The sequence below is a fragment of the Aristolochia californica genome, unplaced genomic scaffold, assembly GCF_029961685.1.
Source record: "Aristolochia californica isolate CCGP_79_NKW_82.1479 unplaced genomic scaffold, dmAriCali1.0.hap1 SCAF_6, whole genome shotgun sequence".
Taxonomy (NCBI): domain Eukaryota; kingdom Viridiplantae; phylum Streptophyta; class Magnoliopsida; order Piperales; family Aristolochiaceae; genus Aristolochia; species Aristolochia californica.
In genome coordinates, this window is record NW_027182257.1 from 34,784,137 (window position 1) to 34,856,225 (window position 72,089).

General features: G+C 38.5%; 3 protein-coding genes across 5 annotated transcripts; 1 reads left to right on the top strand and 2 right to left on the bottom strand.

Moving 5' to 3' along the window:
* Window positions 1–13,140: 13,140 nt before the first annotated feature.
* Window positions 13,141–36,717, bottom strand: LOC137933909 (cleavage and polyadenylation specificity factor subunit 1-like). 3 transcript variants are annotated; one of them, XR_011109141.1, is made up of 4 exons: window positions 36,258–36,717; window positions 28,999–29,144; window positions 15,123–15,306; window positions 13,141–14,010 (listed from the first exon to the last, which is right to left on the bottom strand). XR_011109141.1 is itself a non-coding variant. In XM_068778013.1 (2 exons), the coding sequence occupies exon 1, from the start codon at window positions 36,563–36,565 to the stop codon at window positions 36,293–36,295; it is 273 nt and encodes a 90-aa protein (XP_068634114.1). In that variant the 5' UTR covers window positions 36,566–36,717; the 3' UTR covers window positions 35,738–35,787; window positions 36,258–36,292. The 3 variants fall into 3 exon arrangements, 1 of the variants encoding a protein (XP_068634114.1); XR_011109142.1 differs by lacking the exon at window positions 36,258–36,717 and having other exon boundaries at window positions 13,141–13,844; window positions 28,999–29,122; XM_068778013.1 differs by lacking the exons at window positions 13,141–14,010; window positions 15,123–15,306; window positions 28,999–29,144 and adding an exon at window positions 35,738–35,787.
* A 265-nt stretch (window positions 36,718–36,982) lies between these two features.
* LOC137933906 (pentatricopeptide repeat-containing protein At1g01970-like) lies at window positions 36,983–39,268 on the top strand. Its single transcript, XM_068778011.1, has 2 exons — window positions 36,983–37,454; window positions 38,306–39,268. The coding sequence occupies exons 1-2, from the start codon at window positions 37,014–37,016 to the stop codon at window positions 39,080–39,082; spliced, it is 1,218 nt and encodes a 405-aa protein (XP_068634112.1). The 5' UTR covers window positions 36,983–37,013; the 3' UTR covers window positions 39,083–39,268.
* Window positions 39,269–39,729: 461 nt separating this feature from the next.
* LOC137933908 (LOB domain-containing protein 18-like) lies at window positions 39,730–41,626 on the bottom strand. The gene is made up of 2 exons (XM_068778012.1): window positions 41,306–41,626; window positions 39,730–40,104 (listed from the first exon to the last, which is right to left on the bottom strand). The coding sequence occupies exons 1-2, from the start codon at window positions 41,624–41,626 to the stop codon at window positions 39,730–39,732; spliced, it is 696 nt and encodes a 231-aa protein (XP_068634113.1).
* Window positions 41,627–72,089: the final 30,463 nt, after the last annotated feature.

A 72,089-nucleotide genomic window follows, 5' to 3' on the forward strand; every position in this document is an offset into this window, starting at 1 on the left:
GAACACTTACGCACACATCATCAATAGTTTAAGTAATTTCAACATTCTTTCCAAGAGCATTGCGGAACTAAGCCAAGTAGATTTTGGAATTTTGTGGGTGGAAAATTAAAGATTTTGAGGATTTTTTCCTCTTGTACATTTGGGCATTAGAGAGAGAAGAAGTTTTTACCCTATGTTGGTAAAAGTCTTCTACTCTAATTTGGAAGTAGAGGAACTTTCTTGTAGCAATTTGAGGATAACCTCCTATGTGAAGAAGACCATAGTATCAATTTAGTCCATATAGTTGAATGACCTATTAGGGACTACCTTCATAGGCATGACAAGATACGTGAAGAAGAACAAGTCAATTGACCTCCATAGTGACTTTTCTTAAAACATTCAGGACTCTATTCAGTTAGTGTTTGGGAAGATAGCGGGAAGCTCGTACGAAGTAAAAATAAAGGACCTCACTATAACATAGAGAGTCATCATAGTGATTGTCAAACATGTCTTCAACCCGAGGAAGGGGACATTTTTTTTACTACAACTGACATCTTTTGGATGTGGGCCATTACATAGGTCCACCTCAATTTTGGATGCTTCATGGCAAGCAAGATGATGGATATCGCCTCGAGTTCACGAGCGGATAGCCTGCCATTTGCTCAACTGATCACCACCATCCTATGACATTGCAGAATTGACCTCATCGACGAGGAGAGCATGCACATCACGAGGAAGATGCCGATCGATGGAACAAAGGATAGCAAGTTTGGCTTTGCCAAGTGGAGAGGCCAGTGGGTTCAGAAGAAGCTTATTGGGAAGGAGGCCCAACAATTTGAGTTCGCAAAAAGGAAGAGGATTGGAACAACATCCTCCTCTTCGTCCCGATTGAAGGAGTTAGAGGAACGTGCAAGCCAGTTAGGCAGCTATTCTTGCTACTTAAGAATAGCTAAAGATGGGCCAAGATGAGCTATGAGAGAGTCAAAGGAGGATTGAGAGCATGCTCGATATTCTCATCAATCGTTCATGGAATCCCAATCGATATTTTTGATATTTTTTACGGGGTATTAAGTTTCTCCATCATGGAATCCCAATCACAAATATTTTTGATTATTTTGACGGGGTATTAAGTTCCTCCGTCATGGAATCCCAACCGCAAATATTTTTTATATTTTTGACGGGGTATTAAGTTCCTCCGTTATGGAATCTCAACCACAAATATTTTTGACGGGGACAAATAAATAATGGTATGAGGTCACCTCTTCTTCAATAATAATGTCTCATCAAAAGAGACAATAGCAGCAACTGAAATGGGCTTCGGCCCATATAACACAAACCAAAATAATCTTTGTAAAATTAACCCATGAAATAATCTAATGCTCATATATATACCAAATAATATGCTGACCAAGGAATAATCTGTCAATTCTTCAAAATAATAATCCAGCCAAAGAAAAATTTATTGAGTCGCATCGAGTCAATATTTTTGAGTCGTTGTAGAAATATATATAAGTTTTGGCCCAAACTCGTATACTTAGGCAGAAATTATGTGGACCATGTCTGAGTTGACTCGGTCCGAGTTGGCCTAGGTTGACTCTATTAGGATCAGAATAGAGCTCAAGCGTTCAACCAGTGCTGGGAACTCGGCCGGTCCAAGTTGGCACAGAATAGGCTCGGCTCGGATTTAATAAATCATGTTTCCTAAGGGGGGGTTAGTCAACTTAAAGGACGAGATGATATTCAACCGCATAACGCCCTTCAACACGTGAAGTCGTTAGTGGAGTGCAGATGAAGCTTCATCTCAATGCAGGGGATGAAGGGGTCCTTCATCTCCACAGTTTAATTTCAATCATCTCGAAGAAGGCCTTGTTTGATCTTCTTTGAGTTGAAGGACGTGCGACGCTGGCTTTTTCCCCTCTCTATCCTCGCACCCCCCCCATCCCCTCCCCCCCCCCCCCCCCCCCCCCCTCGTGCGTCGTCATTTCTTTTTTTTTCTTCCTCTCTCCCGTACTCCCTCTCTCGTCTCCTTGCGCCCTTGACGTCGCTACTGCCATAAAATCGATCGGATTTTCATCTCCGGCCACCGTCTCAGCTCCCTCTCTCCTCCAGCCTTATCTCTCAGTTTTCTATCTGCTTCGCCCTCTCTCTCTTGCGCCCCCTCTCTCGTCTCCTTGACTCCCTCTCTTCTCTCGGACTCGCTCTCTCTCGCTTCTCTCTATCTTATCCCTCCCGACCTCCCTTTCTTCTCTATCTTCTCCCTCTTGTCCCCTTTCGGCCTCCCACTCCCTTCTCTCTCTGGCTATTCTCCTTTCCCCCGAAAATACCTTCCAATTTCATTCGATTTCCCCGTTTCCATTTCGATTTTCATCGATTTTGGACATTTGGGCATCAATTACTTAATTTCTACTTCGATTAGGCATCGATTTCACCCTTTGGCTTCGGTTTTCCCCAAATTTTAGAAGGTATGACTAAACCCTAATTTTTTTCATTAAAATTAGTGTTTTATTTGATTTAAATTTATTTTCAGTGCCTAATTGGGGGTTATTTGTTCATTATTGTGGGATTTAGGGTTACAGTTTATAGTCTAAATTATTGATTCTTTATGGATTATTTTTAGGGTTTGTTGCTCGGTATTTAAGGGTCCTGTAATTAGGGTTTAAGGGGGTTTAGGGTTTTTAAGGTTTTGGGTGTTTTGTGTTTTTAAGCTCTAGGGTTTTTTGGGTTTAGGGTTTGGAATTAGGGTTTAAGGTTTAGGGCTTTTAAGGTATTAAGTTCTGGAATTAGTTTTTAGGGTTTAGAGTTTAGTAGGTGATAGGGTTTAGGGTTTGATGGTTTAGGTTTTTTTTTATGGTTTGTGTTTCCGTGATGGGTAAAGGTTTTCCGATAAAGTTTTTTCCATGAGGACCGTCTCGGATTTAGATTATACATGGCTGCAAGAAGGCAACCAAGTGGTCAACCATATGACATTTGGACCTTCGAGGACGATAGAAAAATGCTCGATCTCTTGGTCGAGCAGGTTAATTTAGGGAACAAGTTGCCTAACGGGGTATGGAAGCATGAGGTATATATGGTTTCGGGTTTGGGGTTTCACTATAGGGTTTGATGGTTATGGTTTAGGGTTTCACTTTAGGGTTTGATGGTTATGGTTTAGGTTTTATTAAGGGTTTTTAGTCTAATTCAAACAAGGTTGAGTCGCCTATACGGGCATCCATTAGCCAACGAAACCTGACCCCCATCACTGATGAGGTACAATTCATAGTGACTGCAAAGTTATATGGGGCTCTACCAGGGGTCTTCGGTGAATTTGGACTTTATGTGTGTGTGTTCTCATTGTTTAGTGCATATGCAGTAGTGAAAATAATTTGATTAATTTTGAAATGTGTGAGAATGTTGTTGAGAATTTTTTAAGTGCTATGGAATATTTTTGCCATGTGGTGAAGAAATTCGGGTATTATACATATCCACCACATGGTATTTTTTTTATGGTTTGTATTTTCGTGACGTGTAAAGGTTGTCTGGTAAAGTTTTTTTCATGAGGACCGTCTCGGATTTAGATTATACATTGCTGCAAGAAGACGACCAAGTCGTCGAACATATGATATTTGGACATTCGATGATGATTGCAAAATGCTCGATCTCTTGGTCGAGCAGGTCAATCTAGGGAACAAGTTGCCTAACGGGGTGTGGAAGCATGATGTATACATGGACTGTGTAAATAAGTTCAATGAAGACACAGTCATGAAAAAAACTGTATAGTAGGTGAAGAATCAAACAAGAGCATGGAAGCAAACATACCAAACGGTAATGAGTTGTATCAACACTAGTGGGTTTGGTTGGAATGTAACCACACAATGAGTTACTGCATGTACTTCTGTATGGCTTGATTACATAAAGGTCAGTAAATCATGATGTACTATAAAATATTTTTTATGTTTTCCGTGTTAGTATAACTCTATTCCAAGACGTATAAATGATGTTTTATTCTTGTAGGAGCATAAAGATGTTGAGAAGTACAGACGTGAAGGCTGCCCCCTGTACGACAAATTAGTTATGGTGGTGGGAAACACAATAGCGGTAGGGTCAGGAGGTGCAACCTTTGTAGATCAGGGCGATGAGGTGATCTGTGAATCAGAACATGTCCCGATGGATGAGCCAGAGGATGTTGATATAGTTAGGGATACTCCATCACCATTATTAAGCATGGATGAGTCTCTAGGTAATCAATCTGAAAGAAGTAAGCGGTCATCTTCAAGTCGTCGTAGAAAGAGAACCGAAATGCCCGATGATGACACTAGAAGATTCTTTGATGCAATAGATTTAATTGCTAAGATATTTGAGAATTTCATGATAAAAGACGCTATTGAAAGAGATTGGGTCAAAGCCCTCAGGGAAATCGCGGACTTGCCTACAGAATTGAAGTTTCGCGCTCCTTCATGGTTGGATACGCCAAGTAAGAAGGTCATGTTTACGGAGATGACAGTGGAAGAGCAGGTCGAGTGGCTTAAATTTTGTTTTGAAAACTAATTGTAATGCGTTATAAATACACTATTCTTTTGGACTATTGTTATGTATTAGGTATGATATTTGAATTATGATGTTGCAAGACTTATTACTATGGTTTGTATTTAAATTTGATATGTTTTTGTGTTTATATATTGCATGGATGAATATGGTAGATAAGTATGGATGTGGACAATTAAATGAATATGGTTGCATAGGGATGTGATCGAATGTAGGATGTGGGAAGGTGGATGAATATGGTTGTTTATAGGTGTGATTGAAAATAGGTTATGATTGAAGATTGATGTTTACTTGTGTTTATGACTTTTAGGCGATTGACTTTGTGGATTTCCATGGATACTATGACAGACGATAAAAAGTTTGCAACTATGGTTGCATTCACAACTTTGTTGATCGCCATGGGAAGGTACTATTTGTACCATTGCAACAGACGTGTACCACGTTCTTGTGGGATGAATGGTCCATTGTATTTGCAAAAGGCACTAGACAAATCACCAGTTAAATTTCGAAAAGTTTACAGGATGAACCAACTGGTATATCACAAATTGGTAGATATACTTACTAGTAAAGGGTTTTTATCAGCCACAAAAACCATATCAGTTGAAGAACAACTTGCATATTTCCTCCTAACTGTTGGTCAAGGACAAGCGTATAGTGTCACAACAGAGATGTTTGATAGATCAAACTGGACCATAAGTAAGTATTTCAACAAGGTGTTGGATGCAATCCTCAAACTTCACTTTGATTACGTCAAACGGCCTTCGGAACGCATAGACTCGAAGATTTTAACCAATTCAATGTTTTATCCCTACTTCAAGGTAACATCACTTCCTATAACTAAATAATTTTAGATTATTATACAAAGTTAGCCAATATTAATTGAAAATGTATAATTAGGATTGTATTGGAGCTATTGATGGAACTCATATCAAAACCAACATTCCACTTGAAGATCAACCAAGATTTTGGAATAGAAAAAGCTATCTCTCACAAAATGTGATGGCATCATGTTCATTTGATATGCAATTCACTTATGTACTTGCTGGAAGGGAGGGGTCAGCAGTTGATTCCCGTGTACTGAAGTACGCATTGACTCGTCGAGATAAAATCTTTGTACCTGAAGGTAAGTAATATATTTTTATGCAGTCATTTTTTATCTATTTTATCTTCAATTATTTTATGTGGTATATAATTTCTATTATAGGAAAATATTATCTAGTCGATGCGGGTTATGCAAATCCTCCGGGATTTTTGGCTCCATATCGAGGAACCCGATATCATCTGCAAGAATTTGGAGATAATATTCCTAGAAATAGAAAAGAATTATTCAACCGAAGACATTCATCTTTACAAAATATTATTGAGCGAACTTTTGGTGCTTTAAAAGCTCGATTTCAAATGTTAAAAGGTACTCCTCCATTTTCTTTTAAGATCCAGGTGAAAATTATACATGCTTGTTGCATATTACATAATTATATACGTGCAAAAGATTATGATGATATATTTGAAGATGAAGATGATGATTCAGGTGGCGCTCGGTGGAGGAGGTGATGCGGTCCAATTAGGTGCAATGGATGATACAGATAGCGACGATTGCGATGATCTTGAGGATGTGGGTAGCCAAGTAACAAGCATTCGGAGGTAGAGTGCATTAGAATCCACAAGAGCCGCACAATTTCCAGATGCCATATCAACTTCTATGTGGAACGATAAATGATGGTTGTATCTTATTACTTTTGAACATGCGTCATTTATGTATTAAACTTGTCACTTGTTGATTTTAATATTAAAGGCAATAATTCGTTATTTGAATAATTTTTTTTAGGTTATTAATAAAGTTGTATATGTATTTATTTATTATTATTTTTAATTTTATTATTATATTAAACTTCATTATTTAAGTCTCTGGTAAATAAAATATAATTAAAGTATGCATTTTATTAATTAATTACTTTTAATTTTGTCAAAATATATTATTAATTAATACCATGCAAAAAATTATCTTATGTTATTAATATAATACTTTTTATTCATTAATCATATTTTTTTTTATTAACTCTATTGTATTAGTGATTTAATAGTGGTAATTAAAATATTGTTAACTTAAACACTTGGTTTAATTAACTTATTTTTATAATTAATAAAATCAATGGTTTTAAATTTCGAAGATGAAGATGAACTTGTCCACACTAACACCCATTTCAAAGATGAAGATCATGTAGATGCATAAGATGAAGATCAAGATCAAGATCAAGATCAAATTTCCAGTTTGTTGACTAACTCCCCCTAAGTTAGGAAACATGAAATCGACAAGTCGTCGTCTTTTGCCCCACTTTCGAAAAGAGCGGAAAACCATAGGGAAAAAAATCAATCCAGCATATTAATTGGCAACAACAATGGAGAGGAGTTTCTGAAAAATCTTTCTGAAGATAGCCAACAGCAGAAGGAAGCTTTTTGACAACAGCAGCAGTGGCAGCAGAACGTCTTCTTCCCCAACATCGAAGCTGTAATGGACTCGCCGGAAACAACCTTCATCTAGAAACGAAAACTCAATGGTGTGGTGATTTATGAGCACAACGGAGAACTGAGTTGTCTTCTAGAAACAACAACAAGATGGCAGAGAGATAATTTCGCCCAGCTCGGTATGAAAGGCCTAGTTGTCTTCTCTGACAATGGCAACGGGATAACAGAGTACCAAAGACTTCGGACGACAACATGTAATGAGCTTCAAGTTGACAAATCGGGACCTTCCGAAAATAAACAGAGAAATTCGCCAAGTCCTTTGGCACCAAGGTCTCTGCGGAGAATTTAGCCATGAGGTGGGAGATTTTCTCATCTACTATAAGCCGAGAGACGAGGTATTCACTCTTTCGCTGATGGGTAGATAATTCTTACAAAATCCGTAAGAGTGATTCAATAGGTTAGACGCATCCCATGCATGCGGTTGCAGCATTGAGAAAGATAACATCCCGTCAACGGAAGAAGATGATAAACAGAGACGGCCGAATAGCAAGGTCATCTTCTTCAACAAGAAGAGTAATGGTAATACTGCGCACGATAGAGCACATACCAGCAATGGAGAACAAACTCTAAAAACTGAATTCTAAGGTGGATGTCAGAGAGAACAGGATGGTGGATGATACGGTTTAATCAAAACACAAATGCCAAAAAAAAAAAAAAAAAGGTATGAAACTAAGAAATAAAAGAGAGAAAAAAATATTTTTTAAACCTAAACGGAGGAGAATGAAACTTGAAAAACCATAATCGAAATCCTGAAAATCAAAGATCTGATACTATGTTGATTTTCAGGACTCCATGGATTTAGTTCATGGAGAAAAAGAAAAAGGAACTCATTAGGAGAAAACTGGAGGAAGAATGGGTTATGGACTTGATGATCCTAACCCTCCCCCTGAAGCTCTATTTATAGATTAATGAAACTACTGCATTACAAGAATACTACCCCTAAACTTAAGGTTTAGGGTTTTAACCCTGAAACTTTAATCTAATTACATCAATGTCATCTCTATGAGATGACCCTCTATTTACCATCCTGCCATCATTGTATGTGGGCCTATGGGCCTTCTCCTTGATCTATGGGTCTTGAGTCTGTCTTCTATATCTCTTGGATGCATGGGTCTTCCTTGGTTTTATGGGCTTGGGCCCATCTTCTAATATACTTGGATATGTGGGCATTCCTTGGTTGTGTGGGCTTGGGCCCTATCTTCCAACACTCCACCTCAAACTGGGGGTGAGAGAATAACATGAACTCTCAGCTTACTACAAATGATGTATACATTTTTTTTATATAAAATGGCACATCTTCCAATATGCATTCATCTTCCAACAACCTTATTACCAAAATATTAAACGATAATTCTATAATTTTAATTTTATAACATGAAAGCCAACAAAACTCAACATCCGCTCCTACTACAACTTAACATATGTTATATATGAAATTATTTTGATTTATCTTTATTTTTTAAAGAAATTTGAAGATGGAGGCTGATGTCACCCTTATCATGCGCATCATCCAATAAAGAGGGACTGCCTTTCTCTCAAACCCCTAAAACAAAAATCAAGATGGAAAAAAAGGGAGGTGAGACCTTCCCTCCCGTCCCTCACATGGCTTAACTAAAGTGAATGCAAGGATATGGAATGAGAAAGGAATGCAGAGATTTTGCAAAGTGTGCTCTCTTTTTCTCAAAATATCCCTTAGGAAGGATTTTCAAATAATTGAGAATAAATGCTATTGAATTTATGGAAATGAGAAAAACTTCATTGACTTTTTGTTATTAGAGTACATGAACACCTATATAAAATAGAGGAAAGTAATAAAGTCCAATTACAATTAAACTACCATTGTCTCAACCTAAACTCTAACACTTAAAGATAAGTCATAGTTTAATTAAATAATTCAACATAAATAAAAGACTAACATAACTAAAACACATTTAAACTAAAATTCTTCTATAAGACCTCCTTCCTTAATAATTTTGCCTTTGTAAGACTTTTTATTATGAGAGTCATGTAAGATGCTTCCATATCTTCTCTTCAATACTTCTCTACAATGAGAAGTATTCTTAGTTTTCAATTTTCTTTTGCTACAAAAATTTCTTCATAGATGCAAAAAATTCACCTTCGTGCTCCCCATTTCTTGAATATTTTTGTCATATTAAAATTACCGTAACATATAAAATACTTATTTCTTGTACTTCTTGTATTTCTCCTCCTCAAGTTGGGAGGTAATGGCAATGATCCCAACTTGCACCAAATAGTATGTTGGAACCGAGTAATAATCCAAGATAATAATTCAGTCGGAGATAGAGAACCTAGTCAACCCGACTCAAATATCTGACCTATATTGCCGAGTGTCGGGAGGAATCGGCATAAAACTTGGAACCTGAACCCGTATATCGAGGCAAAAAAACAAGTGGATCGAGTCAAGTTGACTCGATCATGAACATAACCAGTAAGTAGCCTCGGGTTGACAATAGATCTTCTTCCCCTTGGTGCCAAACAGAGCGGCTGTCTTCTTCCCTGTGACGTTGGCTCCCGTATAGCACGGGGCAACAGAAAAAGAAAAAAAAAACTCGCCAAACTGGTGCGGCTCGGTTTCAAGTGGCACCAAAACAATCTAGCCGAGAGATCTTGAAGACAGAAATGGAAACTTTCCAAACAGGAAATTTCTGTAATTTGTTGTCAACCAGCAAAGAGGCAGAGAGACTTATGAAAACAACGACGAGAATCGAAAAAATCTCGAAGATGAGTAATAGGACTTTCGAATAACTTCTGGATCGGGCTGACAACAGAGAAGATACGATTCTATCTTTGGAAGGTAGCAGAGGAGATGAGCCAGAGATAACCAAGAAAAAACCATTCCATAATCTGAATAGCAGTTACGTACTAGAAATCATCAATAACTTGCTGGAAAAAAAAGTATCAAACAAAAATGTCCCAATATCAATAAGTAAGACTTTCCTTAATTCAACAACGTGACCTATTGGATACAAACACGCATCTTGCTGTAAACTTTCCAAAATGATAGTTGCGTGCAAGAACTCCTCAAAACCAGTAGTGTGCAAAAAAACTTCCTTTCTGAATCTCGAAAGAACCAATGATTAGTTTTTGAATCACTTGTTGCATCCAACAGGGGGGCATCATGATTCTCAAATCACTTTCTGGATTACGAAAGTTTCTCAGTAGTTACTATCGTATCTTGATTTCCAACAAGGTAACAACAAGTCTTGTTAGAATTCCGAACAACATATATATTATCGGAGGGGCAACAATGAGCAATCTCGGACAACAATCACAATAGGAGATTTATGAGAAGATTAGAGACATCAGGTAATATTTTCAAAGTCGATTCTCAGAATAAAACTCTGTCAATATATAATATACAATATTAAAAGCTCAGTAATGAAAGGAAAAAAAAAGTTAAATACAAACCTAAACTGCTAGAGATAATAGATCAGAAAAAGGTTTACATTATCTTTGTGGGTTGACCAAGTCAACTCATAGAACCTGCTCTGATACCATGTTGAATTTATAGAAAAGAGAAAAACTTCATTGACTTTTTGTAATCAGAGTACATGAACCCCTATTCATAATAGAGGAAAGTAGTAGAGTCCAATTACAATTAAACTACCCTTGTTCCAATTACACCCAAACTCTAACACTTAAAGATAAGTCCTAACTTAATTAAATAACCCAACATAAATAGAAAATCAACATAACTAAAATACCTTTAAATTGAAACTCTTCTATGAAACTTCCTTCCATAATAATTTTGGCTTTATAAGACTTTTTATTGTGAGAGTCATGTAAGAGGCTTCTATATCTTCTCTTCAACAAATATAAGTAGTTATGCCAATAAAATCTCATTAAGTTCTCAATGGGAGGTTTGGTGGGGGTATTTTTAAGTTCCCCAACCTAAACTAACCATATTTTACCCATTTACAAAAAAGTTGATTTTACATTGATCAATCAGTATAAAGTGTTTGATCAATCAATCATGTGTATTGGATACTTTTTTTTTGTCAGAATATGATTTATTAATTGATGGTATGATCGATCAATATCTTCCTGTTGGTTCTAACATTTTAAGTTGATCGATCAATGTAGTTGATATGATTGATCAATCAGAATTTCCATTGACAATGCATATCAAGTATGACCGATCAATCAAATTTCCCACCGAGAATGCATAACAAGTATCATGAGAATATTTTATCAAAATTCCCACTGAATGTCATGGGAATATTTTATCATAAGTGATTCTAACATGTATGAAATGTTTATATGCTATGATAAAAACATGTTTGAATGCAAAATATATCTTAAAGCTTCAAAATTTGCTTTGTGTCTCAAGTTTTGGAAGTATTGGATTGCTCTCTTACATAGATTGAGTTTTGATATTTCTCAATGATTCCTAAACTCTTCAATTTTTCTTCTTCCTCTAAGGGCAACGTCTTCAAAAGTGCTTTGACATTCCATGGAGCTTGAGGTCTTTGAGAAGCTTGTGTTTATTCCATGCTTAGACCTTTGAATTTTGTGTCTCTTGAAGGAAATGTATCTTAAATACTAGAATTGCAATTGTTAGCTCAATTAAGTTTTGTTATTATAAAAATGAAGAAGAGAGTCAATGCTTAGTCAACTATCTCCCCCCTTTTTATGATGACAAAACCTAATGTCGAAAAAATTAAAAATATAACATCCCTAAAAGTTGGAGCTATGTAGACTATAAAATTTTTGGGAAATAACTCGTTAATCTATGCATATTTGATTTCACATTTAAGCTTTGATTTTTCTATTTTTAGTGTGTCTTAACTATCTTTTCTTCTCTCCCCCTTTTTATCAATCTCAAAAAGATGTGCAATGTCAATTGTGAGTAAAAAGTTGGCTCAAAGGCCTATAATATATATAGAATACAAAATTTACAAAAAAAAAATTGTAATTACAAGTGCTTAAGGGAAAGATACAAGCAAACCAAACAACTATAAGTACAAAGAGAGTTGGGCCGGTAAAAAGTAGGTTGGAAGACTACTTTTGAGGTGGAGGTGGCAGTATACCCCGTAAAAAATATCAAAAATATTTACGGTTTAGATTCCATGATGGAGAAACTTAATACCCCATGTCAACAGTTAGAATTCCATGACGGAAAAACTTATTATTACATTATTACATTTATGTTACCACCATCCCCCCCCCCCCCCCCCCCCCCCCCCCCCCCTCCCATTAATGTCATATATTACTCTACCACTTGAGAGTCGTTGTCCTGTAGAGGGATACGGTGGTGGAGGTGGACACTTTAAAGCAATGCCGATAGACACAATACCTACGAAAGACAGAGTGTGCTCTAAATTGAGCATGAGTTAAGACTAGAGTATAGAGCAATATCTTAGCAGTTAGGAGTGATTTACTCTCACTGATATTATGCCAACTGGGCCTCATGAATGAGAGCACCAGCGTGAGAGGGAGTGTTGGAAAATGAAATCATATTGGAATATGTGCTATTTTATAAAAAAAAAAATTTTATATATTATTTGCTGCAAGCTGAGAGTTCATGTTGTTCTCTCACCCCCAGTTTGAGGGGGAGTTGTGAAAGATAGGGCCTAAGCCCACATGACCAAGGAAGACCCACATATCCAAGTGCATTAGAAGATGAGCCCAAACCCATAAGACTACGAAAGACTCATGCATCCAAAATATATAAAAACGGACTCAAAACCCACAAATCAAGGAGAAATCCCATAGGCCCACGTACAATGATGGCAAGATAGTAAATAGAAGGTCATCTCATAAAGATAATATTGATGTAATTAAATTAAAGCATCAAGGTTAAAACCTTAAACCATAAGTTGATGGATATTATTATAATACAATAATTTTATTAATATATAAATAGAGCTTCAAGGGGAAGGTTAGGTTCATCAACTCCATAACCCATTCATTCTCGTATTCTCCCCAACCATTTTTTCTCTAACTCCATCTCGGACCCGAGGGGTGAAACCTAAAACCCAAACCCGGAGTTTTTGGGTCGGATCAGATCCGATTCCCTATAAAACCCAACCCAAAACCCACCACTACTTACCAGGCACTGCAATAAAAGTATCTGGCTATTCATTAGCTATCCTGCTACGTAGAGCAAGGAATAAGTCGAACAACACAATAAGTCAAACCTCCAAAAGTAGTGTGGTTCAATAAATTTACATCAGAAAAACTAAAAAGAAACAAATGATACAACCAGTGGTCACAATCTTGCTTCTGCGCTTCCGACATGACTACAAAAAATATCTGGATTTCCAAGTCGATCATTAGCCATTTAAAGTTTGCAAATGTGGCAATGATGTGAACTTGAATGGCTGAAGCCAGAACAAACCATGGATGATGGACGCAGTATGAAAATAATGCAGAAGAAAATTCTTCAAGGTTGAAGCAATCACAATGCAGGACTTGAGCAGTGAGACCCATCCCATGTCCTTCAGTGAAGACTTTACCGAGGTTCCAAGTAGAAAGGTCCTGAATTCCTAATATGTTGCATAAACAGAGGAACTCTACACCACCAGCAAGCTTGCATGGTGGAAATAATTAATGACATTGAAACCAAGGGGGGCACAATCAAATCATATAGTTGTCCTGCTCAGATTAAATAATCGGCGTAAGCCATTCATGCAGCATATCAGATGCAGACTAGGGCATCAAAAGCTCTGAAAGGATGACCAAAATTTTCACAAGAAGGGCATGCCCAGGAAGGAGTAATTCAAATTGGTCATGAACTTAGCACGCGTTGCCCCAATTTAATGAAGAATTTCCAACTGTTCCAAAGCAGAAGTTCATAACTGTATAAAGCATGAACAAACAGCAATAGTTAACAGCAACTTATACTCATAACAAAGATAAATGGTACATCAAAATCAAAATTTGAACTTTCATCCGCCTCTCACTCTGAGAATGGCATGAACACAGCAATCTCCAACTGTTCCTCCCAAGGCTTTCTGTTTATAACTGTATAAAGCATGAACATACAGCAATAACTAACAGCGACTTCAACTCATAACAAAGATAAATGGTCCATCAAAATCAAATTGTGAACTTTCATCCACCTCACACTCCTTGAGAATGCCATGGTTTACATAACACGTAACGTTGAAGAGACAACGTGTCATTCTCTAGAAATATTAATAGATGAGTGATAACAGTTAACTATATTGCCAGGGCCTGGGCGGTGGGCTTTCCTATTTGAACGGAAATGTTGAAACGCTCTGGGATTAAGGCCACACACATGTGAAACAGCAGCTATCAATTTCTTTTTCAGGGCCTGAAGCCTGCGAAATGTGATCTCATCAAGGGGTGCAATGCATCCAAGGCTTCCATCCAGAGTCCCAAACAAAAGGGCAAAGCGATTGGTTTTGTCCTAGCTAGGGGTAGCTGTACCAGCTCTATCAAGGATGTAGGGAGCATCTGCAACCTCAAGAACCTTGTAATGTCTGCCCCTACATGAAACTCTGCTCTAGATAAAGCTTCTGACCTTTCCAACTCTCCAAATTTTGTCGTGCATAATAGAAAATCTGTTTGATGAAAAGGGTATTGAGTTTAATATTGTTCAACATCTCATTTGTGGATTTGAAACCCGACAACATGTAAACAACTGATGGTACGACCTCACTTTGATGTCATCTACAGCCATATCCCAAGCTAAAAGAATTCATTCTGACAAACTCAATAGGGCACCAAGTGATTCATTTTCAATGAATCACGTTACTTGGTGGGTTAAGTCTCACTTGAGTCCACATGTCATGGGCAATCTCAGCTCTTTGGCAAATTATAGATAATCCATGCAAGATTTTAAAGGTCATTAACTTTTTTTCAGGAAGATGTGACAGGACATATTGTTACCAAGAGGTAAAATTTGTTGAAGAAATTACTCTCATTCAATTAAAGACATCACAAGGTACAAGAGAAAAAGTAAATTATAATCAAGAGACAGAGAAGTGCAACCTGAATATGCTTTTTCTCTCGGTGTAATTTTTCCTTATAACAGATTTCATCTCCTTGGGGAGTTTCTCTTAGTGAATTTTTTTTCTCATTGTTACCTAAAACAGGTACAAGAGAACAACCTGAATATTCTTTTGGTCGTCAGAGACAACAAGAGTCAAAGTGATTCCATCAATTAAGAATTCCGTAGCATAACAATCAAGTGACAAATTCTTTGGCCAGCAAGCTCAGCTGCAAGCCTCTCTCTTTCAAATTAAGACAATAAATCCTTCTGTGAATATCACCGAGAACAATAAAATTCTTGACCTGCAACATATTAAAATAGATGGTGGATTTAAAAGATCAATTTTGTAAAATAAACTTACAGTCATCTAGTAGTGAGGAGTTTAGGATCTGATAATAAACACCCCTAAAATAAAAATGACAAAATTAGCAAGAGTTTTTTCTCCCCAAGAAAAAAAAATAAAAAAAATAGACACATACAATGTTTAAACTCACAACATGAAAAGGAGGGGCTTCATAAAATGCTACACTATTTGTGAAGTTGGGTTCACGGCCCATCCCAAAATGACAAGCCAACTTAGGAAGCCTCTTTCCCAACTAATAAATTCAAGATCTTTCTACTCACTAATCCATGTGGGATTATTCCTTAACACTACCCCTCACGTATGGGCCTTCTTTTGTGGCTCTACATAATTTGGGTGGAGGCCCGCCTATATATGAGTACCTGCTTTGATACCATGTGAAGTTGGGTCTAAGGCCCATCCCAAAATGACTAGCCAACTTACGAAGCCTTAGTATCAGAGCTGAAAAACAAGTCTTGGCCAAGTTTCTTTTGATTTTGTAGATCTTCTCTCCATTTTCAGCAATCTCCTTGAAGGTTTTTCCCAGATCTCTGAATTGGTAGGGTAAAAATTCCATTTTTTTTCCCTTTTTCTGCCTTTCTTAGCCTATAGCCTGCATCATCCTAGTTTCTTGCAATTAGGTCATTCTTTCATCGATTCATGGTCTCAATTGCTGGAATTGATCACTATTGGTTCTAAATTGAGTGAATTAGGCACACTTGATTGTGCAATCATAAAAATTTGGGAAAGTGTTTCCCTTGGTTAATTGACGCTCTAGTGTACTGAATTGTGGTATTTGGTGATATTTAATGGCTGATTCCAACACACAGGTTATTGTCTAGAGGACTACTGAGAGCTCAGATGTAAAATTCTCTCATTCTATTCAGATAACTACGATCTGGTTGAATGGATCGAATTATGTAAACTGGTTTAGATCAGTTTTGATGTATTTGAGGGCTAACAGAATAGGAAAATATATAACCAATGATCCCCCGGTGCCTGTTACTAAAGATTGGGTGAAACCTCTTTCCTCTATTATTACCACCATGAAACTGACCATCAGGCCTACCAGTAGAAGACTGAAGGTTAAGAGCAACTGCTTCTGAGAGAACTCTACTTGACTCATTCTTATTTATAATTGCACCTTCAACTCAAAGAACTTTGTTAAAGGCTTGTAAGTTGGCTAGTCATTTTTGGGACGGACTTGAGACCCAACTTCACACCATTCAACTCAGTACCAGTCCATTTGTGTAATATAATCTGTGGGCTAGAAACTATCAGCAAATGACCTTGAAGAGAAGCCAAAGCAAAGATATCATTGCTGGACAAAGCAAAAAAAAAAAAAAAGGACTAGTGACACCATGGGGGATCCTTCTTCCCATAACACAAGCTAATAACACAGCTGGAATATCACCTCCTACATGAAGATTCCAATAAAATCTATCATGAAAATTGTTAAAGAGAAGATATGGAAAGCTCTTACAGGACTCACAGTAAAAAATCTCACATAGCCATAATTAATATGGTGGAGTTTTACAAGAGTCTCACACAAGGAGGTACAGAAGAGTCTCAGTTTAAAGGTATTTTAGTTATGTTAGTCTTCTATTTATGTTGAATTATTTAATTATGCTAGGACTTATCTTTAAGTGTTAGAGTTAGGGTGTAATTGGGACAAGGGTAGTTTAATTGTAATTAGACTCTACTACTTTCCTCTATTATAAATAGGGGTTCATGTACTCAGATTAAATCAAGTCAATGAAGTTTTTCTCTTTTCCATAAATTCAATATGGTATCAGAGCAGGTTTTGTGAGTTGACTCGATCAACCCACAGAGATAATGTGCTCCTTTTGTGATCTATTATCTCTAGCAGTTTAGGTTCATATGCATCTTTTTTTTCTTTTCAATCCCTATACCTGTTCTTTTCTTTGCATTTTCACCTCTATACTGAGCTTTTAATATTGCATATTATATATTGACAGAAAGAAATTTGAGTCTACTTTCCAACTCAAAACAAATTTTTTAAATTGAAGTTTTCTACAAAGAGAAGCCGATATTTGAAGCAGCAAAGGTCAGATTGCAAGAGAGGTTCGAATAGCAGAAGAAAGCTTCAACTTACAAGCCGGCTTATGCCATCAAGAACGAGACTTTACAGGGACAAAACACAACATGGGAGAAGAAAATCACTCCTAGTTGTACGACAAAGCTCCATACACCAGACAAAACGGTCATAATCTGAAACACACTCCGTTCAATTTGAAAGGCAGAAAATTAGCCTAACTTTAGGGCTTAAACAAGAGACTACTCACTTTTTTTTTTTTTAAATGATGTTGAATTTTATTATGAGAGCTCAAACGAGCAGATTACAAGAGGGGAAGCTTTCCCAAACAATGAGAGATTGCTAGGAGGTTCCAAATTTAGCCAATTTATCAGCCAAAGAATTGGTTGATCTAGGAATGAGGTTCCAATTACAATGAATGGATGACACAATGTCAGCAATAAGTGGCGCCAAGGAGGGAAGCTATCTTTTGAACACCAACTGATGACAGTCTTTGAGTCGCCTTCACTAATCAGCTTGCTATGAAACCGCTCTTTAAAGATTTGGAGGCTGAATAGAAGAGCACTCACTTCAGTAATATTTGAATCAGCAATACCCACCGGCCCTGCATAGGATAGAATAGGGTCTCCACGGCTGTCTCTGAAAACACCACCAACTCCAGCCGGCTCAGGACAGCCTAAAGCACTGCCGTCAAAATTGAGTTTGGTGCAATCATAAGGGGAAGGATCCCAGGTGACCATAACCGGATTCCTACAGGGGCCCGCCATGTGCACAATCAAGCCCCAATTTTCTTGAAGGGAGACACCCGATAGAGAAGCAAACTCCTTCCTAGAATATAGCCAACTTGAGATAAGGCCCAATGCCTGAGAAGCTATATTATCTGGGATGTTAGCCTTGGAGCTGAATCTCCGGTTGTTTCGCTCGAGCCATATACACCATGGGACATGCGCAAGGCATGCCAAGAAAATTATTTTGCCCAACTTAGGAAGGCATATCCCCATAACCATCTCAATGGTTCCGAAAAGGTCCTAATATAGCCCCATTTGGAGACCAATCTTCTAAAATATCTTTATCCAGACTTGCCAAGAAAAGTCACAATGTAAGAGAACATGATGGACTGTCTCATCGCACACACCACAAAAGGGACAAGTGCGAATGGGGGCTGTGTAACCTCTTTTGTGGAGGTTGTCAAAGGTGAAGATATGTTCCCTGATGGCCATCCACACGAAGAATTTGATTTTACTGCGCTGAGAGCTTCTATGCCAGGTTTGCCTTGTGCTCATGCATGCTATAATCTTGTTTTCTAATGTGAGAGTAGGCGGAAGCAACTGTGAATCGGCCATTAATGTTGGGCTTCCATATCAGTTTATCAACTGCATGCTCACGAATAGTAGTGCTGCTGAGTCTGGAGAGGAGACACTACTCACTTTTTAAGAGTAGCTCAAATACAAATCACCTCTTGGGTGAAGAATAAAAGACTTCACCCAAGCTGAATGTTAGGCACACTCCTATATTTTTTAGGTAGTAGATCTAGACATTGCTCTGAAGTGATAAAAACACAAGATAATAAATTGAAGAAATACTTAAGAAAAACAACTTTAACCGGAAGGAGGCGACTATGCAACACTCATACTTCCAAAGTGACCTTTTCTTTTTTTGGAAAATTAGGGGAGACTATAATGGTAGAACTTAATGAACTTGACTAAGTATACTTTATTTTGCATAATCAAAATTTTTCAGAGTTAACAATGCGGAAGATATACAGCCAAGTAACAAAAACACAAAACTTTAAAACAATTTTGAAGCAAGATATTGCATATCTTGAATGAGCACATCATGGAGTGATTAAGTTGGATCAAAACTTTCTGATTAGAAGACAAATTTGGCTAAAAACTCGGATGTTAGGAGAAAAGGAAAGTCAAATCGCATCAATGTTTGGAGAGGTAATAGGAGAGAAATAAGGAAAAAAGAGAGATTTTAGACAGAACTGACCTTTAATAATTATGATATCAATATCTCTCAAAATATATATTAGAATCACAAACGATCTGTTGATCAAGAAACTAAACTCAAATATCTTTCATTTGATATGTAATTTGACATAAAAATATTTGTTCTTGACTCTTTTATGACCTCTTGATTCTCTTCATTCTATATTTTGACCCTTGCCGACTACAATGCGAATCTCCTTAAATATAGATCAAATTGACATGAAATTTTCTCCTTATGAAACTAGACTTCAATAAATTTCATCCAAGTATTACTTTTCTTCATAAAATATACTTATTTTGAGACAAATAAGTTGATATATATCGGGAATTTGTAATCTAGCTAAACTGAGTACTCTTTCTTCTTTGGCCAGCATGACCATTGACTCTTCCAAGATCAATATCTCCCTCTAAAAAACTCAGATTGAGAATTGATTGAATAGGTAAGAAAATAGACTTACAGATATTTTTTTGGATATATAATTCTCCCTATAAAGTCTCGTTCTTGATGGCATAAGACGGCTCGAGAGTAAAAGTTTTTTGCTGCTGCTCGAACTTCTCTTGCATTCTAACCTTTGCTGCTTTAAATATCGATTTCTATTTTTAGAAAACTCCGATTCCCAAAATTCATTTTGCATCGAAAAATAGACTCGAATATCTTTCCATCAATATATAATTTTTTATATGAAAATCTCCAAGATAACAATGGGTATTGGAAATGAAAAGGGTGAAAAAAGATAAATACGAACCTAAACTACTAGAGATGATAGATCAGAAAATGATCACATTATCTTTGTGGGTTGACCAAGTTAACTCACAGAACTTGCTCTGATACCATGTTGAATTTCTAAAATTTAGAGAAAAACTTCATTGACTTATTGTAATCTGAGTACATGAACCCCTGTTTATAATAGAGGAAAGTAATAGTCCAATTACAATTGAAGTACCCTTGTCCCAATTACACCCAAAGTCTAACACTTTAAGATAAATCCTAGTATAATTAAACAACTCAACATAAATAGAAGACTACTATAACTAAAACACTTTTAAACTAAGACTCTTCTGTGAGACTTCCTTCTGTAAGACTCTTGTAAGACTCCATATTAATTTTGGCTCTGTGAGACTTCTTACTATGAGAGTCATGTAAGGGTCTTCCATATCTTCTTTTCAACAATTTCTCTCTATTATAAATAAGGGCTCATGTACTCAGATTACAACAAGTTAATGAAATTTTCCTCTTTTCCAGAAATTCAACAACTCTATTAGAATCCTTCTCAAGAGTAGACACATCATCGTCTGCTAACATTAGTACTTGTAGATCCTCATATTTTGGCCCCAATCCATCCAAAAATCTGCCAACTTGTATTAGTCAATCCTTTTCTCGCAATTTCACAAGATCAATAGTAAAGGGATGAAGTACCGGTATTTCTTGCACCACAATATTATTTCCCCCTCCTCATGCTAAAAAACTTTAACATATAGCTCATTCACATGAGACAAGTTGCTTTCTTGATAAAAGATAGACTCTAGTGTCATCCACATGTCCTTAGCAGTTCCACAACCGATAACTTAATTACTAACATAAGGCTGCATTGAATTCAGCATCCATGTCTGTACTTAATGATCCTCAGCCTTCCAATCTTCTGTAATTTGAGACCATACACAAGGACACCACCACAACAACCCTGAGGACCCACCTTCACTAAAGGTCCTCTTGCAAAAGATTTCTGCCTTCTTTTTAAGTAATGCTAGTCTGGCCTCTCAATAGCTAATCGAGTCATACAACAGAGGCACACAAAGTTACAAAGTTAATAGCTTTCTTTCCATATTGTTTTAAGCTCCTTTTTTATGTATTATTTAAGTTAAATTGCCATAGGGGCAGAATTGTAATATTTAATCCTAAAACTAGGGGGGACGTCAAGCCTACTTAGAGGACAAGGGAATGGAAGAAAAGGCAAGCCTTGAATTAGGTTAAACAGGTTTTGGAGTTCTCCTTGACGAGCTCTAGGGTTTGGAGGTCTCCTTGATGAGCTCTAGATCCAGGTTCCCTCTTGAATCTGAATTTTCTTCTTCTCTATTTTAATTTCTGTTTACATTGATCCATGCCGAAGAGGGGAGGGAAATTGCTGCCCTTTTTCGAGTTCAATCAGGGGCTCCATCATCCCCTCCATTCACAGCAGCTATAGAGGGCTTCTCCCTCTCTTTCCGAGCCAGAAATGAGGCCTCTCCATCATCACACCACGAGCAGCCATAAATCAGAGTTCTTTCCCAGCATCAAGATCGGCAAGAAGCCAGGTTAGGACCCCTAACCTCAGGTACAAGGACTGTCCAAGTTAGGGGTTTGCAGCCCTAACACGAGCAGCAGCAAAGAGGGGTTCAAACCCTCTTTTCCGTGACCAAGAAGGGGACCCCTTCCCCTCCTGTCCGAGTAGCAGCTGCAAGGGCCTCTGCCCTTACCGAGCAGCAGCCTAGCCCCACAAAGGAGGCTGCTTTCCTCCTTTCCAAGACCAGACCAAGAAAGGAGCCTCTTTACCTGTCCTTACCAAGAGCAGCTGCTCTATTACAGTGTTGGATTAACAAATCCCACGCCGAGTTACTCGATCCATGACTAGGGACCATAACAACTTGGTATCAGAGCAGGGTATCATGGGGGATACATCCAGCAATGAAGAACTTAGAAGCATGATCAAAAAGATTGAAGATGACCAGGCTGAAACACGAGCAAGTCTCCATGACTGACTAGCATGATGTCTGATCTCATGGCAGAGAGAGACTCTATTCCAGACCCAAGGGAGGAGCAGTTGGCTAGGCGCACTACTGTCGAGGGACCGCAGTGGGGAGGTACAATACCCAGGTACACAAAATTAGATTTTCCTACCTTTACTGGGTCAGTCGACCCTTTAATTTGGTTGCATAGATGCGAGAATTTTTTTTCAAATCAAGGGACTGCTGAGTTTGACAAGGTGGAACTTGCCACTGTCCATATGTTAGACAAGGCACAGCTATGGTTTCACCAGGTGGAACTAGAAAGATTAGTGCTGGATTGGGATGAATTTAAAGAATTATTTGGCCCTCTAGCCCACAGCAACCCCCTTGGGAGATTTGGTACTATTGAGACAAATCGGGTCTATTGAACTGTATCAAAAACAGTTCCAAAAAAAATTGGCTCGCGCTGGCCGGTTCATACGAGTCGACCTGCAGGTCGACTTATTTACAGCAGGCCTCACTGAATCTCTAAGGTTAGAGGTGGAACTTCATTCACCTTCAGATTTGGCTCAGGCAATGAATTTAGCTAGAGCAATAGAACAACGGCAAAGACTTCAACATCGTAGGCCAATTTGGCAAGGGGAACAGAACACTTCGTCCAATTGGCAAGGTCTACGAAATTCTTCTCCTTAGGTGCCACATCCAGCATTACCACCTCCCATAAACAATCTGATTACTACTCTAGCAGCTGACATGCGCTCTAGTAATCCCCACCTCAATATATAAAAAAATTAACAAGTTCCGAGATGGCAGAATGGAGGCCCTAGAATCTATGCTACAACTGTGATGAACCGTACAAGGCTGGTCACCAATGTAAAAGGTTGTTCTGGCTCGAAGTCGATGAAATAGAGAATACAGAATATAGTGATGATCTTATTGAGGAGGAATCACCAACAATCTCTTCGCATGCCATTATTGGGCAGAAATCTGCCAAAACTATGCAAATCAGAGCTCAAGTCCTCGACCAGGAACTGGTGGGACTAGTGGATTTGGGAAGTACACACAATTTTCTTAGCTTGATAGCTGCTCAGCATCTTCAGTTACTGATCCTTCCACACCCAACAACCACGGTTTCAGTGGCCAATGGGGAGAAAGCCCCTAGCTACGAGATCAGCAAAGCGGTAAAATTTTCCATTGGTACTACTTTATTTCATTCAGAATTTTTTGGCATACCTTTGGCAGGATTTGATATGGTGTTAGGCATCAAATGGTTACAAACGTTGGGACCCATACTGTGGGACTTCTCTGCTTTAACTATGAGCTTTTTATTGAGCGGTCACCAAGTGCTATTACAGGGCAGTCAGATAGACAAACCCCACCACCTTCATACTATACACACACAGGACCAACCGGACAACACTATTGAAAATCTTCTCGAAGAGTTCTCCGACCTCTTCCATGAGCCTTCTGGATTGTCTCCCTTGAGACATTGTGACCATAGGATCTGTTTAAAACCAGGATCTGATGTGGTGGTAGTTCGACCGTACCGGTATCCCCACCTACAGAAGGATGAAATCGAGAGACAATGCCAAACTATGTTACAACAAGGCCTTATTCGTAGCAGCCGCTCCCCCTTCTCTTCACCTGTCTTGCTTGTGAAGAAACATGATGGCACATGGAGATTTTGTAATCGATTATAGGGAGTTAAATGCTCAGACTGTGAAGGATAAGTTTCCTATTCTGGCAGTGGAGGAGCTCCTGGATGAATTACATGGGTCATGGGTCTTCACTAAACTGGATTTACGCTCTGGATATCATCAGCTTCGTATGCACCCCTCCGACATCGAGAAGACAGCCTTCCGCACACATCATGGCCATTTTGAGTTTGTGGTCATGCCGTTCGGATTATCAAATGCACCATCCACTTTTCAAGCACTGATTAATGAGGTATTTAGCAACTATCTTGGGAAATTCGTACTTTTTTTTTTTTTATGATATACTCATATACAGCAAGTCCGGGGAAGAGCATTTAGTGCATTTACAGATAGTTTTTGAATTATTACGGGCCCATCAACTCTATTTGAAGAAATCCAAATACTCTTTTGCGGCATCACATGTCGCCTATCTCGGCCATATTATATCACATGCAGGGATCACTGTTGATCCTGAGAAGATTTAGGTAATTCATGATTGGCCACAGCCTCAGTCTTGCTCAGCTTTGAGAGGATTTTTGGGCCTAGCCAAATACTACCGCAAATTCATTCAGAATTACGGTCCCTTGGCAGCCCCTTTGAGCAGTCTCCTCAAGAAGAATTCCTTTAATTGCAATGAGGAGGCCACACAGTCCTTTTGAGGCCCTCAAACGAGCTCTCGCCTCCACCCCTGTCTTACAACTTCCCAATTTTGAGGACATATTTGTGGTTGAGTGCAACGGTGGGGGCATTGGGGCCGTCTTACAGTAACAGTCACACCCCATTGCATATTTCAGCAGGCAATTTTTTTTTTTTTAAATGATGCTGAATTTTATTATGAGAGCTCAAACGAGCAGATTACAAGAGGGAAATGTTAAGCACCTAGCCAATACTATCCAAAAGACCGGCCTGTTAGGAGCAGAAGACATAGGTACTTAACCCCAGGACCATAACAGGAAAGCCTTCCCAAACAATGAGAGATTGCTGGGAGGTTCCAAATTTAGCCAATTTCAGCAGGCAATTGGCAGCACGTCATCACAAATTGGCAGCGTATGAAAGAGAATTAATCGGGTTGGCCAAGGCGGTCCAACACTGGCGTCCTTACTTATAGGGTCGTGCATTTATCATCAGTACTGATCAGTAAGTTGATGGGATTTGATTTTTCAGTTGAGTATTGTTCGAAGAGATTAAACAAGGCAGTGGATGCCTTGTCACGGTGTTTTGAACACCAGCAGCTCATATATGCGATCAGCCAGCCTCGTTTCCTCATCCTAGACTTGGTGAGAGAAGCCCATGCCACTCTTCCGGCCCTACAGGGGTTATACAGAAAAATTATAGAGGGGACAATGGATTCTAAGTGGTCCATCCAGGATTCCCTTATTTGCTACAAACAGTGGACTTATCTTCCCCACACTTCCGAGTTGATTCCAGCCATCCTCTCTGCCTACCATGACAGCACACATGAAGGCATCCAGAAAACTTTGCAGTGCATTCGAGCAGATTTTTACTGGCAAGCCATGAAAGACCACCATAACGACATATGTCTGAGCATGTCAGGTATTTCAACGCAACAAAGCCGACCACTTAAGTCCAGCAGGTCTTCTACAACCTCTTGCCCTCCCTACACAGGTATGGGCCGATATTTCAATGGACTTTGTTGAGGGTCATCCACAGTCAGCCGAAAAATCAATATTATTTGTGGTGGTCGATCAGTTTTCCAAGTATGCACATTTTATTCTTATGGCTCATCCATATACAACATCACGAGTGGCACAGACCTTCCTTGAGCATATTGTACGCTTCCATGGCATTCCTGAATCTATTGTTAGAATCGGGACGCAGTATTTACCAGCACTTTCTGGAGGGAACTTTTTTGTCTGAGCGGCACGAAGTTGAAATTTTCCTCCTCATATCATCACCAGACAAATGGCCAAACCGAGGTGGTTAACCGTACTGTCGAAATGTACCTAAGGTGCCTTGTGGGCGAAACACTGGGTTCAATGGCTACCGTGGGTTGAATACTGTTACAAGACTTCAATCCACTCCGTCTTGCAATCCACTCCTTTCAGGGTTCTTTATGGCAGGGATCCCTCTCGGCTACTATCTTATACTCCTGAGTCCACCCACGTGGACGCCATTGATCAAGCACTCATGGATCGCGACCAAGTATTACAAAAAATTGCATAACGCCTACAGCGAGCTCAGGTTCGCATGAAAGATGTCTACGACAAGGGACACCGAAACGTCTCGTACGAGGTCGGGGACTACGTTTGGTTACGCTAACAACCGTACCGTCAACAGTCCATTGTCGGACCATCATGCCATAAGCTCTAACCCAAGTACTTTGGGCCTTTATCCATTATTCAACGTGTGGGACCAGTGGCCTATCAACTACAACTTCCAGCCACGCCAAGCTGCATGATGTGTTTCATGTATCCCTCCTCAAACCATATACAGGATCACCGCCCACATCCACTCCGTTCCTTCCTCAAGTGGACAACGGACACGTCATTCTTAACCAGCCGCAGTGTTACGGGCCTGTTTGGTCAATGACCAGTGGGAGATTCTAGTTCAATGGACAGCTACAGACCCTATCGTAGCAACATGGGAACAATTGGACACCTTCAAACAGGTCTACCCAGCTTACGAGCTTGAGGACAAGCTCTTTCTCCAAGGGGAGGCAAATGTTGAGGACTCAATAGCTAACTGAGTCATACAATAAAGGCGCACCGAGTTACAGAGTTAATAGCTTTCTTTCCATATTGTTTTAAATTCGTTTTTTATGCATTATTTAAGTTAAATTGCCATAGGGCAGAATTGTAATATTTAACCCTAAAACTAGGGGGGACGTCAAGCCTACTTAGAGGGCAAGGGAACGGAAGAAAAGGCAAGTCTTGAATTAGGTTAAACAGGGTTTGGAGTTCTCCTTGACGAGCTCTAGGGTTTGGAGGTCTCCTTGATGAGTTCTAGGTCCAGGTTCCCTCTTGAATCTGAAATTTCTTCTTCTCTATTTTGATATTTGTTTACATTGATCCATACCGAAGAGGGGAGGGAAATTGCTGCCCTTTTCCGAGTACAATCAGGGGCTCCATCATCCCCTCCATTCACAGCAGCTATAGAGAGCTTCTCCCTCTCTTTCCAAGCCTGAATTGAGGCCTCTCCATCATCACACCACGAGCAGCCATAAATCGGAGTTCTTTCCCAGCATCAAGATCAGCAAGAAGTCAGGTTAGGAACCTCTTAACCTCAGGTCCAAGGACTGTCCAAGTTAGCAGTTTGCAGCCCTAACACGAGTAGCAGCAAGGAGGGGTTCAAACCCTCTTTTCCTTGACCAAGAAGGGGACCCCTTCCCCTCCTGTCCAAGTAGCAGCAGCAAGAGCCCTCTGCCCTTACCGAGCAGCAGCCTAGCCCCACAAAGGAGGCTGCTTTCCTCCTTCCCAAGACCAGACCAAGAAAGGAGCCTCTTTACCTGTCCTTACCGAGAGCGGCTTTCCTCCTTCCCAAGACCAGACCAAGAAAGGAGCCTCTTTACCTGTCCTTACCGAGAGCGGCTGCTCTATTACAGTGCTGGATTTACAAATCCCACGCCGAGTTACTCGATCCATGACTAGGGACCATAACAATGAAGTACCGGTATTTCTTGCACCACAATATAATTTCCCCTCCTCATGCTAAAAAACTTTAACATATAGCTCATTCACATGAGACAAGTTGCTTTCTTGATAAAAGATAGACTCTAGCGTCAACCAAATGTCCTTAGCAGTTCCACAACTGATAACTTAATTACTAACATAAGGCTGCATTGAATTCAGCATCCATGTCTGCACTTAATGATCCTCAGCCTTCCAATCTTCTGTAATTTGAGACCATACACAAGGACACCACCACAACAACCCTGAGGACCCAACTTCACTAAAGGTCCTCTTGCAAAAGATTTCTGCCTTCTTTTTTTAAGTAATGCTAGTCTGGCCCCTCAAAGCAGTGCATAGCACTGCAATATCAACAGCAAAGCACAAATCATAGGTAAGAGTACAATTAGACATCCACCAGCATACCCACCAAACCTGTCCAGAATCACAAATAAAATTACCACTAAATGTTCCTTCTACCAATTAAACGAGTATGATGCAGCCCAGACAAAGGGTATTTGAAGCTGTACAACTTTTAAATTGGTTAAATGAAACAGAATTAAAAGTATAAAGGGCATGCCTGGTTTTCTGGATTGTCTTTTGAAATTCACATTGTGTTAGCCTTTACCAATGAGCTCAGGAAGTAAGAGAAAGCACAAAATTGTCAAAAAACAAGTCATAGAGTAAGTCATCAATAGGGGCATGTCACTTGTAATACCAAATATTTTGTAAGGTATTAGAACCCAGGAGGCCACCCTCCTTTCACATAACCTTTCAAGATTTTAATATGAATGTAACACTTTTTCCCTCCCAAACCCTCTTTCCTTTTGAATTCTATTGATTCATTCAAGCCAACACCACAATTGTTACAATTATTCCTAGGTCAAGTAGAAGAGAAAATTTGCTATTTTTCTGCTTTTACCTAGGGCTGGAAGTGTTTTAAAAAAAATAAAGGCAATGAGAAAGGGGAATTGATTAAGAGGACCAAAATGGGTAAAGGACTACAAGAGGAAGATAATACAAGTAAGAGCTAAAAGAGAAACGGAAGAACAATAACGACCAACATCAGCATACACAAAATTAAAAGAAAAAAAACAGATCATAAGAAGGTGGGGGGTAGTCAAGCTGTCCGCCAGACCATTGGCTCTCCAAAGGACATGCTGCCAACAGATAGTCAACGGCCAATGTCCTTGATCACATCAAAGTACTCCAAGAAGCTTATGTCACTAGATACTCATGAGTTCTAACTGATTAGCATATTGGGACTTCAAAAATAACCAAATGCATATACAAAACATAAAAGCTAATAGCAAAGAAAACAAATGGGAGCCACCATGGTTGGTAGAAGTAGGGAGAGGTCCGAAACAGTCTGACCCACTGGATCATAACTTTCAAGCCAAAGAAAAGACGTATTCAGCCCACATAGGCAACTTTGGGCCAGGCTTACGTTGTATCTGTGTGCTTGTCTGACTCCACAAGATTCTTTAAGAAGCATATTGAAGTGATCACTTCAATGAATCATGCTGATTAAAAAATAAACTTAATCCTTTTAGTTGATTCCATAAGAAGTAAGAATAAACTCACCTCATATGAAGTCCATGGAATGAATTGTCATACTCAAGCACTACAAGCTTTGCATCTTGAAAGGCTAAGACTATGAAATCTTTTCTTCTGCTGACATCATCACCCCCTAGAGATAATACTGCCAGTGATTTACATTACCATGCAATCTTGAAGCCATTAAGAAAATAGATCATTAGTAAAAAGATCTCTATGCATATATGATACTACATAAACAAGCATTATAAGATAAAAGAAAAAAACTATTGTTCAATATTGCAATGCATGGAGAATTGATACAGGAGGTACAGCTTGAGAAGGATAAGGCTTCAATGAGTAAGCAGAGATGAGCTTCTTGGTGTTTTTCAGAAAGCAACAAAGAATAGATCAATGCCTAGTTAAAAGAAAATAATTATATATGAAAAAAAAGCATGCACAAAGAATTTTGGGAGAGCAGAAAGCTGTGTGTAAAGGCCCAATATTACTGGTCCACAGGTGCACATGCTCAAGCAGGTTGTTTGAGTGTGAAGCGATCAAATAAACCCACATGCTTGGAAAGATCATGTGCTTATCAGTTGAGGCCTCCTACTTTGGGTAGTCATTTTCAGATGGACCCAAACTCAAATTCAAGAAGAATCTAAATAGAGAAGCTTTAATGATACTCCCAGCAAAGTTCATGCGACACAAATGTAGAACAATTTCCAGTAGGAAGACAGTGGTGGAAAAATGAGATATGCCGAACCAAAACTGGGAATGGATGGTGTCAACAGGTTCCCATCTGGCCTCAAATTGGGGGAGGTTGTGCCATTATATAAGTACTTCGGGTGGGCGACCGGGAAGGTGGTGAGTGTCGAGTAGTTTGGCTGGGTGGACAGAGAGCAAGAGGTCCTCAGCGAGGCAGGTAGGAAATGGCTGTGAGAAATGTTGGGTACGGGTGGATTTCTTTAGTTGGCTGACATGGAAAACCGGATGGATTTTTGGCATGAGAGGTCTAATTTGTAGCCGATGATACCTATCTTTTCCAGCACTTGGGCCATAATAACATGGGCTGAGTTTTTCATCGGGTTTGGCGACTAGAGATTTAAGGCAGCATGGCTGGAGTTTCAGATAAACAAAATCACCTTCCCAAAAGTGAACCTCACAGCGGTGACAATCCGCAAGAGACTTCATCCTATTTGGGCCATGGTGGGGTTGTGTTGGAGTTCTTTGAGGATATGATCCCATTCTTGCAGCTACTGGTTGACTTCCTGGACCGGGGAGACGGCAAGGGAGATGGATGAAACCTTGAGGAGCGAAGGAGGGTCTCTCCCATAGAGGGCCTTGAATGGGCTCATCCCTGCTGCTCTGTGGTACGTGGTGTTATACCAGAATTCTGCCCACGGAATCCACTTGGGCCACGATTTTGGATAGTCACCCATGAAGCACCGAAGTTATGTTGCTAGGCACCGGTTCACCACCTCGGTCTGTTTGTCTGTTTGTGGATGGTAGATGGAGGTCATACAGAGTTTTGTGCCTGAGAGAGAAAAAAGTTCCTTCCAGAAATGACTGGTGAAGACCTTGTCTCTATCGGATACGATAGATAGGGGAAAACCATGTAAGCAAATAATCTCCTTGGCAAAGATAGCAGCAACCTGTTTTGCCATATAAGGGGTGGCTGAGTGGGATGAAGTGGCCGTATTTTGTCAATCTGTCTACCACCACCAGGATAGTGTCATAGCCTCTAGCCTTTGGGAGTCAACCTAAGAAATTGGGGGATATATCCTCCCACACTTGAAGAGGAACTGGAAGCAGCTGTAGTAGCCCAGCTGGGGTGAGATTGCTGGATTTGTTCTGTTGGCAGATATCACACGACTCCGCAAATTGCTGCACATCTTGTTTTAAGCCCTTCCAATGCAGTATGCTAGATAGCTTCTTGTAGGTGCAAAGGTATCCTAAGTGGCCACCGGAAGAAGTAGAATGAAACTCGAGTAGACACATGGGTTTCAATTTTGAAATCCAATATAAACCTGACTGAGACAACAAGGTGGCAGATGCCCTGTAGCGAAAAATAGCAAATCTCACTCTCTCAGCTGTATCCTTCGCCTGCTTCATGGGACTTGAGGAACTAGAGCATGACATCCAGAAAGATGACAGCCTCCGCCGCATACATCAAGACCTACTGGTCAATCCCAAGAGTCACCCTAACTACTCCCTTGTCAACGGCTGTCTCATGTTCAAGAATCGCTTCGTTCTCCCCCCATGAGGTAGTGACGCCATTTTTGCACCGCTAAGACCATGGCCATGAGTTCCCTTTCGTATACTGATTTTTTGCCTTGCTTTATCTGATAGGCCTCGCTGAAATAAGCTATGGGTCATCCTTCCTACATGAGGACTGTCCCCACCCCTCATCCCGAGACATCAGTCTCGAGAACAAATGTCTTGGAGAAGTCTAGCAAGGCTAGCACAGGTAACATGGTCATGGCTGTCTTCAACTGATCAAATGTTATTTGCGCTTCATCATTCCACAAGAAGGAATCCTTTTTAAGAAGTTGGGTAAGGGGTGCCACTATTTTTCTGTAATCCTTCACGAACCAGAGATAACAGCCTGTGAGACCGAGGTCATCCTTAAGCCTTTGACATCCAAGGGCACTTCCCATCGTAGCATACCTTCTACCTTAGAAGGATCAACTGATACCCCTTTGCCTGAAATCAAGAGACCTAGATAATCCAATTGTTGTTTCCCAAAGGCACACTTTTTAAGGTTGAATACCAAGTGATTGGTTCCCAATAATTGAAGTGTCACTCTTAGATGGGACAGGTGTTCGGTAAAGTCAGCATTGTATACGAGAATGTCATCGAAGAAGACCAAGATAAACTTACGAAGATATGGTTGGAATATTCGATTCATCAGTGTTTGGAAGGTGGAGGGGGCATTTGTCAGACCAAAAGGCATGACTAGAAATTCATAGTATCCTTCGTGGGTCTGAAAGGTCGTTTTGTGGACATCCTTTGCCAGCACTCTAATCTAAAGGTACCCTAATTTCAAATCCAGTTTGGTAAATATTTTGGCATTCCCTAATTCATCCAATAGTTCTTCAATTGTTGGAATGGAAAATTTGTCTCGAAAGGTGATTTTGTTGAGAGCTCGATAATCAACACAAAACAGTCAACCTCCGTATTTCTTTAGCTCCAATGGGACGGAGCTGGAGAAGGGACTCGTGTTGGGTCTAATGGTGCCAGCCAAGAGCATCTCCTTAACGATCTGCTCTATCTTTGTTTTCTGGTAGAATGGGTTCTGGTAAAGTTAGATATGTGGGGGTGGTGGAGTGCATGTAGAGGGATGGAGTCGTCTGTCGGGCAATCTGGTTGTAACCCAGATAATGGTCGGAAGACCTCGGGGAACTCTGTGAGGAGTTTTGTCACCAGTGCAAGTGTATCTATAGGAGTTTGCACTTCTCACTGAGAAATGCCATTGAATTCCAGTAAGCACCCTTGCCCCTCTTGAGTAAAGATTTTAGTCATGACTTTCAAAGACACCTCGATAGTGGGGGTTCTCCTTGAAATTGCACCTTTTGCCCATTTATCTCAAATTTCATGGAGAGGTTCCTCCAATTCAGACAAATGTCTCCCAGTAAATGGAGCCATGCGACATCCAAAACGACCTCTACACCTTCCAATGTGAAGAGGTAGAGGTGTTGCCTAATCCGCAGACCTTGGATGTCCAACTTGAGGTTTGGACAAAGGTCGTCACCACGAATGTAGTATCCATCGGCTACCATCATGGCGAATGTCCGACTTCATATCACAGGGAAACCCGTATCTTGAAATAGGGATGTACTCACAAAATTATGGGAGGCTCCACTATAGATTAGCACGACTGCTAATCGTAACTCCCCCACGGAGGGCGTGCATTGACAAGGTGACGAGATGCTCGTCTAGGGGGGTGTCCTCAGTAGAGAGAGGATTCTCAGATTCCTGCGCGATTTTGCCGCCACCATCGTCTTCCTCATCGGCGAGGAGCATTATGCTCACCTGCCACAGTCAACAGCGATGCCCAAGTTGAAACTTTTCACTGCACTTGAAACAGAGACCTCGTGCTCGTCTGTCTTGCGCTTTTCCTTCTGAAAACTGGCGTACAAGGAGATTTCACTGTGATGGAAAGGTCAGAGAGGTTGTCGACGGCTGGATTGGTCGCGGTGCCACCACTACAATCGTCGCATGTCATAGAGTCTGGTTTGGCTCATTATAAGGGGTGATCTGAGACAACACAGTGTCAACCGTTCCGGTCCCATGTCCCGAGCCAGGGCCAAGTTACACTCATCAATCCGCTATGGTAGCTCCATGAGGTCAACGAGTGAACTCCGCAGGTTGACTTGTAGCTTGGCTCGAACCTCCGTTTTTAACCCCGTGACAAATGCTCCCATCAAAACCTTGTCGGAGACTTCGACCAACAGCATCGAGAGTAGCTCCAAGTGTTCCAAGAATTTTGCCACTGATCCATCTTGTTGAAGCTCCAGGAGGTTTTCGTACAATGTCCCCATCTGCTACTATTTGAAGCGGTGGAGGAAGGCTGCCTTAAACTGCGCCTAGCTCAACAATGGGGTTTGGCGTTCCATCATTTGGAACCATGAAGGGCTCAGCCTTCTAGACAGACGACCACCCCCTGAATCCAGTCGTCTTCCTCGATGCCGTTGACGGAAAAATACCTCTTCGCTCGGTGCAACCAACCGTAAGGATCCTCTCCTGTAAATACCGGTAAGTCAAGCTTCTTTCCTCATCGTTTTGTATTTTCCAATCCCAAAATCCCTTGTCCAGTGTCGCCAAAAGCTTGATTCGTTGACGTCTCTTCCACCGGCGACTTCTCCTTCGCCGCACTCTGTCAGAGTGGTTCCGTCCACTCTTGTAGGCAGTAGCTTTCCGCACCTAAAAGATCGGTCTTTTGGTGTATTGGCTAGCCGTTGTCATGGTATCAGAGCTGGGCACGCCATGTCCCATGTTCGAATCCCGTGAGAAGAGTTCAAGAATGGGCGGGGTGGGTGTCAAAGTGGTTCCGTCCACTCTTGTAGGCAGTAGCTTTCCGCACCTAACAGATCGGTCTTTTGGGTGTATTGGCTAGCCGTTGTCATGGTATCAGAGTTGGGCACGCCATGTCCCACGTTCGAATCACGTGAGAGGCGGTCAAGAATGGGCCAAGTGGGTGTCAGAGTGGTTCCGTCCACTCTTGTAGGCGGTAGCTTTCCACACCTAACAGATCGGTCTTTTGGGTGTATTGGCTAGCCGCTGTCATGGTATCAGAGCTGGGCACGCCACGTCCCGTGTTGGAATCCCGTGAGAAGCGGTCAAGAATGGGTGGGGTGGGTGTCAGAGTGGTTTCGTCCACTCTTGTAGGCGGTAGCTTTCCGTACCTAAAAAATCGGTCTTTTGGGTGTATTGGCTAGCCGCTCCAACATTCCCGCTTGGAGCTCCATGAGTAGCTCACAGAGTGCTCCCGTGTCGGTTTTTAACTCTTCCATTCCCTCTTTCAATCCCGATACTTCACTCTCGACAAACTCCATCCTTCCATCCATCTTTAATTACACCATGCCCAATTTCACCCCGCTCTTATACCTGTTGATGAGAAACCAAAGAAGAGAGCAAGAGTTACCTGAGAATAATTCCAATTTCCTTCTTCTCCTCTCTTTTTTTTTTTTTTTTTGATAAAGATGTAATCCATTAAAAAGGCAAAAATTACAAAGAAATAGGGAGCAGATCCCTAACAACAAGATGTTGAAGAGATGCTCCCTGTTTGGCAAGCACATCTGCTGCCGAATTTGCAGATCTCAGAGTGTGAGACCAAATATAAGAAAATAATGAGGTAATCTCTAAAATGTCCTGGAAAATTTTCCAATGCCTCCATGGCAGAAAGGAAGTGCCACGGCCCCATCCAATGACTACTTTGGAATCCCCTTCAATGTGAATTGGGCCACTACATTTATCTTTGAAAATCCGAAGCTCGTTGAGAAGACCATGAAGCTCTACAGACGTTGAGTCGGAGATGCCTAATGGACCCGCATAAGAAAACTACTGATTGCCAAATGAGTCTGAAATCACACCTCCGAAACCTGCGATCCCCGGATTACCGAGAGAAGAGCCATCAAAATTCAATTTTAAGTATACAACCTCTGGGGGCGCCCACTCTTTCATAACTTGAAACTTGGTCCCTAAATGCATCCTTGCTAGATTGCTCCAGTTTTCACGAATAGAAGTGCCCTTGAACAAGCAAAAAGGTTTTTTGTCAGGAGCCAGGTGGATATTTGGCCCATCACTTTGTCTGCTACATTTTTCTCATATTCAAATTTAGCCTCGAACCGCCTCCTATTCCGTTCATTCCAAATCCCCCATGGCACAAAACTGACACATGCCGATAGCATCATTTTACCGAGCCCAGGAAGGGGATAACCATAGATTGACTTGCTAAAACTGAACAGATCTGCAGAGATACATATTTGCAAATCGAAATTGCAAAAGATAGAGGACCAAACCTTCCAAGAATACGGGCATAATAACAGGGTATGGCTGGCGGATTCTTCTTCAGTGTTACAAAGAGGACATAGCAAGTCTATTGAGGGGTGACCTCTTCTTCGAAGCACATCCGCTGTAAGGATCTTATTTTGGCAAGCACTCCACATAAAGAATTTTATCTTTGGAGGGCAACAAAGATGCCACACAAAGTATATATCATGCTCGCTCTGTGTTGAGTCCCAACCATTAATGTATCTGTATGCAGATGCAACTGAGAATTTGCCGCTTTTGTCAGGCCACCATACGAGCTTGTCTGTATTAGAGGGCCTCGTCCTGACATGGTTCAAAGAATCCAGTAAACGGCTATCCTCTCCTCTAATTCCTTTTATTCTCCTATGGTTATCCGGCCTCAACTAACTGTCCTAGGAAGGACAGTCGTGCTGTGCTGATGCCTCCCCTCTTTTTTCCCTCGAATCCCCTTTCTGCCCCTTCTCTTATATACGCAGCGTATTAAGGGTCTATCATCTTATTTGGTAATCAAACAAAAACAAACAAGTTGGAAGTCTTGCTCCATAAAAACTTTGGGGCATTTATTCAACTCAATAAGCCTCATTCTGGAGCACATTTTAGGTCTTTATTGTGTCTGGAGCATTATTGACATAGAGAAGGTGGAGAGAGGAGGGATGGATCAATTTGGAGCACTAAATTTTCCAGATTGTGTCCTTTCCAACTTGTCCAGAACAACGAGGAGGGGGTGGCACTATGTGATGAAGGGAACAGAAAAAAAGGTCTTGTGGAGTTACCTGTAGCGGCAACCAGCTCAAGAGCACCCGCAATTTCAGTACACCGCCACTCTAAACTTCCTGCCGCGAAGCCTTTGCATCTTCTTCATGGACTCTGACCACATAAACTTCGAGGATGTTTCCGGAGGGAGAACAAGCTTGGGAATGGGCCCCACAGCCCGCTTGGTTGGCCACTCCGAATCGAGATCATCAGTTTGGATTGGAGGGATTTCAGGAACAAAAATTGACGCAGAATAGGTAATTCGTATCCAGAACCGCAATTCTGTCCCAGTCGGCCAGTGCAACATCTTAAAAGTCGCATAACTCATCTTCGCATGGTTTTTTAGGGTTCTTCGCTACTGAGAAGTTTGAGAATGTAGAATTCACGACGGAAAGAGAATGAGAAGTAGATAAACTGTGCATGCAAGCTCTGTAAAGAACTGAAGTCTAAAAGGCAGAAGATCATCTCCCGGGAGGTCCATTACACTAACAGTCACCCTACTCAAAGTGCAGACAGTTTGGGTTGGCGTTGTGGAGATTGGAGGGATAGATCAATTTGGACAAACTTTAGAAAGGACACGTATGCATCTCAAATTACCATACTGCCACTCACTGCTCTTTGTTTTGGCTGATTTCGTTTCGTCATTTCACTCTTATCCAGTATATATGATCGAAGTACCAATCTGTAAAAGCTTTCGATATGGAAAATAGCAAGCAGCTCTTTCCAGCTTTTTCGGCCTCTCTCTCCGACGGCTCGCACCCCCCATAGTTCAAATTATGCTCTTTTCCGCCCCTCCTTCGGTCAGCAATCTAACAACCACCGTTTCGAAAATACATTATAGACCTTCACCTCGGTCGCTTAATATCCATCCTCGTTTCTTTCATTTCCCAAACTCCTCGTTTCAGCGGTCAGTTTTACCTCTCAACGAAGAACTGGAGCAAGGTGAAGAAAAGGAAGGAGAAGAACGCCCCAAACTTAGATGGCCGAAGTTGGAACCCACATTGACTGAGGAACAGAAGCTTGCAATTTCTCGGCTCCCTCCAAAAATGTCAAAGCGATGCAGGGCTCTCATGGAACGCCTCATCTGCTCGTCACTACAAGGGGAACAACTCTTTCATTTGCTCTCATTGTGGGTGAAGATCATGAAGCCCAGGAGAGCTGATTGGCTTTCAGTTCTCAAAGAGATGGATAGAATGGATAGCCCTGTGTTCCTTGAGGTGATACTTGTTGCTATTCATTTGATTTCTTGTGTACTCGCTCTGGCATTTTCCTCCGTCCAATTGTTTTCAATTGCCTAAGATCTATATGATGAAAATTGTGTAAGAGTGATGCAACTTTACTAATTCTTATTTCTATTGTCCATGATTGAATTAAACGGTTCATTTTTGTTAAAAGCTGTTGAAGTCAACCTGTCGATCTTTTTTCACCGACATCTCATCCATAAACTCGAACTTGTGAGTTCAAGGCTGGTAACAGGATTTCTTGCCATTGAGCTACAAAACAGTATGAGCGTCTGTTTTACTGGTTGAAAGGATCTTTACAGGATTAATTTTGAGTGTAAATTTCAAATCAAGATGTAAACCTATGTGACAAGCAGAGTGGAAAGGGCTTTCTCTTGTATCTATTCTTGGTACTGGTGAAACGAGTTTTGTTCCCAACACCATAAATCCACTATGATGCACTGGAATACAGAACATTTGAGTGTTTTTCACTAATATTCTGCCCTTTCATTTTTTCCTTTTTCCTAATTTCCATGCTCTGCTTTTTGTATTTCACATATTTCTCATTTGAAAACACAGAGAAATACACATTTGCGTGGTCCACATGGGAAAGATTATATTTTGTAAACTTAAGCTACTAAAGTGATCCTCTTGTTAAATTAATGGCACAATAAGCTACTCCTTGTTTATATGGTTTAATTTCCTGTTAACTTTTTCTTCTAAAATAAGTCTGTGTATGCAAATCAACTCCTTTTAAGGTAGTCTATTGTCTATCTTCTTCAAGAAATGTGCTCATCTTATGTTACATGATCAACATTTGCCTGATGTGGAATTGATTGCCTTGGTAGGTGATGGATCTTGCCCTCCTAGAAGAATCCTTTGAAGCAAATATCCGTGACTACACCAAATTGATTCATAAGTATTCAAAGTCTGGTTGCATGACAGATGCTGAAAATGCCGTTGCAGCCATGAAAAGACGTGGTTTTTCTTGTGACCAGGTCACCTTAACTGTTCTTCTTGACATGTACAGCAAAGCAGGCAATTTAAATCGAGCTGAAGAGATATTTGAAGAGATAAAGTTACTTGGCCTTCCTGTGGACAAAAGATCCTATGGCTCTATGATAATGGCATATGTCAGGGCTGGAATGCCCAAACGGGGAGAAAAATTGAAGATGGAAATGGAAGCACAAGATGTGTGTGCAGGCAAGGAAATACATAAAGCTATGCTGAGAGCTTACTCAATTGCTGGGGACACAGATGGAGCTCAAAGAATATTTGATTCCATCCAGTTAGCTGGGATAATTCCTGATGCTAAGCTCTGTGCTCTTCTGATCAATGCTTATTGTGTAGCCGGTCAGAGCGAGAAGGCCCGGAGTGTGTTGGAGAATCTTAGAAGTGCAAGGATGGAGCCTAGTGACAAATGTGTAGCTTTGTTGTTAGCAGCATATGAGAAAGATAACAATCTTGACAAGGCACTGGGTCTTCTTTTGGATTTGGAGAAGGATGGTTTTCTGATAGGTGAAGAAGCTTCACAGATTTTGGCCAAGTGGCTGCGGAGGCTAGGTGTACTGCAGGAGATTGAAACTGTTCTCAGAGGGGGGAAAGTCCCTAAACTTTCTCACTAACCTGTGCTTGTGAAGTTATTATATACCAAAAAGCTGGCGCGTCTATGTTAGTTCATGTTGTAGGATGGATGTGAGGCAGGGATTCGGTTCTTAATAGGACCAGATCACTGCTGTTATCACGACATGGTCTGTTGCAATTTCTGTATCCTTCTTTGTTGGCAAAACTATAAATGGAGCAGCTAAAATTTAGTGTTCACAAATCGTTTTTACCGTCTTATGGTCGTGTTTGTCCAACTGATAGATGGCGGCGTCCTGATGATTCCATAAATCCCATTAAACCTCTCCTGTTGCTGTAATGTTATGGCACATAAAGAAGACCGGCTTCAGTGAGATGCATCTACTCGCATCTGGGAAATGCCTTACGAAGAAGATAAATTGATCATCTCACTAAATAAGTAAGAAAACAAATAAAACAATAAATAATAAGAATCAACACTAAGCAGCATCTCTCCGTTGACATAAATATTGATTAACATTACTAAAGGAGGACAAAGGAAAGACGAAAGGAGATCATTTCCTCAACAAGTCGACAATAAACCGGCTGGGACGCAGAAGAAAATCCAGATGGTATCTCACGCGTCTTGGAAGACCCTCACCGGATTATGTTGGTTTCATCTATCAAAACACTTTATGTGACTAGGAACTAGTTATTTAGAGAGTGGAGGCTCAGAGGAATCGCCGGGCATGGACCTGTGTCTGTCAAGTAGCTCTCTTGCCAATGTCTGGAGATCGCCTCCACCGATGGTGGAACCTTCTGACACACTTCGCCCTGCTCCGAGGCTCCGGAGCTCCATCTGTCGTTGGTGGAGCGGCCACGGAGGTTGCACTAGAGGATCAAAGAGAGTAGAAAGATCGAAAGTGGTAGGCAGACAAGAAGCTGATGGAAGGTCGGATATGGAAAGAGGAGGAGGCTGCATTAACCGAGGCGGAGGTGGAGGAGGAGGAGGAGCAGGCGGAGATGGGAGCTCCAATGTTGCAAGGTGAGCTTGCATGTAGGCCAGCTCGGCTTGTAAATTCACCACCTGCGATACCAATTTGCAATATCTTGAAGTTAAAACTGATTACAGTTAATCAATATCAATAAATTAAATGGCGGGCATGTCTTCCTCTTCTGAGCTATTTGCCGAGACATCCCACTGAAAGACAAAAAGATAAATCAAATCAAGTGACTTGGGCTATGTTTAACTTCGTAAGACGCTAATTAAGAAATAAATTTATCTCCTGCCTTCCACCGACGCACAAAGGTGTATTAGAAAAATAGGAGAGTTGATCATGGATACCCGGATCATATAATTATAGACCAGTCCAAGTATTACTAATCCAAGTAAGCACTTGTTTTCTGGAGGCTCATCTCCCCTTCAGCCAACAGCAGACAAGCTCTTCATTTCTTCATGTTTGATAGCAAATTAAAGCAAATCAACTCACCTAGACTGGAAGAAAGGAAGACAACTAGAAAGCGCTTTAATTAATAAGAAAAGATCTAATGAAGTTTCTCCAACATTAATACTACGACTCTGAAATATGTTGGAGCTCTTACTTCTCTTCAGAGAAGATGGAAAGGGAAAAAAACAAAAAAAACAAAAAAATCGCAAGAACTCGAAACAAATTTCATTCTTGCTTCATATACTAGACTCGACTAGTTAGACCGAGGAAGTTACACGATTTCAAGCAAAACACCCTTAGGGCACAATTAAACTTGTCCTATGATTTCACGAGTATATAAACTGCACTGTCAATAATCTTAACTGTTCTTTTTCAGCACTGCCTGATTTTGTAATGATTTTCATTTTGCTTGTTCGAACCCGCTACAAGTTTCTTAAAGATGAAGGATTTATTAAGAACAGTCCATAAACCAACAAAATGAAAATTGTTTCCTCTACGATCAGCTGAACAACAACCTAGTTTGGATGCTACCGTGGATCACACAACACATGTGGGAGAACTAGCAAAGGAGATCCATGGTGAAGGGGCACGTTAGACAGAAACAGTCACACTGGTTGTTCCGTTATCTTTATAAAAAGGAGGTAAGAAAAGGTTAACAGAACAGTCGCAAGCAATTCGTGACCTGCTACCCCGCGGCCCATCGCCGACACCGTCGCGTTTCCCAGCTGGCCGTCCGGCGGAGATTGCTCAGACCCATTTTCCAGTTATATTACAATGTTTGTTTCCAGTAGTTTGTCATATTTTCGTAATTGCAGTAGAAAGTGGAGAAGTAGAAGGTACCTGTTGCTGTAGCCCAAAGATGTGAGCAACGCAGCCGTAGACGGGATCTCGGAGCCTGGCCTGAGCTTCGTAGCAGATGGTGACAACGGCGTCGAGGCGCTTGTGCGCGGGTATATGCAAGAGCAGCTTGGACACGTTACTTGCTCCGAAAACCTTGTGGACCGCCGCGAAGTGAGCAGCTCCCTGCTCAGAATCAAAATAGGGCGCGAAGATGCACCCATTCACGCACTTCCTCCGCAGAAACTTACACGCACCACAGGGACCACCTCCGCCAACCCCGCCCCCGCCGCCACTAGCACCACTGCTGTTACTCCCACTCATCTTCTCCTCTTCTCTTCTCTTGTCTCTCCAATTTTCTGCTTCTTTTTTCCTCCTGTATTATGACATGGCGGAACGGAAAGGGGTGAGACGGTGAGGGGGAGCTTCTGAAGAGGGCCGGAACGAGGAAGGAAAAACAACCTAAATTGGCTGTTTTTTCTTTTCTATCTTTGGTGGTGAGTCGTCTTGTTAATTTCCATTCTTTTCAAAAACCCAAGAAAAAAAAAATCTTTTGTTCTTGTATTGATTCTTTAAAGCCACGGCAAGGGAGGCAGCTAACCCTTTTAGCAGCTTGCGTGAAGCAAAGACGAGATAGCGCTAGCAACGCCCAACCGCCACTCTCCTTCCCCGTAGCTATCTGTATGAAAAATGAAATCTACTGAGAGTGAAACGTGTAAAACGTCCATTCATATATATGTATGCGCGTGTTTTCAGGTGCGTAGAGGGCAAAAGACGCCATCCTCTTCTTCTTCCCTCGGCTTTTTATTTCATCTTTATCGCTTTCTTAACAGCAACTGCCCTTCATTTTCATGAGAATATCATCACAGTCATATACTTACACAGATGAGGTAGCTTAAACTGGAGATTTACGTAGGCTCATTCTCACTCTTGCCACGTTCAATTAGGTCAAATGGCGAATTCATCGGATGGTTAGGGTTCTTTCTTCTCACTGCAGATAATCCATCAATCTCATCGTCGTATACGCTACTTACCCTGGGCAAATAGCTTTCACCTGGGACAATCTCGTAATTGCTTGATCTCAGTCATATAAAGCAAATTCATTTGTTACCTGCGTATTGCAGTATTTAAAGAAGGGCAGATTTATCGTCTTCGTTCTGTTACCAAAGTGTTTCGTAATTGAAAGCAGGCCTTGTGATAGTAATATAAAGTTTACGAGCTAGTGCCATTTTTGGAATCTCGTTAAATTTATATGAACCCTCCGGAAGCAAATTTCGGTTTCCTTTATGATCTACTTTGAGACGTGTACGTCAGATATGGAAATTTAAATGCTTGGATGTAAGCTCTGTCAGAAGTCTGAACTCTGATTTAAGTTCCGGCCTCCACGTAACGCTGGAGAGATCAGAGACAGAAAGAGAAAAAGTGACCGTAATCACAACATTGGAGAAACAAAAGGGCTATTCGTGTTTAATTCCCTATTTCTTTTAGTTTTCTTGAGAGTGGGGACTTCAGATCTGCGCCAGCGTTTCCATCGCGGTGGCTATTTTTAGCAGTCGTCGTGGAGAAACGCGAGAGAAGAAGAAGAAACAACGGTAGAGTCGAAGTCAAAAGGGAATCGGCGTTCAAAGGGCGGGAGTGACCCCCCTCCCCCTGTCCGTACAACGAAGAAGAAAGCGCCACGTGTAATGTAAGTAAGGAAACGTAACGGCCGAGAAGGGGATGACCTCACTAGGGATGGGACCCACGCGCCGTTCATTTGGACAAAGAAATGGCGTTTCGCTGCTCGGATTCCGATACACGATTTCTCTGGCCTCTTCTCTCTCCATAAGCGCAGCGTCCTTGTTCTTCTTAAAAGAGATTCTCTGCACTCCGTAGATAGCGAGCACTTCGTAACAACGCATCGCCGCGCCGTCCGGTTCTTGTCCAGCCCATGTGTTTCAGAGGGGAAGCAACAAGGCTTATCACGATTCACGACCCCCACCACCCTCTCTTCCCCTATTTCTTCTCCTCATCCACGGCAAGTACATTATGGGGAAAGAGAATTGATGACAACTGTTTTGATTAAATCTCTCTCAGGCCGACGTTTATCGAAGAGTTTCGGCCTTTTCTCCATTCGAGAGAAGTACGGCTCATGGTGTTTGAGGATCCAGGTAATTTGAGCTAGGTAGAGCTATAGAGGGTAACTGGGATCTAATTGTCCCGTATAAATGGGTTTCATTGATGTGTGAAGGAAAGGGACTAACTCATTGCTAAACTCGAACTTTTAAGATTTATTTCGCACCACACTTATGAAATCTAAGATCAGTATTATTAAAGTAACCCAGCACAAATCTAGAGAGGTCAGAGAGGGCAGGATCCTCGTAGGACAGCAGAGAGGGCGGCCGCCGACGGTTCTTTCCTTGCCTGGGTCAAATGAGCAGTCAAATAAACAGTAACCAAAGTCTGATTGAACTAACCAATCCGGTCTGGGTTACTAACATTGCCATAAACAACTATTTTAAATTCATAGCTACTTCTAGTTTCAAGAGTGTGTTTAGCTATCTTTGAAAGAGTTTATTTTCCAAGAGGTTGGGTAAAACTACAAAATGACACCTCTCCTAATAAGTGACAATAAAACCATTTGATAAATATACATATATATTTCATATAAATAGTAGAAATCTCACTTTTAACATAGAGTCCTATATGTTAGCCTTAAAGATCCTTATAAAGTCAAGTTTGGATGATAACACATGAAGATCCTTATAAAGTTAAGTTAGAAAATTAACCATAAAATTTGATTAAACAAACTTTAACATAAAAAATCTCATAAAGAGATATAGTACATGATCCATTTGACCAACCAAGCATGCAATTGATTGGCCTATATACAAATAGCTGGACAGAATGATAAGAGAATCACAAAGTTAGTCCAACTGCCAAGCATCGACACAATCAACTAGGAAAGGAAAAATGTATTGTTGTAGTACGTTCGTCTAGACATCTAAGCTCCCCAAATGTGCAAATGAAATAAGATAAGTGACACCTGCTAACAGCCATCTGTCTAAACAACTAAGAAACATAACAATCACTATTGATGATCATTCGCTCCAACATTTTGCCAGACTACTTCATCCAAAGATAAGAGAGAAATGAATGAAAATACCAACTACTAGAGAAGGTCGTCGGCTGAACTTTAGAAATAAAAGGTACTGTAAGTACCTGTTTGCCCTACCAACTGACCAATTGAAGAAAATTAGAAGATGCAATTCATGAAGGATGATCAACCAACCCTTAAACAACAGATTGGCTTAGTCAACAATTGCTAGAGGCAACATTTCAAAGATTCGTTTTGCACCATTGGTCACCAAAAATTGTAAGTGGTCTATCATTATCATTAGCGACTCAAAACGTAGATTTTAAGAATTTTTTTTAGATTTATTGCATTTGATTTGGCTAAATGACAAAATAACAGTTTTTGAGAGAAACAACTAGTTTTTTGGATCGTTTGATGGTGTTTATTTAAATGTTTTACCTTTTTACATTGTTCACCAAGGTTGTTATAGTGAAAAACAAAAGTTTTTGCTACATTTTTAGTGCTCTATGATTTAAAAATTATTTCAAAAGTATCAAAACATGGAAGTATTTCTAAAATGCTAAGCACTCTAGCTTGTGGTTTTGAAATTTCAGTGTGTGTTTGATGTTTTTCATGTTGAACTTAATTGAACCAATTGGAATCAATTAATTGAAATTTTCAGTATTGTTCTAGGTGTGACTATATCATATTAGACTTTGGCTTATCCTGCAACTTTCAAACTTTGAATGTTGAGTTTTACAAATCCCATTAAGCACATACTTTGAAATCATTCATTTGAAATTAAGTTGAGCTACTAATTGTTGTGGTAGAATCACTTAGGATTTTACATACTTTTATTGTGCTTTCTTGTTATAATATATGCCTAAATCAAAGGTTCTAAACTTCATTTCAAAGCAAGTAATCCTTGTTGTGTTGTAAACCAATCTAGACTTGATGCTAAAAAATCCCTTTGAAGGTCTAAAAGCAAGTACCTAACCATTGCTAACCATAAGTCCCAAGTGTTGGGAAATACCTCATGGATAGATGTAGCAATATATATTTGGGTTGTGAACACTATAGATTTGTTGTATTTATTGTTGTAATTTGTCCATAACATGCATTGACTTTATAGTGAACTTAGAATTTAAAAGTAAACATTAAAATTCCATAAATATTCAACCCCCTCCCCCTTATAGGCTTGACATTATACATGTAGGATCCATACCTAACACATCGTACCCAAAATATGGGCTAAATATATGATACTGGTACTAACTAATCCTATATATTGGTGGAACCATATGACAAAACCACAAATTTATGTAAAAGCACATATGTACCAAGCTAGAGGAGTGGTACAAATTTTAATTTGGGGGATATTTATTTTAAAAGTCTAAGGGGCACCACCTTAAGGGTAAAAATGGTAATTTGATTTTATTTTCTAGAGAATCTAGAGGACGCTTCTTTGGACACGTAAGGATAAATTCTTTCTATGGTTTTTTTTACTTTCAACTTTGAGGACAAGGTTGATACTCAAGAGGGGTGAAATGATAGAGACCAACAGTTACACACTCCCCCGCCCCCAAAGAAATAAGAGAAGAAAAGTAGAAGAGAATAAGAAAAGGAGAAGCCACCACAAAATAGAAAATGCCACATGCAAGAAACGAGGGGCATGGAGTATGGGGCATGGGGCATGAGAGCAAAAAAGGAAATGCACAAGGGCTTGGGGCATGAGGACAAAAAGGAGAAAATACCCCCTCTTTATTTATAAGATAAAATATTACTAGATTAGATTTATCTTTTTTTTTTGTGTAATCTTTCAATTCCTAGAATCTCTCGTAGATTGATGTAATCATTTCAATTTCTTAGAATCTCTTCTTGAGTTATATAATCCTAGTTGATTAAGGAGTTTCCCAAATAATGTCATAAATAGGGGTATTGGCTGAAGGAAGAGATTAGTCAAGCCTTTTTCTAAATCTCTCTTGCTCTCGTCTCCCTCTCAAACTCGTGCCCTAGCACCCTTCCTCTCTTTTCTCTTCTCTGCTTCTCTCTTTTCCTTCTAGCCCTTTCTCTATCTCCCTCTATTCCTCTACTTTACTTCTCTCTTCTTCCTTCTCTCTTATTCTAACCCTCTTAACCTCTTTCTTTAAACCCTTCCTTGCAATTTTATGAAAAGATAAAGACCTTTCATAAGTGGGTTCTTATCTCCATAAATTCTTAAATTGTTTATGTGATATATGATGTTTTTATATTACAAATCATAAGGTACAAGTTTTTTTTAGTAATTTATATTCACTAATACATCCTATATAGTTGTGGCTAAACTTATAACAATATGACCACTTTTTTAATGTAATGTACTTTGAAATAATTGTAGTCAAACACACTTTTGTTGGTCTCAAGATCTCCACTCATATGATTTTGATGAAATAAATATCTTCAAACTAACTGTGTGCGATGATGAATTTTTAATCCAATGAAAGCATAATGGAAAGGCACAAACACTGTCATTGCAAATATAGAAGTTATTCGAACAAGGCACTCACAACAAAAACAGAAAGCTTTAAAGAGCACTCCAATATAGAGGTTTGCCAAATAGAGTGCACCGCAAGAATATTGCTAAAGAAACAAATGGTCGAAGAAAAGAATGATATAAGAAGAAATAGAAGCCTCCCAAAAAAGAAGATTGTTCGATCACAAGCACTATTATATAACTCTCCTAGAAAAGAAGATCGTTTGAACACAAGCACTATTTGAACAAAATATAGAAACAAAAAGCTCTTAGAAAAGATGATAGATCAAACATAAGCATTGTTTGAACCAAACAAGGAAACAAAAAGATCCCTAAAAAAAATGTTGTTCAACTAAGATCAACATGTAAACAAAGTAAAGATATTGAAAGTACCTCAGAAAGGCAAATTGTTGAATGAATGCATCATTTAACCTAATGAAACAATGAAGACTCCTAGAAAAAAATGAAATTGTTCAAAGAATAGAAGTATTCAAATGAAGGCACATAGTCAAAAAATTTGGAGCACAATAGGCTATTCAAAGGAGTCAAATAGTCAAACAAGCCACTAAAAAGACACATAACCAAAACATTCGAACATTTGGAGTAGAATATGCCCATGGAGCAAGACCTAAGAAACAATGTTCAAATGTTCAAATGATCAAGCCTGTTCGAACAAAGGTAGATAAAAAAGTTACAAGAGAACCTCAAGCTTCAATCTAGCAAATTTAGGTCATCAAAATCTATAAATGACATACCAAACTAATTAGCGGCTCAAAACAAATATTTTAAGTATTTTCTTGAGTTTTTCTATAAACATTTTACAAATGCATAAAAGTTTCATTTCAAACTTGACAAGTCTATTTTAGAATGTTAGAGTTGGCTTTATAAGCCAGTTTTGTGCCTCAATCTGGTGAGAAAGACAAGGGGAGATGGGAAGTGAGAAAAATAATGAGGATGGGAGTCGGATGTAGTCAAGGCCGCAAAAAACAACTTTAAATGTCAAGAGGGTAATAAAAAACTCATTCTATCAACATCTCCCTCATCAGCTAATTACACAGAGCTCTTTAATTTGAAATCAATATTTGTACTTGGGGTATTTGTGCATACATTTGAGGAAAATAATACAAAGTACCCTAAGTACAAACATATAGACATTTAGTAGAAATAATTTTGAATCTAGCTTAAATAAATATTTCATATATCTAAAAAATTACTCTTCATTATTTTTTAATATACCATAATAATCTAGTAAAATAATAGGTTACAAAGCTCTCTTCCTCATAAAGATAATCATTCCTTTTTTAATTATCCAAAGACAAATCTTTCCTAGCAATGGAAAGATTACAAAAATCGAGATGGTAGTGTCATATGGAACTGCAAAGATTTAATATGTTTTTAACTTAATAATGTTAATAATGAGAAATCAATAGATACAATTTTGTGCATGAGGCTTTTCCCAACATGAGTAGCCAAGAAATAATACAATATAACTATATGGAGCATTAATGTTGAAATGAGCCTTCCAACATATCAAATTCATCCTCAAAATCATTTCACCTTGACTAATTGCTTAAATACCATTCAAAACATATGTTAGTGATTCACATATGATATTAATCATTCTTTAATCCATTTATATCATGATAGCATCTCATTTTCTTGCATAATGCACTAACTTTTTATGCTACTTGGCCATGTTGATTCCTTAGTCTATACAAACAAAGATTAAGGTGGGGAGATAGGAGGGTCTTCATAGAAATGCATTTTCAAGAAATTGAGGGGGACTATTGCTCCTTAGATATCTATTTCTACCTATATATACTAAAGAAAACCTATGCAATGCAAGGGTTGAAAAAGGAAAACAAATTAAAAAGTCAGAAATGAAGATTTTTCATCAATTTTATACTATATATGGGTTAATTTATTCATTGCCATTTTAGTCTTTCTCATTAATCTTATTGCCAATGTACGATTTCTTACAATTTTTTAAAATTATTTTGGACATCTTCATTTTCTTTTATATGATGTAAATAACATACATCACCCCAACATTTTCACCATTTCCAATAAAAATATTTGTATGTTATCTCTTTAGCCACGAAAAGTGCAATGCATGGAAAGAAATAAAAGAAAACATTTAGTGTATTAGAGAAAAATAAATAATTTATTGATACTATATGCTTGTTATTTAAGTATTTCCTTAGCAATAATTGGACATTCTATGAGAATAGAACTCATGCAATATATAGAAGTTGGGATAGCAATAGGTTGGTTGAGATTAGTTTTGAGGAATCCTGAACCTAGACAACCTTCCCACCCGTCTAATACTGTCCTCCCAATTTTTTTTTTTTATATAAAGTAAAATATATAACAACTTTTAAGCCTAGTCATAAACAACTATTTTAAATTCAGATGGGGGGGGGGGGGGGGGGGGGAAGCTTGAGGCCAGATTAAAATTACTGGTAGGTCATAGGAACTTAACCCGGGTTCGGCTAATTCGCTAGAGTGGGCCGCTGTAGTCGTCGGCTTGCGAAGGTGGGGTGTGATGTTATGGTCCTGGGTTAAGTACCTATGTCTTCTGCTCCTAACAGGCCGGTCTTTTGGGTAGTATTGGCTAGGTGCTTAACAAGGTCATTAGGTAATCAATCTAAATCTAGTTAGTAAATGAGGTTTTAACCATTACCCAATTTTTATTTTATAAGACTTGGTTTAGTCATACATTTCAAGCAACTCAAGGTTTGATAACATTGTATAACATTCAATAAAACTAAAACAAAAAAAAATTAAATAAATACATCATCAACTAAAAGTTTCATAATTAACATATGAAAAATTGTTGAAAACAACTAAAATTTGAAAATAAAAATAAAATAGTGACGCATCAAATAAATAGTATATAATGCTAAAAATTAAAATTAAATAAAATTATATAAATATAAACATTAAAATATATCTAGAACTTTTAAGTATATAATTATATAATAAAAAAGTATATCTAAGACTTGTATCCATTGAGAACATTAAGTATATAATTATCTTTAAAACAAATTTTTATTTATTTCAGCCTTATAAAACATGTTTAAATTAATAAAATAAATAATTATTATGATAAAATCCTTATAAGAAATGGTTGATCTTATTCAATCATTTGAAATACATGCTTTTGCATGGAGTGGTGACAATAGATACTACTTATTATATTTTCTTTATAATAGAGATAATATAGTTGCATATTCATTTTTGTCATATTTTTATCTTTAATTAATTTTATTTTTATATTTCAATTTTAATATTTCTTATTTAAGAGTCTTAGTTGAATTTTGAATGTGTTTACAAAGTTACTAGAGGACTTTGGATGCACAAAGACAATTATAAAGAAGAAAACAACATGCCCTCCCCCACCTTAGGCATGATATGCTCTACATTCAAGTAACTTCTAATTGAGATAATCCAACAATCACTTTTTCAAGTGAAAGCCAAGGGTGCCTAAAAAGTGAACCAAGTAAATAAACAAAATCTACAATTAAGCATCACTTATAGATAGTTTACTTTTTCTTAAGCATTAAAGACGATTAATAGAGAAAAAACAAACTAAATAGATGAATGCATAATGCAAACTAAATAGATGATTTCATTGAACCGGGTGTTGGTTAGTACTTGGAGCAGTGGAGAATAAAACTAACTAACAAAAAAAGATAATAGAGATATCTCTTCCCTTGAGTTCTCATGTGTTTGCTCACCCTAGTTCTTGTCTGCTTTGTCATTTGCAGCTTATTCTCTTTCGCAGACAATCTTAGTGACCATTTCTACTGCTTGGATAGTTGGGCAGTGGATGAACCATTAATAATTTTTTAACTTGGTTCACATCAATGCCATGAAAGAGTGAGGGTATGGAATGCTGTATCACATTGGCTCTAATAGAAAAAACTGGGTCATTTCAGTTGTGCAGGGAGAAAAAATAGTTTAAAATAAAGGAAAGAAAAAAATAGTAATGAAGCTTAGCATATTTAAAAATAAAAATAAATAATAAAATTAATACCATTAGACAATGAAAAAAAATGAATCTTACCATGTCTAATATCAATTTCAACACTCAGGCTTTGCCGTTATTGAGAGCTCCAACAATAGATCTCTGAACTCGTTATTGGAGAAGTACCTAGTTGTAATGAAGAAACTGGAGGCGAAGGAATGGGATTGTTACTCTTAAGATAATTAAAATAGCCAACAATTCATTTGGGGATTGATTTGCTCTTGGGATTTGATTTGATTCTCTAAATATTTTATTAGGTTTGTTCAAGGACGATCTCTCGTTGCTCTATCCTGCTTCTATATATTCCCTTTTTTTTTTTTCTTAAGTTCGATTTCCATAGAGGAGGAGGGGGAAGAGGGAGATGCTGCCATATCAAATTGGAGTTCCTGTTTTTTTTTTTTTTTTTCTCAAATATCTTTTTCATAGATAGTTTCTCTCCCACTTTTCTTACTCCTGAATTCTTGGTTGCTTAGAGTTTGGGGTGGTGAAAGGGACATCTTAACCCCCATAGTTATACTAACTATATAAATATAATTAACAAATTGTTCCCATTGTTGTAACAATTTGGGGAAGAAATTACTATAATTTGGTCTTACTTAAGGATTTATTTTAAATAAGACTTTTGACAAATTTGTTTATTTTCATTGAACAGGAATGGCTTTTGAAAAATTCCTTTAAATTAAACCGAATTATTTTGATTTTGTGCCAATATAACTCAAGCAATAGCAATGGTATGCAACTAAAAATAAACCATGTAGCACAAGATAAAACAAAATAATAAAGTAAGAGTTAAATTAATTAAACAAATTGATCGGACATAAAGACTATGAAATGAAAAAATTATCAAAGAAAAACATCCCAATTTCTGCATGAAAGATATTTTCCTTGCTATTTTAAGTTGCTTTTCCTCTCAATTCTCTTCTCCCTCTAAAAACTTCAAACAACAACCCATGTTTTCTTCATGTAGTGGTCGAAATTATCTTTTACTTTCTTCTTTTTAATCTCTTCAATAGCAGTTGATCGCCATGACAAAATACACCTCTTCATAATCCCAATAGGCTTTTGCTACATTTCAAATACAATGAAAATTATAAAATAATTTACACTAAGAATATTTTCAAATAATTAATTCAAACAAGACAAACTACTAATGAAAATGTAATAATAGACATGTAACAACAATGTGCTTACATCTTATTATTTCTTAGTTATAATTATTCATATAGATATAAAAAAAAATCCTTGAAAAAGTGATCCCTAATTTCTCACAATTGAATGTTATCCAATTTTTAGCTTCTCAGGCAAGTAAAAAAATTATTGTGCAATAAATCCCCAAAAAACCTTCAAAACATGTTAAATTATGAAGTTATTAGTAAAAAGGTTAAATCACCCAGAGAAAAACACAATGACGATCTTGCTTTGATGAGCACAATTTTTCAAGGGCTTGCAGTGACTTTAGAACTTTCTCAATCAACTTCTTGTTCACCTTGTGGCTAGCTATGTGATGATAAGTTTCAAACGCAACAAAATCAAGAGAGAAACCCACTTTGTGACTACCTCATATCTACTTAGTAAAGGGTCGTGATATCTTTGTATAAGTCAAATTTGAAGGGTAGGAGTGCTTTGTTTAGGGGGAGCACACAACTAAAGGTCCAACAGGGTGGGTGGCTCGCTCACACCTTACAACGTTTAGTTCCAATGAGCCATTCTATATCCCGCCCTCCATATGTGTCCGAATAGAACTAACCTTCCTTGCCTTAGACACAACCATACTTTAAAGGGGCGCTTATAACAATAGAGCACAATAGGGCCAGCGAGAAGCACCTATTGGAATCCCTAATTTCAGCCCTCATTGTTCTTTATTTGTCAACAATCTTGTTGAAGAAATTGAAAAAAATTCAATTTAAAAATCTTTCATAAAATAGCTCCTAGTTGATATAGTAATGATGATAATAATTACTTATTTTGACTGCCTAATATTCACGTCAATTATTTAATAGATCTAGTTAATTAAATTAATTTTAAAATTTTATATTCTTGAACTGTTAACCCTAGAATCTTACACCAGTTGTAGAGTTTCAGAAGAGTTATTCTAGTGTAACAAATTGAAACATATAGACAGTCCCCTAAAGTGGATAGAAAAATGAGTTTTCTAATGCTCCCATAAGAAACACTAAGGGTCTATTTGGAAGACCTAGAAAAAAAAAGGAGAATTTGACCATTATTATTCTAAAAAATAGTTAGAAAAAATGAGATAATGATTAAAATCTCCTTTTCACTAACTATTTTTAGAAATAATAATGGTCAAATTCTCCTTTTCTTTTCTTTTCTTTTCCTTTCAATGGGGTTCAAACATACCCTAAGGGCTTGTTTGGAACAACTAGAAAAGAAAAAAGGCGAGAAAGGTATTTTTCTGTTGTTTGGCAACAGAAAATCATTGAGAGAAAAAAATAAGAATGAAAATCACTCTCTCTTATATAATAAATTTTCTCTCATAAAATAATGAAATTTAGGAAGAAAATAAAATAAATAAAAACATGAGAAAAAAATTTACTCATCAAAATTTTAAAATTTACTAATTTTTTTATTTTTTATTTTTTATTGTTTAGTTATATCCAAACAAGAAAAACTATATTTCTCTTCCACTTTCTCTCTCATTTTCTATAGGCATCCAAATAAGAAAAAAAAAACTTTTTTTTTCCTTTTCTCTTTATCTTTCTTCTCTTTTATTCTCTCCACTTTCTATATTCTAAACACAACCTAAGAAAAATAAATCAAGTATGAAAACTCAGTCACACCTGTTACATCCACAAAGTCTATTGTTATTTAATATTTTTAATTTTAGTATAGGTAAAAAATACTCCATGCCAGTTGCTTAAAACTGGTTTTTCAGTTGCTTACTCCCTAGTATTTTTTAGCTCTGCATTTCCGCTTCTTCTCCAAGGCACAGGACTCTATCAAGTATAAACTCTTACTGCGCAGCTGCGTTGCTTGTCACCTGACACTTCAGTCGCAAAGGCAACATGGCTTCAGTTTTATGGCGACAAGGCTGACGGCGATATTTGAATGGAAGGGGCCCCTCGACCCTACTCCTCGCGCTCGTGCGGTCAGCGCCTGGGAGTCACGACTGGGGGAAGGGGGGAGTTTCTTCTTCCCATTTGCGGCTTTTCAGTCGAAGGAAATGCTTTTAAAATTACACGATGTCGCCCCAGAAGAGGCAAATCGTTTTGTTAAATTGATTTGGTTCAGTGCAGGTGAAGCGTTTGAAAGAGAAAGAGAAAGCCCTTTGGACCCCCAACAAACCTTCTCTTTGATGAATGACCTTGCTACCTTAAAAGTCATCCCTTTGTACATTTTCTGAACGTTTTAATCTGGGACTAAATCATCGTTAGTTGTGAGATATTTTATATAATTGGAGTGGACATGCATCCACCTTGAATTCATAAGTGCACAGTTTCTACGTTTCGAAACTCTGAAATGGATATTTTAGGACGAATACATGACATGCTCAGAGAATCTCTAACGTCTTAATTTTCATTGCCCATTCTTTTTTCATTCTTTTTATCCTTTTTTTTTCTTACCATGTAATCTCTTTCTATGGTCATGAGTATATCAAAGTAAGAACTTGGATGAAAGAAACACTTGATCCATGTTATCACACACGGCTTAATCAATATTAGATGTCATTAAAGAGTTTTAATTTTTTAATAAAATTAAAATAATCATTGAGCAAGGATTAGTTCCCTCCCAAAGCAAATTAGTTTGGTTTGTTCATCAATACTTTGGTGCACCTTAGTTTTCATTTGTTCATCAAATTTGAACTAAATGACTTCAAAAATGATTCTTTAATTTTATATTTATTTATTATCTCATGAATTCATGATAATGTTCTTTTGAGATTTTATTTTTATTTTTATTAACATCTAAGGAAAAATAGAGAAATTAACATTATTATAGATATGATGAAGTAAAGGGCATTCTTGTAAATAAAATCACTTATCCAAGGAAGAAAAAGTTGGGTGCAGCCAAAGTTAGCTAGACTTGAGTCCAACCTCCTTCCCCTTATATAATTTTACTAATTATACTACTACACATTTTCATGTCGGTTGTTTCAAAAATTCTAAAGGAAGGAGGGAACAATTCAAAAAATAGGGGTGAAATAGGGGTGGTTACAGGGTCGGGTAAATGGGGAGTGGACCTAAAGTGAAACCCCCATGGATGGGGTTACCATCTTATCTTATGGGGTGGGAACATAGTGAGGGGACAGAAACTGTATGCATTGGGATAAGGGCAGGTTTTGGGTTTTAAAAACCTGCCCAAACTTGTTCCATGCTCTCTGCTCTTTAGAAATTTGAAATGGTTAACATTATTATTTTTAAAATAGGAGGTTCTTCTCAACCATTTTACAAAATTTGAGAGAAAATTTTATTTGCTTCCTAGGCTTATAAATAGAGACCTGAGTGACAATGAGAGATCGATCTATCCCTATTGATCTCTACTACTTTTAGGGTTTTCTACAGAGTTTTACTCTTGGCATTTGAATCCCAATGGCAAAAATTGTTCCATCATAATATTTCCCCTATTTTTTAGTTCAAAGAATTAAAATAGGTTATTTTGAGTATGTGTTTTCTTAATATAATGTACTTATAAAACACTGATGATCCATTATAATTTTGAGAAGAGATCGTCAAAATCCTATAACCTTAAAGAAGTGAATCTCTTATTAGTATAGTGAATACAATCCTTGGATTGATTAACTCTATTTTATGTATTATTTAAATTATCTTGATTTTTGTGGCAGCTGACGAAATTTACCAGTAAATAGTTACATTCTAACACTTAATTTAACTATAATCATATTTATTAGGTTGAATGCTTCAGTGTTGAATTGAGGATCCCATGATAAGGTCCTCGAGAAGAGGGTGACAGAGAGAGGAGAGGAAGATGGAGATGAGAAGAAAAGAGAGGAAGAAGGAAGTAAAAAGGGAAGAAGAGAGAAGGCTAAATAGAGATTGAACTCGAGAGAGCTTGGGAGAATACAATGTCTACAATTCCCTTAGGGCTACAAGCTTTCAAAAGGAAAAGACATAAGTAGACATACATCATCTTACATAATTATACCTTTGTGCGATCCTTATGAGAAGAGCACTTATTCACCCTTTTATATCACCTCCTTGAAATGGGCATGCATTTTACCATGATGCCATTTGAGGTGTCTTCCAACACTCCATCCTCAAGCTGGTGGGGAGAAAACAACGTAGATACCTAGCTTGCTGCATATAGTGGTTAAGATCTTGAATGTGACTCATTTTGTAAGACTTCTTGCCACTTTTCCTTGAAATAAAACTGACTAAGAGATAAGATGCCAACTTGAAATTTCTCCCGAATAAAATGACAATTTACCTCAATATGTTTTGTCATCATGGAAGACATGTTTTATGGTGATATGAATGGTAGCCTGGTTGTCACCTTAAAATTTCATAGAAGCTCCTTCATAGAACCCCAATTCAGTAAGAAGGGATATGATCCATAGAAGTTCATTGACTATATGGACTATAGCTCTGTACCTCTGCACTAGACCTTGCCACCACATTCTACTTTTTTACTTCTCCATGTAACTAGGTTACCTCCAACTAAGGTGTTGGAAGAGCCCACATATCTAAGAGTATTGTAAGATGGGCCACACGACCAAGGAAGATGCACAATTCTAAGAGTATTGTAAGATGGGCTACATGACCAAGGAAAACCCACATATCAAGCAGTATTGTAAGATGGGCCGAAGAACATAAGAAGTAGGACCCACCATGATTACTACGAGTTGTCATCCTTATCACATAAGTTGAAAGATCAAGAAGGACTCACAAAGATAACCCCAAGCTGGTTGGAAGATCAAGAAGGAGTCACAAAGATAACCACGAGCTGGTGAGAAGATCAAGTGGGACCCACAAAGATAGCCACGAGCTGACATCTTTATCTTATGGTCACATCCTCATAGAAGAGTTCTAGTTTGAGTTATGTTTGTCTTCTATTTATATTGAGTCATTTAATTATACTAGGACTTATCTTTAAGTGTTAGAGTTTGGGTGTAATTGGGATAAATGTAGTTTTATTGTAATTGGACTCTACTGCCTTCCTCTATTATAAATAGAGGTTCATGTACTTTTATTATAATAAGTCAATGAAGTATTTCTCTTTCCCATAAATTCAACAGTATAGTACCCTGAAGTGGACTTCCTGTCTTTGGGTAATCCAACCCAATCTACATCTGAGAAACCTTCTATGTTGTAGTGACTATGATTCTTGTAAAGCAGCCCTTTCCCTAGAGCCCCTTTTTAAGTATCTTAGTATCCTTTCCAAGGCTTCCCAATGGGTTAAGTTGTGGTTTGTACATATACTGACTTATCACACGTACTGCATATGATATATCTGGTCTGGTCATCGTGAGGTAGATAAGCTTTCCCACAAGCCTCTGATATTTACCTTTATCAACACCTTCTCTAGAGTTTGCACATAACTTTATATTAGCATCCATAGGAGTATCTGTAGGTCGACTCCCCATCATATCTGTGTCTTCTAGTAGATCCAAAACATACTCTCTCTGAGATAATACTATTCCATGCTTAGACTGCAATAACTCAATTCCCTGAAAGTATTTTAGAATTTCAAGATCCTTTGTTTTAAATTCTTGGTATATTTTTTATTTAACTTCTTTTATGTTGTATGCATCACTACTAGTTAAGATGATATCATCCACATATAGTGTTACTATTACTTTCCCTTTTAAGGTATTCATGATAAAAAAAATGACCTACTAAGCACCGGCTGAATCCAAACCGTAACAGTGCTTGGATAAATTTTTTAAACCAAGCCCGAGGAGATTGTTTGAGTCCATATAGAGATTTTCTCAATTTGCATATAGACTCCTCCTCAACCACAAAACCAGGTGGTTGATGCATATATATCTTTTCTTTGATATCTCCATTCAAAGAGCTTTTTTGACTTCCAATTGAAATATCAACTGTGTGGAATTACCATCTAGAGATAATAAGATGCATATCGAGTTTAATTTAGCCATTGGGGGAAAAATTTTCCGCATAGTCCACTCCATAACACTGAGTGTATCCCTTGGCTATGAGTGAGGCTTTGAGGCGAGCAACATAATCGTCAAGATTATTTTTTATAGTAAAAACACATTTACAACCCACGTATTTTTTTCTGGGAGGAATATGAACAAGGGCCCAAGTCTAATTCTTAAATAAGGCATGCATTTCTCCTTCCATGGCAGCCTTCCATCCTAGATGTCTCAAAGCTTCTTGATAGGATTGTGGAACAGAGATAGAAGAAATAGATGCAAAAAATTGACAACATGAAGAAGACAATCAATAGAGAGAAACAAAGTTTGAAATGGGATGAGAAGTAAAGGGCCTCATGCAACTCCTAGGCTCCTTTCTCAAAGCTATGGGCCGAGTGTCAAATTGTGGGTCAAATACAACAGGGGAAGATGGACTTACCTCAGATGGATCCATAAACTCCACAGGTGTGGTGTTGGATGAGTCTTCAAGGGGCTCAAGTAGACATGCATCAAAGGGCACAACTAGCTTCAGAGATGGTAGCACATATGAAAGACCTAGGGGGCATCTTTTAAGGAATAAAAGGGTGTATCCTAAAAAAAGGTGACATCCATTGAGACAATTATCCTCCAAAGAGAGTGATTATAACATACATAACCTTTTTGGGTATATGAGTAACCCAAAAAAATACACTTAAGTGATTTTGGCTCAAGTTTACTCTCTTGAGGAGATGTGATATGAATAGAGGATTTGCAACCAAAAATTTTCAAAGGATGGGAGAAGGAGTCTACCTACGAAAATAATAATGACTATGAGGATTTATGGCTAAAGACCGATGCAGGTAGCCTATTAATAAGATAGAAGGCTGTAAAATGGCATGGGGCCAGTAAAAGTAGGGTACCTTCATGGAGTAGAGTAGGCTACGGGTTACTTCAAGGAGACGTCAATTTTTTCTTTCAACTACACTATTTTGTTGAGGAGTGTAGGCATAAGATGTTTGATGAATAGTGACATTATCACAACAAAAGGATTGAAAATACTAGAAAGGTATTCTTTGGCATTATTTGATCAAAACACTTGTATTTTTTTCCAAACTGAGTAGACACCATAGCATGAAAAGATTTAAAGATGGATAAAATTTCAAATCGTTCTTTAAAAAGAAAAAGCCATGTGACTTGAGTACAGTCATCAACAAAGGTGAAAAAATATTTAATTTGAGATATGTTCAAGACGCTCAAGGGTCTCTATACATCTGAATGTATTAAAGAAAATGAAGCAACACCTTTAATTTCAGTTTGAGGAGAATATGATGTTCTCTGGTGTTTATTCAATGACAGACTTCATAGTTGAAAGTTGGTAAAGTTTTGAAGTATGGAAGCAAGAGCTGAAGCGATGTTGTGGGTGGATGACCAAGCCGGTTGTACCATAACCTTGCCTCTATCGAAGAAGTGGCAATCACAGTGACTGGAGGCAAGTTCAAGTAAAAGCCATGTGACTTGAGTACAGTCATCAACAAAGGTGAAAAAATATTTAATTTGAGATATGTTCAAGACCCTCAAGGGTCTCCATACATCTGAATGTATTAAAGAAAATGAAGCAACACCTTTAATTTCAGTTTGAGGAGAATATGATGTTCTCTGGTGTTTATTCAATGATAGACTTCACAGTTGAAAGTTGGTAAAGTTTTGAAGTATGGAAGCAAGACCTGAAGCGATGTTGTGGATGACCAAGCCGGTTGTACCATAACCTTGCCTCTATCGAAGAAGTGGCAATCGCAGTGATTGGAGGCAAGTTCAAGTAAAAGAACCCCTCCCCCCCCCTATTCATGGCCACCACAAATCACTTGCTCCTTTGTCATATTCTAGAAGACACAAGAAGATGGTGAGAAGATGATGGAACAATTACAATGCTTGGTTAACTGGCTAACAAATAACAAGTTTAAAGGAAATTGATGGACAAATAAGACATCGGTAAGCAAAAGAGGTGTCGTAACAAGGGAGGATCCTTTATCAAGAACTTTGGTTTGGGATCCGCCATACAGATTCTTATTACCTGTGAGATGCTTCCTGGAGTCGATAATCTAGGATGAAGAGAAGAAAGTGGCAAAAAGCATACCTGAAGCTGTGGTGGCAACAAAAATAGTGGAAGGTGCTGAAGAAGGTGGAGGAGATACCATCAAAGTTTTCATCCTCTGGAAGAGGTCATAATCATAATAAGTTAGAGTATGCTTTCCTTGTTGTGACTCAGGTTGGGCAATATGTTTCTCATTTTGAACTGAACTGAGGCTTGGTTGGCTATGACCCAGTCTAGTTTGCCATGAATCTTCTAGTAGGTCTCCACCAGATGGTTCAGTCCACCACAGTGAGTGCGTAACCAATTTTCTGATCTTGAAGGACCAAAACTATTCCTACCACTCTTGCTCGGCGTCTATAATTTCTTCTACATCCTCGAGTGGTAGAAGATGTAACCCTATTTCTTGAGTACATAGCGGATGATACTTTTGTATAAGAGGTGGAGGAAGGATCTGGTATTCGAAGTAAAGTTGCATTTATGTCATTGAATGAAGGAAGTGCAGAGGAGCTAAGTAGTTGAATTTTGGCAACTTCAAGATATGGTTTAATATTAGACAATAAGATAACACCTAATAAGGCCTCCCTTTGTTTTTCTTGAAAAAATATATTGGTTGATAGGGGTTGAGCAAGTATCCATTCCTGAATCAACCCTCTGAATCTAGCCAAGAACACATGTAAGTTATCTCTTTGTTTGGTAGTAAAAATATTCTGAAATAAATCATATAATTTATGTAAAACTTTGGCGCTTGATTACAACTTGGAGCAAATGTCCCATATCAGCCTTACGGTCTCAAGGTGGACAACATTGTTAGCCATATGTTCCTCTATGCTATTAATGAGCCAACTATTGACAAATGTATCATTTTAAGCCATTTTATATAGGAATTATCATCTTCATTTATGGTGGAGCTGGTGTAGTCAAATGTGTTAAGAGATCTGTAGTGATAAGGAATCTCTTAACCGATTGAGCCCAACTCATGTAATTGGATACCCTCTAAAGGGTATTGTGGTAATCTTTAGCGAATCACTTTATTACCCATATTCACATAATCTCCACCCATCACTAGGAAATATTCAAAACACTTGGTTTCTCAACTTGATCCAAACCAATTGGCCCAACTGAGAGGAGAAGAAGAACCAAGCCAAAAAACTGAGCCAAGCACTGATTTCAAACCAAACCAAGCATGTAATATTTGATTTTTTGACTCATGTTCATTCAAATCTTGTAAAATTAATTCACAATATTTCTTAATTAAGAAGGAATTATTCCAGCAAGTGAAATCTCAAGAGATGTTTGAATACGTAGAAGATCTTCTTAAAGAAGGAAACTTCCCTTCTATAGCACTTGTGCCGACTAGCAAGATAATATCACAATCTTTGACTTCCCTTTTTTTTTCCTAACTGGTTTAGGACAAAATTCCAGAGAATAAATCAATAGAGGAAGTCTTAAAATAGATCAATTACAGCAAGATATGACCACAATCTTCAAGGGTGCCAGCTTTATGGAGGAAGGACACTTTCTTTCTATGCAAGTGTGCCAGATTTGTGCTTGAAATCACAACCAAATCTTACATTTTCTCCTTGATTTTTTTGGAAAGATAATCCAGAGGATAACACCATAAATGGAAGATATCAAGGATAAAAACATCGTGCAAGAAGAGGCCAACACCTTTTTCAAAAAACAACTTCTCTTGGTAACCAGAAAATCAGCCTCTACCAAGCTCTTTAGAGAATAAAACATGCAAACAAAAATATAAACTGATCTTGAACGAATTTAATCATACTTTGATCATGGTAATCCTCATATCGATCAAGAGGACAAGAAAAACTTCATCCAACATATGTTTCTCTAAGAAAGAAAGTCGAACTTATGATAATCCAATATAAGCTCAAATTGAGCATTCTTTTGCATGAAAAATAAACTGACTACAAGACATTTTCATGCATGAGATGAATCACATATCTTTTATCCAGACTAATAACAATCAGTAAACCTCTCAAAAATATCAAGACATTATAAAAATCATCTCATGAAAAGGGAAAAACTCACTTATCTTGCTTACTGACCATTTGCTTCACCAACACAAATACATGAAGTTTGATAAAAACCACATAATCCCACCTTAATGTTGAGATCCTAAAACCAATGCTCTGATACCATGTTGGATTTAGGATCCCATGATAAGGTCCTTGAGAAGAGGGTGAGAGAGAGAGGAGAGGAAGAAGAAGAGGAGAAGAAAAGAGAGGAAGAAGGCAGAAAAGAGGGAAGAAGAGAGAAGGCTAAAGAGAGATGGAGCTCGAGAGAGTTTGGGAGTAGGGAGAAAAGCTAAGAACAATTTGAGAGAAGAGGGAAAGACTTAATGATCTACCACTTACCTTTAGCCTCTATTTATAGTTTGTGAGAGGGTGTTACAATATCTACAATGCCCCTAGGCCTACAAGCTTTCAAAAGGAAAAGACAAAGTAGACATACATCATCTTACATAATTACACCTTAGTGCCATCCATATGAGAAGATCACTTATTTATCCTTTTATGCCACATCCTTGACGTGGACATGCATATTACCATGATGCCATTTGAGGTGTCTTCCAACAAGTTTGTTCTTCACTGGATCTAACTAGTGGTATTACAACTAATGTATACTGAAATTCTTGTTTCAGGTTGAGTATAAAATATCTTAGTGTGAAATTAGCTCAATAACACATTATCTACTATTACCTTAGGAGAATGTATATATGGAAACATATGAGAGTTGCATTTTTAGAGGGCCATGATCCCTTTGCCCCACCAATGTTTGATGGGATGTAATACCAAATTATTAAGAATACAAAATGGCAGTATTCATTCAATTCGAGAACTTTAAAATTTGGGAATCAATATGCAATCGACCACATCTCCCATCACTAAAAGTGAATGAAAAATTAATTCCAAAATCTATAAGTGACCGGGATGAAAAAATATTTCAAAATTGAATGATAGTGGAACGACCATGGAACTATGGCTTAACTCCCAGAGCAATGACTTAGTTGATTACGTTTCATCTTTCAAATTAGCTAAAGAAGTTTGAGACAAGTTAGAGGTAGAGTACTCTAGGAATTTGGATTTTAGCTCTTCCCACTTTGAGTGCTCATTTGAGCACCTATGCATGATGGGGAATATCATCTCAAATGCAAATGATGAATTTTGGATTGAGAGTGATGAGGAACTTGACTTATGGAGAATTATTATCCTTGCTAGATGAGTCAGGGATGTACCAAAAAAAGAAAGCCCAAGAAAGTAAAGATATTAGTGTGAAACTCACTAAGTCACAAAAAAAAAATAGGTTTCTTGAAATATTAGAGTTCCTTAAGACTAGCAGGGCTTGAGAGAGATTGACAAGCTCAATGTTAGGTGTGTAAAAATATGTTCTCATGGAGAGTTGAAAGAAAAATATGAAAATATTTGTGAGAAGAATTGGAGCTCCTAAAGTCCCAAAAATTGTTGGCTAAAGTAAAAAGCCTTAGAATTGTCCCATGCCTTAGTAAAAATTACTCTAAGGAGGCCTCTTCCTGAAGAAAAGTTTTACTTGGAGAATGATAAAATGAAAAAGAGGGGTATTGGCTGCACTCATAAAGTGAATGTGGTGAAGATCAAAGGGTAGTCTGTTGGAAGACAGGGCCCAAGCCCACACGACCAAGGAACACTCACATATTGAAGAGTATTAGAAGATGGGCCCAAACCCATAAGACCAAGGAAGGCCCACATATATAAGAGTATTATAAGATGGGCCACATGACCAACGAAGGCCCACAAGATGGGCCCAAGCCCATAAGAAGTAGGACCCACAATGATTAAAAGGTTCCACTTTTGTTACACCATCACTTTTGCTAACTGAGATACTTTTTGTTCCTACCTTCCCTTTAAATCTTTTATCATTTAGCCAGCTCACCAAACATTTTAATTGCTCTATCACCTTCTCACCCACTTCATGTATTTTTCAGGATCTTATAATGAAGTAGGTGATTCGTGGAGGCCGTGAACAAGGGAAACTCTACTACCTAGATGTGCCAAAAAGAAATACTATTTCCACTAGTGAAATGGAGACCAAGTTATGGCAAAACTGGTTGGGACATCCGTATGCGCAATCTCTTCATCATATGTTTCCTACTTTTAAAGCAAGGTCAGAGTTTCATTGTGAAGTCTGTCAAATGAGCAAACATCAGAGGTCTACATACTCACCTCGTCCAAAAGTTAAATGTGTCACTTCCTTTTCCTTAAATTCATACTAATATATGGGGACCCTTAAGCATCTCAAACATTTCACAAGTTAAATATTTTATCACATTTATTGATGACTTCACTCGTACCACTTGGCTATTTCTATTTAAAGAGCGTTCTAAAATACCATTGATTTTTAAACTTTTTCATGCTATGGTACTCACTCAGTTTGGACAGAAAATTAAAATCCTCTGGTCTGATAATGCCAAAGAATACACTTCCAAAAACCTTGACTCTTTTAAAGAGCGTTCTAAAATACCATTGATTTTTAAACTTTTTCATGCTATGGTACTCACTCAGTTTGGACAGAAAATTAAAATCCTCTGGTCTGATAATGCCAAAGAATACACTTCCAAAAACCTTGACTCTTTTAGTCAAGAAAATGATATTGTTCATCAAACATCATGTGCCTACACCCCTCAAAAAAATGGTGTAGCTAAAAGGAAAAACATTCATATTCTTGAGGTAGCTCGCGATTTACTATATGACATGAGTGTTCCTTACTTTTATTGGCCACATGCAATCCTTACCACATGTTTTCTTATATACCCGTTACCATTTTCCATACTTGGTAATAAATGCCCTTACTCTCTATTATTTTCCAATGATGATCCCTTTTTGCTGCCCTTGAGAGTCTTCGGGTGTCCATGTTTTGTCCATATTTCTTCCTTAAACACTGTAAACTTGATCCAAAATCTATCAAGTGTATTTTTTTAGGATACTCCCGCACACAAAAAGGTAATGTTTGCAATAATACCACTCTTAAACTTTTACTCATGTCTAGGGATGTCACATTCTTTGAAGACTCTCCATTTTATTCTGACCATGCTCCTCTAGGTTTATCTTCGGTACCATGGTCTCCTCGTCCGGTTGTGCCTCGTGCTATAGACACTACCCAGCTCCCTGACACTTTGGCTAAAGCCACACCTGCTAAGTTTACGGATCCCACCGAGGTAAGTCCATCTTCTCTAGTTTTTTTGGCCCACAATATGATACTCATCCTATTTCCCTTAGAATAGAAACCCTGATCAGGTACCATGCCCTTTACTTCTCATCCCATAATAAATTTTGTATCTCATCATCGTCTGTCCCCTATTTGTTATCAATTTCTCTCTACTATATCTTCCATCTCTGTACCTTAGTCCTATTAGGAGGCTCTCACACATCCAGGGTGGAAGGCGGCAATGGATGAAGAAATGCAGGCTCGTTATGAAAAATAGACATGGGCACTAGTCCCACTACCATCAGACAAGAAACTTGTCGGTTGCAAATGAGTGTTTACTATGAAACACAATCCGGATGGGTCCGTGGTTTGGCTGAAGGCTAGCCTTGTTGATGAAGGCTATACACAATTCTATGACATTGATTATAAGGAAACCTTCTCTCTAGTGGCAAAAATGAACTCGGTACATGTATTATTATCTCTGGCAGCTAACTCTTTCTGGCAGGTCTTTCAACTCGATGTCAAAAATGCTTTTTTGAATGGGGATATCAAAGAGAAAATTTATATGTGTGGAATTTAGGACCCCATGAATAATATCTCGAGCAAGGGGAGAGAGAAATAAAAGGAGAAAAACAAGAAAGACTCTCGGGTTGAGAAAGAAGAAGAAAAAATAAAAGAGGTTTGGAGAGAGAGAGCTTCACACGAGAGAAAAACTAAGAGGCTTGATTGATTAATTTTTGAGTTGCAATCACCTCTATTTATAGTTGAGTAGGTGATAAAGTCCATGTACAAGTAATCTTAGGACTCCTAATTACATTCCAACTAGAACTCTCAAAGATAAGCCTATCATGATAAGATTACATTATCTATTTAAGAGACTAATTTAACTCAACTTCTAAGTTTAATTTAAGCACGTGAACCAAGATAGAAAGCAAGCTCGTGATCTTATCTTTATGCGTCCCACATGATCTTCTAGCTCATGTTGAAAGAGATACCAGCTCGTGGTATCTTTACGGGTCCCACTTGATCTTCAATTCTTCTATTTAATTCTAGCTCATGTTCCTTATCTCCTTGATTGAGCCAACTTGTATGAGGGCCCTTGTTGACATTTCTTGACCTCATAGTGGGTTCCACATTGTAACATTCCTTCTCAAGCTGGGGTGAGAAAACATCGTAGATTCCTTGTTTGTCGCAGACAGTGGACAAAGTTTTATGAGTGACTGGTTTGGTGAGAATGCCTGCAACCTGGTTCTGTGAAGATACATGCTTAAGAGAAAAGATGCCCGTAGTGTATTTTTCTCGTATGAAGTGGCAATCTATTTTTATATGCTTTGTTCTCTCATGGAAGACTGGATTTGATGTGATGTGTATTGCGACCTGATTATCGCAATATAGGTTCATAGGAGCTTCTTTGTAAAATCCCAGTTTAATAAGGACATATCTGATCCATAGGAGTTCATTGACTGTGTGTGCCATGGCTATGTACTCTGCTTCTGCACTAGATCGTGCAACTACATTATGTTTCTTGCTCCTCCATGTAACCAAGTTTCCTCCAAACATCTTACAATATCCTGAAGTAGATTTCTTGTCATCCGGGATCCGACCCAGTCTGCATCTGAAAAACCTTTGATGTTAAAGTGTCCATGGTTTTTATAGAGAAGCCCTCTTCCTGGTGCTCCTTTGAGATATCGTAATATCCATGCTAGTGCTTGCCAATGACTGAGTTATGGATTGTACATATACTGGCTTATCACACTGACTACATATGAAATATCTGGCCTCGTTACACAGAGGTAAATGACTCTTCCCACCAATCTTATATATTTGCCGATATCTACCTCTTCTTTTGTACCTACACATAATTTTGTGTTCGAGTCCATGGGAGTTTCTGCTGGTCTGCATCCCAGTATTCTGGTATCCTCTATTAGGTCTAGGACATACTTCTTTTGAGATAATATGATTCCATGTCTGGATTGTAGTACTTCAATGCCCAAAAAATATTTACAGTTCGAGATCCTTTGTCTTGAATTCAGCACATATACATTCCTTTTTTCTTTTGGATGCCCTCGGGGTCACTGCCGGTTATAATAATGTCATTAACATATATGGCTAGAATCACCTTGCCCTTCGGTGTGTCTTTACTAAATACAGAGTGATCTCTCAATCCAGACATGAAATTATATTATCTCAGAGGAAGTATGTCCTTGACCTACTAGAGGAGACCAAAATGATGAGACGTAAACCAGCAAAAACTCCTATGGACCCGAATAAAAAATTATGTGTAGGTACTGGAGAAGAGGTAGATACCAGAAAATATCAAAGATTGGTGGAAAAAATTATTTACCTCTATGTAACAAGGCCAAATATTTCATATGCAATCAGTGTGGTAAGTCAATATATACACAACCTACAACTAAGTCATTGGCAAGCACAAGAAAGGATATTGCGATATCTGAAAGGAGCACTAGGAAGAGGGCTTCTCTATAAGAATCATGGTCACTTCAACATCGAAGGATTCTCAGATGCGGACTAAGCCGAATCCCCGGATGACAGAAAATTTACTTTGGGATATTGTATGATGGTTGGAGGGAACTTGGTTACATGAAGAAGCAAGAAACAGAACGTAGTTGCACCATCTATTGTAGAAGCAGGGTACAAAGCCATGACACACACTGTCAGTGAACTCCAACGGATTAAGTCTCTTCTTACTGAATTGGGATTCTACAAAGAAGCTCCTATGGTCCTATATTGTGATAATCAGGCCACAATACACATCACATTGAATCCAGTCTTCCATGAGAGAACAAAGCATATTGAAGTAGACTGCCACTTCATACGAGAAAAATTCTCTGCAGACATCTTATCTCTCAAGTATATATCTTCTCAGAACCAGGTTGCAGATATTCTCACCAAACCAGTCACTCAAAAATTTTTGTCCACCATCTGCTGCAAGCTGGGTATCTACGATGTTTTCTCACCCCTAACTTGAGGGGGAGTGTTACAATGTGGGACCCACCGTAGTTGCATGAGCTGGTGGGACCCACCATGAGGACGTGAGAAGCCAAGAGGAGTCAGCACACAAGCTGGCATGAGCTGGCAGGAGTTGGTAGAATTGAAGATCTAGTGGGACCCACAAAAGAGACCACGAGCTGGTATCTTTGACACATGAGCTGGAAGATTAAATGAGACCCACAAAATATATCACACGAGCTGGCAAATCCCGCTAAGAGGTCACGTCCTTATGGAGGACTTAGAATTTAAGTAAGTCAAAAGTTAAGGGATTCAGAATTTGGGCAAGTTCTAAATTGAGTTGAATTATATTGGGAAAGTGTACATAAATTCTATCACTCCTCCACTATAAATAGAGGAGCTTGTATTCATAATAAATCAATCAAGGCAAGGATTTCTCTCCTCTCCCTCTCTCGTGTAGAGCTTCTTCTTCTCCATCGTCTTCTTCCTTTTCTTCTTGTTTCACCTCTACCTGAGAGCACTCTCTCTCCTTCTTGGTTTTTCCCCTTCTCTCTCTCACCTTGCTTGAGATATTATTAACGGGGTCCTAAATTCAAATTTTTTGAAAAGAATCTTTAGAAGATAATTTTTTCCTAACACTTTCCTTTATTTATTTGTCAAAGAGAAGAAATCTTCCTATTTCGAATTTTGGCAACTTCCCAAAAAAAGTAGTTACTTGATTTAATGCTAAAATTTACAGAAGTATCTATGTAAGGAGATTCTGATCAAGAATTAGATTCAAAATGTGTGTTTTTTATCTGGTTATGAGAAATCCTTGTAGCATATTAACATCATGTTGGAGTAGCATTCAGTGTATTTATCCCCTTATGAAGTGAGCAGCGTTGCTACCTATTACTCGGTGAAATCCTTTCAAGCTATAACTGGTCTAGCCTCAAGTTTTGCCTTTGATTTTTTATTTTGCTTTTCAAAATTAGTTTTATTCTATAATTACATCTATAAGCATGGACTATATTCAGAAACATGACACTTAAGTCATTAGCTGCTAACTAGTTGGTTTAATATGGTTTGCTCTCGGTTTGGTGTCTAAATTAATCACTGATGTAGTAAGCATTGAAGTAAAATCCATTACTATTTTATTCACTCTTCTCTATTTTTGAGAAGACCTTATAGCTGCTCTCGAAACCAGAAACACTTAGTTCAATTATTCTTTTTGAGAAAATTAACAACACTTGGTCCAATTTATTGATAACATATTATTCAATTCCAACTTATTATTTGGTGCACATCTTCCTTATTAGAGGATGGACTTGCTGCAAATTATCTCATGTGTCCTTATTACTCTTAAGAACTTTTACTATTTACCCATTATCTACTGCTATATAACAACATATTTGGTATGTGTTATTTGGGCATTGGCTCATTACTGCAGCTGATATTGTGTCTCTTTGATTGAGACATTATTATTGAAGAAGAACTCCTTAGTTGTTTGCCTTGGGTTTATTATTTGCTGATTGTTGTTGGCATTGGTTCATATGATGGAGATTTGCATGGTGGCCCCAACATCTTATCTGTGTTTGAGTCCCATTACCCTCTTATTATTTGGTAGCCTTTCTCCTACTGTCCTTTATTTGACTCTCACTTACCCCTTTGGTCAACCCTTTTGGAGCATTGCTTTGGTTGGTCCCTTTAATATATATGGGTATTTTTAAGTCTTTGAGACTTTTTATTGGTACCCTTGGGTTTTTTATCGTCGTCTTGTGAATGACAAGTACTACCGACTTTATTGATTATTATCACTATATTTGTTCCAAATTATTTGAGGATGGTTTCGACTTATGATTTATCACTTATTTGTGCCCATTGAGAATTTGTGCCTAGTGTCCCACTTATCGTTGGGACACCATGATGGAAGAGCTTATTACTACATTTAGTGTTATTTGTTTCAAGCTGGATCACAACCATTACCTCTTAGCTTGAGGGGGGAGTGTTAAAAGATATGAATATGTTGGAAGGTCATTGGTGTAATTACTTTATGTTTGATGTCTCTTGTTCACTCTTACTAGGGTGAAGGGTATAATTATAATATTATACTATTATCATTTATAAATAGAGCTTAGAAGGGAGGGGAGCGTTAGACCAAGTCCATAACCCTATTCTTCCTCTTTTCTTCTTCTCCAAATTTGTCACTCTTACTCTTCTTCTCCTAAACCTTCTCTCCAAAAATCTTCTTCCTCTTCTCAACCCTTAATCCTCTTCTACTTTGATCATAAAACATGGAATCCTAAGTTCTAACAAAATACGGAGAGAATCTTGTTTGTTTCTCTTGGTTTTTCTTTTCCACTGACAAAGGGGTCGTAATCAATTTTAATTCAAAGATTTTCATCTAAACACAATGTTCTTGGTGAATTACAGTTTGATTGAAGGAGCTTATTAGAGATAAACTAGGAATAACCTATTGCACACTTGTGTGAATTGTATAGCACACTAATTCGGGAATTGTACAGTGATATTGTTAAGGACTAACAAAGCGATAAGGAGTTCACAGTGTTGAATTTATAGAAAAGAGAAGTACTTCATTGACTTCATAAACTTATTATAATCAAAGTACATGAACCTCTGTGTATAATAGAGGAAGGTAGTAGAGTCCAATTACAATAAAAATACCTTTGTCCCAATTACACCCAAACTCTAACACTTAAAAAAAATTCCTAGCATAATTAAATAACTCAATATAGATAAAAGACAAACATAACTCAAACTAAAACTCTTTCTAGAACGTGACCATAAGATAAATATGCCTTTGTGAGTCCTTGATCTTCCAGCTTATGTGTTATGGATGCCAGCTCGTGGTAATCTTGGTGGGTCCTACATCTTATGGGCATGGGCCCATCTTGTGGGCCTTCCTTGGTAGTGTGGCTCATCTTATAATACTCTTAGATATGTGGGCCTTCCTTGGTCATGTGGGATGGAGCCCATCTTCCAACACTCCCTCTCAAGCTGGGGGTGAGAGAACATCATGAACTCCCAGCTTGCTGTAAATGATGTCTAGAATCTTTTTGTATAAAATGGCACATCTTCCAATATGCCTTCATCTTCCAACACTCCCCCTCACGCTGTTGCGTCCTTCCATGAGGCCCTCTTGGCATAATATAAGTGAGAGTAAAAATCATTCCAAGTCGGTAAGACATTGCTCCATACGCCAGTCCTAATGCTGGATGATGGGCACACTCTGTCTTTTGTAGGTAGTGTGTCTATTAATATTGCTCTGAAGTGTCCACCACCATGTTCCTCCATAGGACAATGACTCTCAAGTGGTAGGAGTAATAAAAGCCAGTATGGGGGGGAGGGGGGGTAGTGGGTTTATTTATAATGGTGTCCCGACACTGACTCTCTTGGTATCCCAACCATGATATTTTTTAGAGTTAAATTTATCATGGTGTCCCAATCTGGGCACTGACTCTCATGGTGTCCGAACCGTGATATTTTTGAGAGTCAAATAAATTATGGTTTGATAAAAGGTTTTGAGGCCACCTCTTCTTCAATAATAATGTCTCAACCAAAGAGACATAATAGCAGTAGCTGTAATGTAACAAAACCATCTTCTAACACATATAACACGAACCAAAATAATAAACCTTGTAGAATGACCCATGAAATAATCATAATCCGATATTAAATATTTTTTCTTAGATGCAGACGCTTCATTTTTTGTGCTCCCCCTTTCTTGAATATTTTGGTTACATAAACTTATCCACACCATATGGAATAAAATACCTCTTTGTGGTACTTCTTGTACTTCTCCTCTTCAAGCTGGGAAGTAATAGCAGTGATCCAAAAATCCAAAATAAAAAAAGATGTATAAATAAGCCCACAGA

Bases quoted from the DNA above. Each gene is read 5' to 3' on its own strand.
- LOC137933909 (XM_068778013.1), bottom strand. From the start codon at position 36,565: ATGAGTTATGCGACTTTTAAGATGTTGCACTGGCCGACTGGGACAGAA.
- LOC137933906 (XM_068778011.1), top strand. From the start codon at position 37,014: ATGCTCTTTTCCGCCCCTCCTTCGGTCAGCAATCTAACAACCACCGTT. The intron at 37,455-38,305 runs GTGATACTTGTT...TTGCCTTGGTAG, and splicing joins ATAGCCCTGTGTTCCTTGAG to GTGATGGATCTTGCCCTCCT.
- LOC137933908 (XM_068778012.1), bottom strand. From the start codon at position 41,626: ATGAGTGGGAGTAACAGCAGTGGTGCTAGTGGCGGCGGGGGCGGGGTT. The intron at 40,105-41,305 runs GTACCTTCTACT...TTGGTATCGCAG, and splicing joins TCTTTGGGCTACAGCAACAG to GTGGTGAATTTACAAGCCGA.